The sequence below is a fragment of the Hypomesus nipponensis genome, chromosome 3 (genome assembly GCF_054491055.1).
Source record: "Hypomesus nipponensis isolate SF chromosome 3, ASM5449105v1, whole genome shotgun sequence".
Taxonomy (NCBI): domain Eukaryota; kingdom Metazoa; phylum Chordata; class Actinopteri; order Osmeriformes; family Osmeridae; genus Hypomesus; species Hypomesus nipponensis.
In genome coordinates this window covers 18,038,957-18,109,786 of record NC_140363.1, presented here as the reverse complement: position 1 = coordinate 18,109,786, position 70,830 = coordinate 18,038,957, and the positions used below count along the sequence as shown (strand labels likewise).

The 70,830-nt window shown below is 48.5% G+C and overlaps 3 protein-coding genes across 3 annotated transcripts; 2 read left to right on the top strand and 1 right to left on the bottom strand.

Annotated features, from left to right (window-relative positions):
- Positions 1-14,917: 14,917 nt before the first annotated feature.
- On the top strand, positions 14,918-30,696 carry slc35f4 (solute carrier family 35 member F4). Its single transcript, XM_084683367.1, has 7 exons — positions 14,918-15,149; positions 26,533-26,833; positions 27,521-27,740; positions 27,870-27,995; positions 28,308-28,500; positions 28,678-28,767; positions 30,197-30,696. Exons 1-7 carry the CDS (start codon positions 14,918-14,920, stop codon positions 30,433-30,435), a joined length of 1,401 nt encoding a protein of 466 aa, XP_084539493.1. The 3' UTR covers positions 30,436-30,696.
- Positions 30,697-37,831: 7,135 nt separating this feature from the next.
- ap5m1 (adaptor related protein complex 5 subunit mu 1) lies at positions 37,832-41,114 on the bottom strand. Its single transcript, XM_084683305.1, has 8 exons — positions 40,937-41,114; positions 40,076-40,736; positions 39,734-39,961; positions 39,351-39,490; positions 38,799-38,884; positions 38,603-38,715; positions 38,390-38,486; positions 37,832-38,169 (listed from the first exon to the last, which is right to left on the bottom strand). The coding sequence occupies exons 1-8, from the start codon at positions 41,002-41,004 to the stop codon at positions 38,087-38,089; spliced, it is 1,476 nt and encodes a 491-aa protein (XP_084539431.1). The 5' UTR covers positions 41,005-41,114; the 3' UTR covers positions 37,832-38,086.
- A 99-nt stretch (positions 41,115-41,213) lies between these two features.
- exoc5 (exocyst complex component 5) lies at positions 41,214-50,835 on the top strand. The gene is made up of 18 exons (XM_084681439.1): positions 41,214-41,494; positions 41,971-42,065; positions 42,892-43,039; positions 43,504-43,698; positions 45,229-45,293; positions 45,510-45,538; positions 45,905-46,014; positions 46,318-46,362; positions 46,608-46,748; positions 46,842-46,924; positions 47,026-47,235; positions 47,852-47,999; positions 48,160-48,268; positions 48,420-48,540; positions 48,652-48,738; positions 48,833-48,941; positions 49,123-49,338; positions 49,569-50,835. Exons 1-18 carry the CDS (start codon positions 41,468-41,470, stop codon positions 49,755-49,757), a joined length of 2,127 nt encoding a protein of 708 aa, XP_084537565.1. The 5' UTR covers positions 41,214-41,467; the 3' UTR covers positions 49,758-50,835.
- Positions 50,836-70,830: the final 19,995 nt, after the last annotated feature.

Sequence of the window (70,830 nt, the reverse complement as noted above, 5' to 3'; positions counted from 1 at the left end):
TCTACAACAGATCTAAAGGTTGGCGCGATGCGTCTTAAGACGTTCTCAAGTATGATTTTAGCAATTTTTTCAGAGAGCCAATAGCGACTTCTGGTCAGGTTTTTTGTTGTTGTTGCCAACACCGGACTTCCTTTCGGGGCTGGTCTTGTAACTGGTCTGCTACCTTTTATCAAAGATTGTAGAAGTACAAGAGCGAAACTCTGATGCCAATGGAAGTTATTTTCCTGTATTTACAGTTAAGCTGTGCCAGAAAGATTGTTACCATGGAGACCTTTAGTTGAGATGGGCACCGATCAGGTTTGTCACACAGCATGTGCGTGTGTTTTTGTAACTTGAGCTAGTTTGAAGATGTTTTAGATGTGCAGTTGTAGATTTTAGATACTGTAATTAGAAAGAGTGTACTGCCAACAGTATCAAGAAATGCTACAATGAACACTGGATTCATTGTATATTCTCATCTAAAAGTCAACTAAACTGGAATAAGTCTTGTTTTTTCACAGTTGACTGAAATCTGTAAAATCACCAGACAACAGCTAAGTAGTGCTAACTGCCACAATGAAGTAGAAACATCTGATCTTACTGTAGCCTACCTGTTTGATCCTGTATCTCAAGGAAAACACTTATCTAAGGACTCATTCATCATTGTGACATATTTTGGTACAGGACCATTGCCACCACTATTCTGCTGCGGTCGTACCTCCAGGGACAAGCAAACGTCTCTCCGTCACAGCTGGCTGTGAGGGAACACAACCTCACTGCACCAGACCCAGATAGAGAGATCAATCACAGAGGATGAATGGGTGATGCATGAGAAACTGTGACAGTGTGGTCATAACATGCTGACCCACACATGTGGGATGGGATTACATAGACAACGAAGCAGACCTTTAGAATTCACCACCAGGAGGACCAGCTAAGGGGTGTTGTGTTAATGTGCCAGGGGGCTGGGGGGCCGGGAACCCACACCTGTCTCCTTTGATGGTACATTAACAGAAGCACTCGTGTCTATTCCTTCCATTGCTGCTCGCTCTGGTGTGTGTGTGTGTGTCCTGTACGTGTGTGTGTGTGTGTGTCCTGTATGTTAATGTGTGTGTGTGTGTGTGTGTGTGTGAAATAGGGCTGTGTTCCCACGGTATGGCACAGGCACCGGTTGGTCTCTGTCGTGACTGCGTCCACTTCTGCTACAGAGATAACCCAATGGCTGCTAGACGGCCATGGCTTGGTGGCTTGGTGGGGAAGAGGGGGAGGGGGAGGGGGGGGGGTCATTGTCCCAGTAGACGCGCTGTCCTACGACTCCCATCTACAGCCATCTAATAGATAAGCATGACAAACAGGTTCTGGCAAGTGCAACTGCTCGCAGATTGGTGAGTCCCCATGTTCAGGGGGTCCCTCCCCCCCCCCCCCCCCACCTCTTGTCTCCCGGGTCCCCCTGGGATGGCCTTATCTCAGTGGAAGAAGGCACAGGAGGAAATGCCTTCTTAACTGGGGGAGTCTGCACACTGCTGTTTGTGTGGTGCTCTCCCTCTGTCTATACTGACTTAGTAGTACGGAGGGGGATGATATCTCGTAACCATTAGGCTTGGTGCCCAATGGCACTGAATGTTGTGTTACTGGATCAGCATAGTAAACTGTGCTTGTTTCAGAAGGAAGATAAGGGATCAGATAGCAGGGCCACAGGCAAGACTGTGGGAAGGGGAGAGGAGGGGGGGAGGGGGGGAGAGGAGGGGGAGAGGGGGGGAGAGGGAGGGGGAGAGGAGGGGGAGAGGGAGGGGGAGGGGAGGGGGAGAGGAGGGGGGAGAGGGGGGAGAGGAGGGGGAGAAGGACCCGCGAACATGGCAGAAACAGGATCCTGCTAAGCACGCGATCATGGGAAATACACGCACACATCAGCAGACCTTTTTTACTGGAGGCAGGAAGTGCACATCTGCAGATGTATTACAGCTGGGACGCATCAGAAAGTGTAGCATGGGAAGTTACATCAAATATACTGTCCAGCCTGGCTGCTCTCCACGAGGCTGCTGCAGATACACTCCTCATGGCCTCCTTTCATGCAGTGACTACTAAAGTGAGGATTGGGATGATCAGAAATACAACCGTGAAATAAATAAAAGGCTAGCGCCGTGATGCAATTTAGCAGTTCTGGAAAAGAGAAGAGTAAATGTTTAAATTGATGCAGTTGGCATCCGTCTGTCTTTAGTGGAGATTAGATGAAAGAGGGAGCAGAGGAAAGGAAGCGAGCATCGTCCACTGTAATTGCTCCGATTCAGAGAGATACTAACTGGCATACTACACTCATTGTTCAGTCCAGGGCAGATGGTATCGAAAATGATACATGCTGGCCAAGAGACCGTCTCTTGAGGATTAGGAACTAACGTAGAAAAAGAGAGCAAGGACATTCCCAGGGTCTGGCTCAGGGAAGACAAGATGATGTTATGCAATTTTGGCGTTTAGTTTTTTTCTCTGGAAGTAAATATTCTGTGTGTCCATCTGTAAAAACGATTAGAGGTTATTTCCTTATATCATTCTTGTACTGTAGCAATTACAGGTAACTTAGTTGATATCAATTTACAGTTAGCCAGGACAGCTGGGCAGAGCCAATGCTTACTAACACAAAGACATGAATACAACAGAGAAAAAACAAGCACCTGCTTTCATGTCTGCAGATCTGGAGTCTAAGATCCTTATCGGTGCTAAAGCATGCACCCGAACGTGTGTCTAGGAACAGGTTTGGGTCGTCTAAACTTGATGTAAAATGTTGAGTGCAAGTATAAGTTTGACTTTTTGCCCAGGGAGGGAGAGGAGACTCTTCCCTGGCCGGCGGGCGGAGAGCATGGCTGATGTGTGTGTGCCGGTGAGACTGAGAGACATCTGGAGAGAAGAGGCTTACTGGGTCAGTGACAGCCAGAGACCCTGAACACTCTCCTCCGTTCAGACGAGAGACGGTGTTCAGAAAGAGGTTGTGCTGAAAGACAAGTTTTGCCCCGGCACCAAAGTCGCCATGATGACAGACGGTCACAGAGAGTGCCTCGAAATAGATTGTCAAGTGCTTGTCGTTTAAGAGAAGTCTATGTAAGACCCAAAAAGGCAACTTCAAGGGACGCGACGAAGGACATAAACGAAAGTTAAAAAAAATAAGTCTATCATTTTGTGATTCTCAACAAAAGTATTTGGAACAGAAATCATCCGTGCCGCGTTAATCCTACATTCCAACCTAAAAAATATTTTTTTGTTCATCTTTCATAAAATATTATGTTTACTTTGATAACCAGCGGCAGAGAAAGCAAGTTAACCTGTCGTTAGTAACGCCATCACGAGAATGAATAGAGTACAAAGGGAGTAAAACACAAACTTAAAACAAGTTTCCTACTGCTGAAGCCAGCTGAGCTCTCCAGTAGAAGCCGTCTTCACAGAACCACAGGAAAGCACTTTGTCTCTGAACCCTTACTGTATGCGTTTTTTTTTTTTTTTTTTTACAACATAGTAACAGGCTGTAAAGATTCTGCTCAGCAGGTTGTCCTGTCAGAAGGAGTGGATGGAAAAACAGGCTTTCGCAGCAGTAACGACATTGCCAAATGATTTCTAGACATTTGAATAGCCAGATGTGGTCATAATATACATATAATCCAACTATGAATTTATGTAATACTGATCTGATAAGCACATCAGGGACCATTATAACTCATTATTAATAATATACCTTCAAATTACCCAATTTTCCTGTGGGGTCATTCTAGTCCTCCGTGTATTTCTCTATACAACATGTCATAACTGATTTTGATCACTTTGAACAACCCCTGAAAGAGCCGTGTTGTGAACTTATCTTCATGATGGAAAAGGTTGGCGAGGCCTCGGACTCGACACACACAGCTTATGAGCAGACCTGGCCAGAGGTTTGTATTCACAAAGAGACTCCCAAACTAATTTCCCAGAAATCAGTTAGGGAATTTTATAATACTTCAGTTCCCAGATATGTCTCCCATGGTTTGTTAATAAATAATAAATTAAATTTGTCCTTCGTGAGGTGCCAGAACTGATAACGTCTGGCAAGTGAACATCAGTCCGGGCTGAGAGTAACACTGAATGAATAGAGTTTGTCCCTCTATGCTTGCTGTCCACACACATCGAGGCTTGCAAGAGGATTCCCTCAAACATTTATCTCTTAGTTTGTTTACATTATTAGGTAAGCGTCCTGCAAGGGGGGAAATGATTAGGATAGTGGTAGATGCCTGTTTGGTGGAGGATAAGTCTCATTAAGGCAAGTTTATATCAGTCAGGATGCTCACATTTAAACCATGAGTTGTCTTTGGCGGACAGATTCATGTGGTTCTGCTAGTGAGGGGGGGGGGTGTATATGTACCGTCCTCAATACAGGAAGTCTGAATAACTCCACAGCAGGACAAGACCAATACAGACATCATGGAGGAGATGGGGATGGAGGAAGGGAAAACAAAAGCAGCGCATCCAAGCGTAGCGTTTGTATGCATGCTAGGGTTAGCCCAGGCACACTTGAAAGTCACACAAATATCACACTTAAGCAGCTGCTGAAGCACGTCTATGATACAAGTTTGTTCACGATAGTCTGTCCTCAACTCTTTAAGGACGAGACTGGAAGGAGGGAGTATTTTCCCAACTTTAAAACCTCATGTTTTATGACCCCTCGGGGGCTCAGGCTGATGCGTAAAGCAGCGTTCCAGGTGGAGGGAGACGAGAAACTTTAAACTAGAGTAACCTCAGGGAGTTCTGGCTGGAGAGCCGAACCACACACAGCAGACCCTGACGTCACTCACATCTCACCAGACACCTGTTGTGTCAACAGGAACAGGAAGTGACTACGCAGAGGGTGCAGTGTAGACAGTCCCTCTCCCATCTGGACTCCCTTCCTTTCACTTGCTCCTGGGGTTGTGTTAGCCGTCTTGGCGTTGGAACATTTCAGCTGGGTTGTGAATGAATGAACACATAGACAACTGCAACACTAGCTTGTAACCATGCTTGATGCGTGAAATGTGACCATCTCCAAGTCTCATACGCTGTTGTTGGCAGTTTGACAATGTGATGTGCGGTTCTAGAAGCAATTTGGCTACTTTCACATTTATCCTCTTTGTCTCCGGTTGTTGGAGGAACTGAACTTCAAAGTTGGGATTGCAGGGCAATAATTCTTACACGTCGACACAAGTGGAGTAGTGTAAACACTGAACACAGGCCAGATGAAAATGGGAAAGGGCCTTTTTCTCTTCTGGATACCATGGTAACCCTGAGGAAACAAAGACAAATCTTTGTTCTTCAACAACAGACACTGTCTGGTTAGACGAGGTGGCTGCGCTCGGCCCCTTGATTGGAGTGGCTCACTCTGAAAACACTGGCTCGGGGGCTTGGGTAGAGAGAGAGAGAGGTCTGAGTGGTCTGTGTAGTGAAAAACCTCAGATGAAATACTGAGAACATACTGAGGGCTCGGCACTAACCTCGAGTCTGACATTCACGCCGGTCTTTTGTCAAATCTGTCAGTTGGGATTTGGGTCTTGAAGCAACAACTGACAGTCATAACACACAGCTGACCGCCTCCACTGTTATCTAGCTAGAGAAGTGGGAGATTAACATATTTACATGTGACGTTGTAGGAAGTTATTGCTGGCTTCCATCCACCAGCAAACAAGAGAAATCTGTGCTCTGACGCAATCACACGTGCACAATGGCGCCCCCTTGTGAGCATTGTGTATTACCTGTAAATACATTTAGGAGGCTTTATTTACTTAATTTGCTGCCTAATTTGGTGGATAAATAATACAAACTATGGAATAACACAAACAATAACAACCAAATCTCAATGCTGATCAGGCTCTTCCCTGAACAAATATGGAGCTAATAAATTAGAATAATACTTGTTTACGTCACATGGTTTTGGACAGAAAATCGGGCTTGTTTAAACCCTAACATCCTGAGTGAAGATTCTGGAAAGGCCAGATTGAATTGTTCTTGAAATACAATCTAATTATTTTCCAAAGACAGTGGAAAAAAAACACCACCCAAAAGAAACAAGTGATTAAACATTAAGATAAATCTTTTAATAATCTAATTTCCCTTCAGTCTAAACTTGTAATACTGTGTATGGTGCAAACCATCAGACATACACAGACAGACATTTTGGTTGAAATACATCTTGACATGAACATCCATCTCTCTCCCCTTCTCCCCCATCTCTCTCCCCCTCTACCCCCCCATCTCTCTCCTCTTCTCCCCCATCTCTCTCCCCCTATCTGTCTCTCCCCCTTTCTTCCCATCTCTCTCCTCCTCTCCCCCCATCTCTCCCCATCTCCCCCCATCTCTCTCCTCTTCTCCCCCATCTCCCCCCATCTCTCTCCCATCTCTCGCCCCCATCTCTCTCCCCCTCTCGCCCCCATCTCTCTCCCCCTCTCGCCCCCATCTCTCGCCCCCTCTCGCCCCCATCTCTCTCCCCCTCTCGCCCCCATCTCTCGCCCCCATCTCTCTCCCCCTCTCGCCCCCATCTCTCGCCCCCATCTCTCTCCCCCTCTCGCCCCCATCTCTCGCCCCCATCTCTCTCCCCCTCTCGCCCCCATCTCTCTCCCCCTCTCGCCCCCATCTCTCTCCCCTCTCGCCCCCATCTCTCTCCCCCTCTCGCCCCCATCTCTCTCCCCCTCTCGCCCCCATCTCTCTCCCCCTCTCGCCCCCATCTCTCTCCCCCCATCTCTCTCCCCCTCTCGCCCCCATCTCTCTCCCCCATCTCTCTCCCCCATCTCTCTCCCCCTCTCGCCCCCATCTCTCTCCCCATCTCTCGCCCCCATCTCTCTCCCCCTCTCGCCCCCATCTCTCAGGGAGTTGAGCCCAAGGAGTACCAAGTTATTTAGTCAGTTAACCAACTTCTTTTGTTCTGCTGTTGTTGTTGTGAAGTAGTTGTGTTTTCTAGTGATACAATTTGCCTACTACACAGACAAAACTGAAGAGATGTTAGATTTTCTCTAATTGGTGTCCTGCTATGTAATCGGCTCACCACTGGGTGGCAGTCTTGACACAGCAGTAAAACGCTGTCTGCCTCAAGACATTCATGCCACTGCAGTCAAACTACAGCTCATCCTCCTGACAAAACTGTCCTCACACAATACATAACATCCCTACCTTCTGGAAATTCTCCTCACCTCGTGAACTGATTAACTGTATACTGCGGGAGCGCTTAGTGTTTAGCGCAACTGACTGCAAATCAAAAGGTCTCATTCAAATTCCCCCTGTGCTGTAAATCACTATGGATAGAAGCAGCACATGATCCTATGTGTTGAGCAGTTAGTTATACACAAAACAGCCACACTGGAGATGTTCACTAACATGTTCAGACCCAGAGAAGATAAATGAAAAGCTCATTGATGAAACAATCTGCTTGTCAATGGGTCAGCTGCTGCTGTTGGTCTCAGTGGAAATGAAGAGAGGCATTTCCTGCCCCAGGATCTCACTGGGAGACGCATCTATCAGGAAGAATCGACTCCCTCTTCAGTGTGAGGGTGGAAGAGACCCCCACCCTGGTGCCTTGAAGATGGCTCTGAACAAATCTGTTTAATTAGGCACTCAGTCTCAGGAGGACAAGGGGATGTAAAAGGCATTTGTTAAGTCTTGTGGTAAACACAAATCGATGTGTCAGACAGCACGACTTGCATGCAGAAGTGGAAAGCGAGGGTGGAGCTGGATTGGGAGAAGCATGGTGGTTGCTGGGCAGGTCTGGGGTCTGATAGGAAATGTGCAACGATCTGGGAAAAGATGAGCTCAGCCAGTTAAAATCCTCATTATTACACTGTGGAACTATCTATGTGTCAGGGGCACTGTTGGATAACGTTACTTTTTAAAGTAACTAATTACAGTTACTAGTTACATTCCTTGTAAAGTAACTAGTTACGTTACTTAGTTACTTGCTGTAGAGAGTAAGGCGTTAAGTTACTTTTGCGTTACATTAAGAAAAGTATTTTATTTCTAAGACAATTCACCTTGGTCACTCTTATGCCCAGAAGGCATATATAATGGTTGACCTCAGCAATAGCACATATTGTACTGAATATTCAGTGTCACTCGTATATAACATGATCAATCCTCATTATCCAGCAAGACGGATCAAGGTAATAATCCACTATAATGAAAAGCAATATTTGCATGAGGTTCTTCAATCAAGAAACTCTTTAATCAATAAATAATGTTGTAAAATGTCAGGCAGAGGTATATTAGTTAGCTAGCTCTACAAGGGCTAGGTTTGAATCTAGGAGCAAAACAAAGCTAAGCTAATAGCTCGGTATATGGTAGCAAAATGGACGCCGGGTAAATTGGGCTGTGAATAAGAGTAGAGGTGGAGTCATTAAAGCAACTCAGTTTTCAATTCAATTACAGAGGAAGTGGGTCGTACAGCTCATGATGACCTTTTCACCAGGCAGCCACACTGCCTGAGAGACACGTGTTCAGTTGACTCCCTTTGACCAGTGTGACTCATTACAGTCAAGGCCCAAACTATCCCTAAATCTCACTAATTTTCACTTTGAGTTACTTTTTTCACTTTTTGATTGAACGAAAATGAGTCCGATCCAGTGTTAAGTTGCCGAGAGGGTCAGCCAAAAAGTCGTTATTTAATGACTTGGTTGTTAACTCTTGAATATCCTTCAAGTTCAATAAAGGTAATTAAATTTAAAGTATTTCAATGTATTGAAAGAAAGGTCATAGTAGGGAGTTGAGAGAGAGAGACTCATTAACGGTCTTGATCTGTGTGGTTCAAGGTTCAGCTGAGTAACAGACGTGGCTGCGCCCCTGTCGGAGGGACACTCAGGGAGTGTACTGGATCAAACCCACCTCCGACCTCCAAAGCGCGACCAAGTACAGCAAGAAAAGCTAACGATTCACTGGCACATAAAAATAAAAAAAAATCCAACCTTTCAATACCTTTTTTTTTTTTTACTCACATCTTTTTCATTTTCCTTTTAAACTTCCTGGAAATATCCTAATGCCAGCTGACTTCCAGAAGATAGCTGATTGCCCAATTTCTACAATCATGCATGATAAGGTTCAACACCAATCCAGATTAATCTGAAAAACAGAAATGAATGAAGAGAAAATTTGTAGAATCCATGTACTACGTATCACACTGTGTCCGAACTCAACATGAATAATTGTCTGCATAATACTGAAATGAATCAACGAAAACTTGCTGAGCCATTATTCCTTTCTGAGGTCATTTCACAGTTCTGCCAAGCCTTGCCCACGTGCTGTCAATATTCCATCAAATGTAATATACCATCACCTTCTCCCCTCCTCCAACCTCCAGATTCCCCCCCCCCTCCTCCTCAAGCTTCTCCCCTCCTCCAGCTTCTCCCCCTCTTACCGCCTCCTCTCCTCCTCCCCTCCTCCAGCTCCCCCCCCTTTCTCCTTCTCCCCTCTTCCAGCTTTCCCCCCTCTTACCCCCTCCTCTCCTCCTCCCCTCCTACAGCCCCCTCTCCCCTTTCTCCTTCTCTCCTCCTCCAGGCTTTTCTCCCTGCAGGATCCATCCATCATGGTGATGGCAGAGAGGGGGGGGGGCAGGAGCATGCAGAGAGCACTAACTCCTTTACCTTTATAGAGTCCATAAATCTCCAGCCAGAGACACCATGATTCTCCAGGAGGGATCTAGTTAAAGTGTCCACTGCCCAGAGAGGAATCGCCTTTTAAACGTCCAGTCTGCCTGGTTCTCAGCCGAGTCACAACAACCAGTCAGGCCCTGGACCACAGGCCTCCACAAAGGGTTCGTAATGGGTAGAAATGCAGGTTATTGTTAATGCACATTTCTCAGGCTGATAAATAAGTGTTGTAACATGCTGTATGTGAATCACGCAAGACGTTATTGAACTTTGCACGTAACTCTACTTCAGACTAAGACTTACTGCAAATCTGAAAATCTCAGAAGAGGCAGATGATCTCTCAGGTGGTAAACCTTTGAACAGATTTCCAGGTGGGACAGAATATAGTCTCTTGGAGAAGAGAGTTTAGAGTTGGGCTTTTCCCCCAACACCACTAAAACAGGCAGCCTTGGCTACCCCATCGTTTTATAGCCAGTTAATGGACAACCTGTTTGATTTCCTAAAATAACTGTCTATGTAGCAGCTTTATTGCCAGCCACGGAAATGGACCCATAATCGGCCCTGTGAGTCTCTTACAAAGGACAAAAACTCTGAATTGTAAAACATGCTCTATAAAGGATTAACTAAAGTAACTATAAAAACAAACTATAAAGTACCTACAATGGTGGAGCATCGGTCCAATCCTAGACACTTAATATCTGTATTTGTGCAAGATCAAGCACTTAACTGGAGACCCTTACATACTGCAGATTGTGTTTTGCGATAATAACTACACTACCAATTTGCCGTTTTCAAAAAGTGGGTGCAACATATCCGACATGTATAATGAAACGTACCCCCCTTACTTGAACTGTATGCGCCTTGGGGCTTCTACCCCCCCGGGTCCTTGTTGTGGCTGCAGTGGATTGAGAGAGGACAGCATCAACATTAAAACCTCCAGTCCATGTCCTTGCAGCACGTAGCCCAACATGAACGATGTCTGAGAGCATACTCTAACACGTGTATGGTAACCACAGAGGTGCTTGGCATGTTAGAATAACTTTAACATTGTACATTGTCTATTTATAACCAGCCAGACCCAGTCACTGTATATTTTATTCATAATAAAACTAGCGCATGCAGCACCGGGTGGGCGCTTGCTCACTAGCCGATGGTCTTCTCTGGAGGCAAGTAACCTTTGAAGCTCAACAGAGAGAAGACAAATGTCATGGTTCAACTGGTCCACAGCAAGATCATTTTACATAAGAAGGGGGCTATATATTTGTGTTTGTACACCGGAACAACAAAGAAAGGGCACGCGTCTTTTCAAAAGGCCATTTTGATATTTCATCTGCCAGGAGGGTTACATCGCTCAATAGAGAAGGGCCTCTATCTGGGACAATAGCATACACAGATAATGATTTGGACTCTTTTTATTCTGACTTTCATATCGCTGCCTTGTGTCTTTGCCAGATCAGTGTTGTAGTGTCTCTAGACTCTACAACACAAGAGACTCTACAGTACTGATGAGCTATAGCATGTGTGCTATAGACATGTCTATAGCATGTGTGCTATAGACATGTATATAGTCTGTGTGCTATAGACATGTATATAGTCTGTGTGCTATAGACATGTATATAGTCTGTGTGCTATAGACATGTATATAGTCTGTGTGCTATAGACATGTATATAGTCTGTGTGCTATAGACATGTATATAGTCTGTGTGCTATAGACATGTATATAGTCTGTGTGCTATAGACATGTATATAGTCTGTGTGCTATAGACATGTATATAGTCTGTGTGCTATAGACATGTATATAGTCTGTGTGCTATAGACATGTATATAGTCTGTGTGCTATAGACATGTATATAGTCTGTGTGCTATAGACATGTATATAGTCTGTGTGCTATAGACATGTATATAGTCTGTGTGCTATAGACATGTATATAGTTTGTGTGCTATAGACATGTATATAGTCTGTGTGCTATAGACATGTATATAGTCTGTGTGCTATAGACATGTATATAGTCTGTGTGCTATAGACATGTATATAGTCTGTGTGCTGGCCTGTTGGCTATGCTGTCTGCATTGTCTACAGTTCACAGGGCCTGGGCTCTCATTGGAAATGTGCACGTTCTGAATGAACCAGCATGGATCGATAATAATTAAACAAAGAAAGAAAGAGTGCTTGTAGAGTTCATAACTTTGATCAGGTGACACATTCATTATGGCATCCTATCATTCTTTCACTATAAACATCTGTCCTACTGTTCGCTTAATCCTGCCTCTACTTCTCATCCCCACAGCCTCTAATTAAAGCTATAGATCCCCACAGTATACTGATCAAAGACATTAAATATTTACCAGTCTTTCAAGCCTGACCTTAGCGAGCCAGCACAGTACACAGCCAAAGCTTGCCTTTCTGTATCCTATTCACAAAACCTCTTCCAAACAACCCCCTCTCCCCTCCATCGCATCAGCAAGTTATCTTTAGTCCGCATTGAATATTTATACACAGAGACTGGAAGCTCCGTCACCGATCTCAAAGGTGACTCCCCGAGGCTCTGAAGGTGGACAGGGATTGGTTCAGGGTGAAGACACATGGGACGTGGATCTCCGCTAGGTGTCCTTTTAGGTAAAAGGACATTGTTTCATAGTAGCCCCGACTGCAAACACCTCTCTGTCCGACCGTCTGTCACTCTCTCTCTCTCCGTCTGTCCCTCTCTCTCTCTCTCTTTACTTCTCTCTCTCTTTACTTCTCTCTCTCTCTCTCTGTCTCTCTCTCTCTCTCTCTGAGAAAGACACAGGCGTGAGCACTGAGCTGATGTGGTCTTTGAAATATTTGATTCGTCAGCACTTCTGATCCATCCTTGCTGACCACTCAATCTAAAAATAGACGCTCTCCAGCACTATAATTTGTCTAATTAAAGAATACTCCAGCATGTTACTATGAATAAGCATCAATGAGAAACTATACGGCCAATGATTCTCTTTGGATGCCAACCTATTTGAGCAACGCAATATTGGCTGGCTGAGCATGCAAATGACTTGAATTGATCTTGGAACTAAACAGCGTTTCCTTCACAGTTTAACTGCCTGTGTTGTAAAGAGGCTGAAGGAGAGAAGGAGACATGCCAATTAAGACCCCACTTCACACGGCTTTGTCCCCATGAGAAACACATCATTACCTGCAGTTATCAACCCCAGGACAAAAGGAGCCAAAGGCATGGGTTTCTAAGCACAGTGTAGAAGTATCACTGAGAAAGATGACATCCTTCTTCTTTGTAGTCTTAATCTTTTCTTTAATGATCAGCAATCTCCTTTAGTGGAATTCTCTACTTTGGAGGAAACATATTCGGCTGGAGTTTTATGGTTCCACTGATACGCAAGAGGAAAGTGGGGACAATTAAAATGAAAAAAATCCATCTTGAAAAACAGGCCAAGCGCTCCGAAAGTGAAAGGGCATATAAAGTACTGAAGACAAAACAAATTACACAGATTCAGAGAAACTGAGAATACCAAATGCATACTCCTAGCTGTGAACCCAGTCATTCTACGGTGTCCATTAACAAATGAATGTATATCAATCTGTCAAGCTGGTCCTCGTAGGCCCTAAAGGTTAATTAACTTTACCTCTACAGAAAAACACATTGAATGTCCAAAAACGTAGAGTAAGCGAGTAACTTTCTTGGAAGAAAAGTTGTAAGACTTTGGTGTCCAAGAGCTACTCACAAGTACTTCTGAAAGCAAAGGCTTAACTGTTGCTGTGGCCATACATTGGTTCCATTGGGAGGAGGGCTGAAGATAACTGCCTCTATGAACAAGGGACAGAAACTAAAGAACGTTAGGTGGAGATTGAGTTTGTGAGTGGGCACAAGGAACCACACACTTGGCTTCGGAGAACATCACAAAGCTCTGCACGGTGTTACAACAGTGTGCCGGCAAGGGTGTTCGTTCTCCATACCCTGGGAATCGATTTCACACCGAGTGCTGAGGACTCTGTGTGAAAAAGGACAATGGCGTATCGCAGAGACACTAACTGAGATAGGGTGGTTTATGTTATTGGATTTTGGAGGCAGTAGTCAGCACTTGTTGGGCAGCATTTACAAAGCGGGGGATCCTGTAAAAGAAAGCCCTGGAAACTGGCTTCTCCTCAGCCAGGAGAGGGAAAGAGATTGTCATGGGGTTTATGTCTGATTTAAAGTTGTCTCCGTGATTGGTTGTAGACAAACAAAAATAACTTTGTATGGTTACATGCATGGCATAAGGTGTTATATCACCTCATACGTCATCAACTTGCTTATTCTCTCTTACTTACCAACAATTGAGACACAGGTGAGCATTGTATTTTACACTGCTGTCAAAAGGCTGTAAAGCAACGTGAGAACAGACCTGTTGTGCTAACTCTCTCTCCGAGGCTTATTAATATTTCATTGAAAACAATAAATAGAAACCAAACCCTGTCTATTTCAGAACTGAAGAGCAGGATATGGAAACCACAGAGCCAAGAGGCAGCATGGTTGTGTCGCGTAATGCGCGCACGTGCCCCAGTTTTCAGTTCTCATGTTTTTCCCGCCCTTGGTGTTCTCCGTGTTTCTGTGTGATTACCTTTACCTGTGTCTTAAGTGTCTGTGTGAGGGTTTTCAGTTTGGTCGTTTGTTCTAGTTGGTTTACCTGTGTCTAGTTCGATCTGGTTCCTTCCCTGGTCGGTCAGATCCTTGTGTCGTTCAACATGTCCCTCTATTTGGAAGAATAAATACTTTTAGTTTCTTTTGTGATCCAGATTATTTTGGTTTTGTATTAGCTGGTAAATCGCGTTTTAAAGTCGGTCTCGAGTTCGAAGCCCCGTGTAGGTAAAGCTCTGATGAGCAGCGCGTGTCACTTGCGTTTCTGCGTTAGGGTCTGCCCTTCTGTACTCACTGTGACATGACTGGCTTCCAAAAATATTGTCTCATGAGGGGTGAGATTTCGTTTATCCCTTCTATAAACATATGATACCATTTGTGTTAATCAACTATTCATGTGAACTATGAATATCAGCCATGTGAACTATGAATATCAGCCTACAAGTAGCCTACAAAAACTGATGTCAACAATATTAGGCCTACTACACTGTTGTGACAAGAAGTCTATTCACCGGTGTTCTCGATGCCACAGTAATGACACGCCCCCTTGTGTGCACTGCCTGACATGAACGTCGGTTTCAACAGCCTGCCATAGCGGAGCACCGACTGATGGAATGTGAACGTGCTTCTCTAGATGATAATTGATGCCATCCTTTGCACGGTGACTGCAGCACATCCGAAACTGCAGCACACCCCGGCTTTTGTCCGTTTGCCCTTACAATGATCACTACCGAAAGTGCAGAGAGTGGCGGAGACCAGATTAGCTTTCAGCTGGAACCGCTGAAGACAACGCACCTGCCTGGGAAAGCGACGACCAGTGACAGTCAATCTCTCTACGCGGACAGCACGTCTACCGCCAAAGTGACGGCTAACGGGGTGCATGATATTGAAGACAGGATTCTTAGGATCACAGGCTACTACGGCTATTATCCAGGATACTCAAGTCATAAAAGTAAGTAGGCTATCCATAAAGCGCGTTAAAACCAAGTAGCCTAAAGCGGGAAATGTAACTCCTTCAAACCAGGTGTAGCCTAAATCTGAATCATGAATTGGTGTGTTGTGGCTTTGGTTGCATGAAAGAGAAAAAAAGTCTAAAATCAAGTCCCTATGAACAAAAGGATAAAAGAAACAAGAAAGTCTAGTCGCTGCAGTCACATCATACATTTTGCTTTCACCCAATGTAATTATCTGCAAATTGTTCTGGCTCTTTATAGGCTCAGGGAATATCCGACTGACAACTGTACAATTATGCATAATGACAGAGGTGGGTATTGACACTCAAGATATGTTATCTGAGAGAGGGGTGTGGGCCAACAGACACATTGAGTGATACCCTTTGTCATGGTAATTATATATTGGTAAAGTGAAATTATACTGCTTTCTTTGTCCAATATGAAGAAGTGAATTGGGCATATTGACACTCATTCCATCTCCATTGGGCCTACAATGAAGCTTACTACAAGGATGTCGGTGATAATACATGTACGCCCATTTATGCAAATTCAGTAATGGTTTTATTTTTGAAGTTGCCTACTTTTTTTTTAAAGATAAAAAGTTGAGTTCAGACTAAAGTTGAGTTCAGACTGGTTGAGTTCAGACTGGTTGAGTTCAGACTGGTTGAGTTCAGACTGGTTGAGCTCTCTCTAGCAGTGAAGTGAGAAACATACCTCTGAGCTAAAGCAGAGCTGGTTCACCACCTTCCCAGAAGCCTCCTCATCACACACTTGCAGAGTGTAACAACACTAAACACACACATCTCTCTGCCCACCTCCAGCTCCTCGCCTGGGACCCTGAGCGAGACAGTGATGCAAATGAGAAACCCCTGGGCTGATTCCTCTGAGCCCCACAATCACTACTGCGGGCCTACTCTACAGTAGTGACTACAGCCTGTTTGCCTCGATTCACATTTGAATTGCGATTCAGTCTGCCAGCGATTCCAGATCGATTCACAAATGTATGTGAATCGATTTTATTTTTAAATCTCGGAAAAATCGTTAATTGATTTTTGATCGAATCGAGACCCCAAGAATCAAAACAAATCATGAGGTACCAAAAGATTCACACCCCTAGTAAGCATGTAGGCAGGGAAGCACCAGCCACGACTGTTTAGTAAGTCAGATTACTTTTTTTGTTTACTTAGTTTGTTCCCATTATTTGATCCCATTTTTAGTTTTGCTAACTCTTGAGTCTCCAATTGTAAATTTGAAATGTCCACGAAAGTTGATGCTAATCATTTGGTTAGAAAAAGCCTATGAGCGGGGTGAGAAAAGGAGTAACACATTAATAGATAAGTAGTTTGATCCTGCCAAGCCTATGGGGTTATGATATATTTAGCAATTTCTTGTTGGCATTTTGCTATTGTTGCCATGTAGCTACCATCTGTCTTGCATAACTAGATGCCTGGAGGAGAACCCTGAACTATATTTTGTGATGAGTTATTGGCATAGATGCACATGCCCTGACTTCCGAGGCAGTGAACGAGTTTATACACATAAAGAAAGATGCAGACTTTTGTTTATCAACACCTATGTTCTCTTCAGAACCAAACAAATCAAGAACTTCCTTTGGACATGAATGAGTTAAACGACTCAGACAATTAAAGTCATCACAGACACAGACTCAGAGAATAGACAATAACTTGATGTTGATTTACAGATGGTTGGGCAGGTAGCCTCCTATGAAAAGGAAAATAGCCTACATGTCCATTCACAAGTCACCAACTCTACTGCAATACGGTAAGCAATACGCTTTTAAAGCATGTGGACAGTATTTTGAGTCGGCTGTGATGAATCATAAAGAGTCTAGTTAAGTAACCCTACATAGCAAATAAACGTAACAAAACCTTTTCCCCTAAAAGTTCTCTCAGAGACATGCATTGTCAGCACTCTCTGCCTCTCTTAACCTTTACCTCTCAGGCTGCTATTTATAACTACCGTCATACTCTTAACGGGATTCAACTTCTTGTGAACCGCCGCTGAAGGAGGGTTAGCGCTCAGTCCTCGGCGCTGTGAAGGGAATGGGTCTGAACGCCCACATAGTTCAACTTATTTTTTCCCGAGGTTTGTTAGGCTACAGTGTTTTCACCAGTTTTGCAACTTGGCGAACTTTACATGCTATTGTTTACCTCACCACTGATAACGGATGACAGATACACTGGTCGACAAGGTTAGTCAGATGATTAGAACATGCAATGGTGTGGTAGTTAGTTTGAATCTCGCTTAACCTCAGATCCCAACTCGGTTTTTGATTCGGTGTACCGTGGTTGTGAAGAAGTGCAGTTTGCCCTGCACGCGGTCTTCTACTGCCCTCATGTGGTCACAAACTCTATTTTAAAAGCAGAGACCCCAAGCCCACTTAACCTACAGCAATGACTGTGTGTGTTAATCAAGATGGAGAGCTCCTTGAGCAACACTAGCTCTGTCATTACCTCTCGAGAAAGACATTTACACAGTATGCTTCGCAGGCTACCAAAAATATCCTCAGTTTGCAAGTCGGAAGAAGAGAAATCCCTGAGGTTGTACTGCAAACCGTATTGATGTTTTCTCGTATTTGCTGTTATGCATCACGACAGAAGGCCTTGCAGGGTGGACACAGTTTTGTGTGCTTGTTTTGCAATGTATTTTTATTTTCTTCTAGAGACCCTTTGCAAGACAGGGCCTTTGTTTCAGGATCAATAACAGGACTGGAGCCTGTAGACAAATCAAACTCACCTTGTTTACCTCACAGGCTCCTCTCACAGGGTTGTGAACATGCTTCCACTGGTCTGTCCCCCCATTCTGCCCACTAGATGTCCTCGTCACCTAATTAGATGAAAAGAAGCATCTTGCTTGTATCTGAATTAAATCCACTATTTTACCACTCATCATATTAAGTATGTCTGGGTGTTTGTGCAACAGTTTCTAAATCATCTCTCCATCTCCATCCATCTCTCTATCCATCTCTCTATCCATCTCTCTCTCAGTCTCTCTCTCAGTCTCTCTCTCCCTCTCCTGCTGGTCCTCTTTCAAAAGATGTTCTGATTAGCAAACAGAGATGCATAAACACAAAGGCGTGCGTGAGGCGTGCCTTGCAGAGGAACATGGTCTGATCTGAATGACAAAGGGCCTGAATGAGGAGACTGCGTCAGTAGGAGCTGTGTGTTCTGGACAACCAGCGTTGCCATGGTGGAGTGTGGGGGTCGCTTGTGTTCTGTTCGTCCCAAGACACAACAACAGAGAGAGACAGAGGCCAGAGGAGATGCTGGTACAAGAGATGCTGGTACAAGAGATGCTGGTACAAGAGATGCTGGTACAAGAGATTCTGGATTGGGGTGAAGCCATGTAGTGGTGCATGAGGGATGTGTCTGTTTGACCTCATAGGTTACGCCAGATGCACCTCACAACAACTGGTGAAGTTTTGCAAAGAAAGCTAACAACATGTACTGATGAATGCATATGAATTAGTCCGATTATTATGGTGGTTTTATTATGGCATAGTTACTGAAACAGTAACACTACTCAAACAGTGTATGAAATCAGACATCGAACCTAGTTTCCCTTGGTCTCGGAGCTCAAGGATAATGTATTTAATATATATATACTTTAATGTTTATCGGCTATGACGACAACATTGTCGTCGTTCCTCATGGGAAAAATCCTTTGTCATAGTGGATGAACAGTACAGGGGCTCTGACAGTGTCTGTGGTGAATTTGAGCCACGATCTCTCCATCCATACAGACCCCAGCTGTGGTCCTCCAGTCTGAGCTCTGAGTGCAAACTGATTAACATCCGTGGTCCTGATCTGCTGACTGGTTGTCTTTTCCCTGCCCCTGCGTCGAGCTGCTGGCTCCACCAATCAGCAGGGCTATTTTTAAGTTGAGCCCCTGGCCTCTGAGGAGAGAGTCCCACAGCCCTCGTCTCTGACACACCTGACCCTACATCAGGCTTTATCACTGACCAGGAGTAAGTGCATTTGCTACGTTTCTTTAAGTTCTTTGGTGATATACGACTGTGTGGGTCCCAGGAGGAACACATAGCGCTGCACCCGGCTGGCCTGTCATTGATTTCCCTGGCAGGAGAGTGAGCAGGAGACTGGGGGGTAGGGACTGGAGGCTGTTATATGAAGATTATATTACAGAGAGCAGAACCTCTGTGTGTCTGACCGCACCAGTGCTAACATGCCATCAGTGGAAAGGCTAACGGGTGGACGAGGCCTATTAAAAAACCACAGACAGAGGCAGGGTGACACAGAGGGGTTTCTCCTAACAGTAGTCCCAGGGGGCAGGTCCCCCTGTCTGGGCTGGGACAGACCTGGGTCCTGGGAGAAGGTGCCTTCCTTCCTCTGGAAGAAGGGCGAGTCACTCAGTCAAACAATAACAAAAACATTGACATTTAGAAAATACTTTGGGGTGGGCCCTTGGTATCTAAGAGGAGAAACCTGACCGGAGGTGATTGTGAGCACTGACACCCTGAGGCGAACTCTGACAGAGAGAGAATTGGTAAAGAGCCTCTCATCGCTATGTCTCTCCTCTATCTACGCAGTTTGGCTTTCTCCTCATGGACTATACCTCGTCTGATGTTACACATTTTTGCTCACATAACTTATTGAGGGCTTTCCAGGCTCCTCTCTGCTGACAACACTGTGGGCGCAGAACCCACAAAGTGGAGTGGGGTGGGGCAGAAACGTCTCGATCCTCACCTCCAGTCTCCCTTCCATCCAAATGGTGATGGGGAGAGACGCAAGGCTTCAGTTGGTCCATTTCTCCCCCTCAATTCATTAGTGTCGCAGTGGTGCAGACAATAGAACAGGACCTCCATAAATAATCTAAGACTGAAGGGTTAGTGAAGTAGGGGAGAAGTGCCAGGAAAGCAGAAAGAGAGAGAGAGAGAGAGTTGAAGGGAGAGAGAGAGTTGAAGGGAGAGAGAGAGATTTGGAGAGGAGGAAAAAGAGAGAGATTTGGAGAGGAGAAAGAGAGAGATTTGGAGAGTAGGAGAAAGAGAGAGATTAGGAGAGGAGGAAGAGAGAGAGAGAGAGATTTTGAGAGTAGGAGAGAGTTGGAGGGAGAGAGAAAAGAAAGAGAGAGCTGGAGTGAGAGAGAGGGAGAGAGATTTTGAGAAGAGAGAAATAGAGAGAGTTGGAGGGAGAGAGAGAAAAAGAGAGAGTTGGAAGAAGGGAGAGAGACAGAGTTGGAGAGGAGGAGAGAAAAAGAGAGAGAGCTAACACAGCATAATTAGCCCTGGCTGCTGCTTGGTTACCTTCCAAACAAAGCAGCTGATTTGCCGAGCAAAACGAAGAGGAGGGGAAAAGTGAGGGAGGAGGAGGAGGAGGGAAAAGGAGATGAAGGGAGTGATTGTGCCGTGCCATACACACTTGAAGCTCAGTCTCCCTTGGAGACAGTGGCAGCGTCGGATCACAGCATGACGGAGCAACACTAGAGTCGCGAACACACGGAGTTCTGTCACCAGCCAGAGGGCCAGGAGAAGAGAGCTGGACAGCCCCGGTCAGACACACAGGGAGACAGAGCGCAAGAGGGAGGAGGAAGGACCGGAGAGTAAGGGAGAAAGAAGAGCTGTGGTGCAGGAGGAGAGGAGGAGGAACGCAGGAGGAGACCAACAAGGAGTCAGAGGATGACGAGGAACTGCAGGAGGTGCTGCTGAGAGATCAGCTGCCAACGCACACGCACACACACACACTCCCACACACACACACTCCCACACACACACACGCTCCCACACACGCTCACAGACCCCCCCCCCCCCAAACACACACACATCCCAGACTCTGTCCCTAGTGGAGGATGAAGAAGCACTCAGCCAGAGTAGCTCCGCTCAGCTCCTACAGCACCCAGGTCCTCACCTGCCCCATCTCCGAAGGTAAAGACACCCAGCTGGGCACCGGCACCAGGGGGGAGGGATAGAAGTAGGAGGGATGGAGGATGGAGGGATGGATGGTTAGATGGAGGGATGAGGGATGGATGGATGGGGGATGGATGGAGGTATGGGGTATGGGTAATGGCCATGTCTGGGACATCTACCATGTGAGTGACTGAGGAAGCTTAAAAAACAAACATTTGTGCTTTACAGACAGTTGTGCTTTGAGGACATGAAAGGGGTTTCCCCCGATGACAGAGGTGCGCATGTGTAACGCAACACAAGAGAGAGAGAGGCGTGTAATGCAGCTGGCTAGTAGTCCTCCCGTCTCTGTGTTAAGGCTTTGCATGGCTGTCCTTAAATGGATCAGTTCAAATGTATCATGACCCTGTTCTAGGAGCTGGGAGATGAAGCGTGAACACAAGGAGGAGGGGCCATGACAGTGGGCTTGGGTTGTGTCTGTGTTCTTGGCATGTTCTGTGTGTGGAGATGTACAGATGTACAGGCTAATGAGGATTGACTCTTCACAGAGTTGTGCTAACATGGGTCATCCTTATAAGGCCTGAAGGACACTTCAGGCTAGTGAATGCTCCTACAGTGATAGAGTTGTTGATTTTGATTTAATGCAGTTACTTACTCAAGTCAGTTTGTTGTTTCACAAGCTTTAAGGATTTGAGAGTTTGTCAGGATTTTGCCCTACAAAAATGCGTCCTTAACTTCGCCCTCACCAGCAGCCCCATCATGCGATAATGATGTTGTGTTTCACGAGACCTCAAATGTAGCCTGAGATTCAGCATTAATGAGCTGGGGAAATTCCAGTTTTGTGTTTAACATCTACATCCTGGCTTCAGATCCTTCTCAGGCTCTCTAGCATCAGGATCAAATATGCTAACTACAGCTACCCTGGGCGACTAACTTCCTGCAGTGAGATTATTTTTGTCTGCTCAGCCAATAGAACGAGGCCTGGTGAGTGTGTGGATGATCATACTGTAGCGCAGGAGGTTCTCTATAACGACAGGATATGATGCTTTTCCGAAGCCGGATGTTATCGCTTTCATCTTCCTTTTTATGTTATACTACTGTGGTCACATTCTGCACCAACATCACCAAAGCAAATTCTTATGACGTGCTTGGCAGTAAACTTGTTTCTGATTCTGATCATCACGTTCCTGGATGGTCTTTACCATATGTGAGCATGACGCTGTTCTCTGTCTGTCTCAGGCAGATCTCCTCACCACTGTCTACTGAACACTGAACACTGTACACTGTACACTGTACACTGAACACTGTCTACTGAACACTGTACACTGTACACTGTACACTGAACACTGTCTACTGAACACTGTACACTGTACACTGAACACTGTACACTGTACACTGAACACTGTACACTGTACACTGAACACTGTCTACTGTACACTGTACACAGTCTACTGAACACTGTACACAGTCTACTGAACACTGTACACTGTACACTGAACACTGTCTACTGTACACTGTACACTGTACACTGTACACTGAACACTGTCTACTGAACACTGTACACTGTACACTGAACACTGTACACTGTACACTGTCTACTGTACACTGTACACTGAACACTGTACACTGTCTACTGTACACTGTACACTGAACACTGAACACTGTACACTGAACACTGTCTACTGTACACTGTACACTGTCTACTGTACACTGTACACTGTACACTGAACACTGAACACAGTCTACTGAACACTGTACACAGTCTACTGTACACTGTACACTGTCTACTGAACACAGTACACAGTCTACTGAACACTGAACACTGTACACTGTACACTGTCTACTGAACACTGTACACTGTCCACTGTACACAGTCTACTGAACACTGTACACTGAACACTGTACACTGTACACTGTACACTGTACACAGTCTACTGAACACTGTACACTGAACACTGTCTACTGAACACTGTACACTGTACACTGTACACTGAACACAGTCTACTGAACACTGAACACTGTACACTGTCTACTGAACACTGTACACTGTCCACAGTGTACTGAACACTGAACACTGTACACTGTCTACTGAACACTGAACACTGTACACTGTACACTGTACACTGTCTACTGAACACTGTACACTGTACACTGTACACTGAACACTGTACACAGTCTACTGAACACTGTACACTGTACACTGTACACTGTACACTGTACACTGAACACTGTACACAGTCTACTGAACACTGTACACAGTCTACTGTACACTGTACACTGTCTACTGAACACAGTACACAGTCTACTGAACACTGAACACAGTACACAGTCTACTGAACACTGTACACAGTCTACTGTACACAGTCTACTGAACACTGTCTACTGAACACTGTCTACTGAACACTGTACACGGTCTACTGTACACAGTCTACTGTACATGGTCTACTGAACTACCCTGGCTGGGATAGGATCAGAGCAATCCTGTTTTAAGCATCACCATTAGGATCTCGTTCTATGGTATTATCCCCAGATCCCCCAGGATCCCCCAGGATCTGCCTAGGTGTAGTGGAGAATAACATCTGCTCCTCCCTTAAGCCGTGTGCTGCGTTCCAAGTTCATCGTCGGTCAAGGTTTAATTGTGGCTAGAAGTTCTGTAATGGTCACAGTATTAGACAGCGCTCAGGCAGGGTGAGACGAGGCAGGCTTCTGAAGGATTCCTTTGAAGTAGCACTACTAGACGGTACTAGAACAGAACTGACTCTCAAACGGATTGTCCTCATAATTTCTTGATGTGTGGTAGAACTGTGTCTTTGTGCCCCACAAAAGGCAGGAGTATTTTGTATAGAGCAGTGACTTTTTTAGTTGTTGCAATTCAACAGTGAGAAGGTTAGAAGTATAAAGAAAAGTGAAATGTTGGTCTGCTGTGTTTGTTACGTATGACGTATCCATCATAAGTGTTAGCTACAAATGAACCAAGGACGTTTTGAAGCTCCTATCACCTGTGTCTTTTCAAAAGTCGTGATGACTGATGCTAGCCACTGGAGTTTTTGCTCTTATCTTGGCTTTTGTTGGAGGAGAGCTTGATGGATAATTTCAAGGACAATCAGTCAGGCAGTCAGCTGAAGTCTATTTTACGATCTATTCAAATCATAGTTTGCTGTTTTCATATTGGAGACTGTCAATTCTCAAAAGTGTGTGTAATTGTTTCAATTGAATGTGTTAGACACCCATCGCACTCATATCATAAATATATATATCATAAAGACATGCATCGTATGAATGTGAATGAATGTTGGTCATGAATGTTGGTGGTGGTTGGAGGGACCGTAGGCGCTGATTGGCAGCCACACTTCCGTGCCACCACCGGTTTGACTGTGTCTGAATGATGGCTTGACTCTGTAAAGCGACTTTGAGTACCTAGAAAAGTGCTATATAAATAAAATGTAAAATGTATTATATCTCTTTGAGCCCTGGTTAAGTCCTTTCTTAGGTGCTGAATAGACCTTAGTAACCCAGGAGGAGTCCACTAGCACTGGTGCTTGACTGTGAAGTCTCCAGCCATGGTAGAAATGACTGAGCCCAGAGCGCTGAGTTAGCAAGCTGAGCGCTGCGATCATCCAGCACATGTCATCTTGTATTCCTGCCCTGGTGTAAATTGATCGCACTGTGGAGAGCTATATAATGGATCTTGGCTCCGGAAACACCCTCGCATTATCTTAGTCACATAGACACACACACATACAGACACACACACATATACACATGCACACACACACTCCTCAATACACATTAATAGCAAGTAATGTTATTGATAGCCCAGAAGGCCATTCCATTCCACAATTCATTAAGGCAATGCACTATTCAACATTCTGCTTTGAAGGCTAAAGGACGTCTGCAAAGAATGTTGTTCTATTAATCCTAACAGTTCTATTTCCCAGACCTGGGCTGCCAGGGTGTGATCCACAGGCAATGTCCCCCAAACAGGATGCTGTACCCTCCAATTATTTTAGCTATAAGAGTCTCCCGAGGAAGCTATAATCAAAATGCCCCCTTACATTTACATTTAGTCATTCAGCAGACACTCTTATCCAGAGCGACTTACAGTAGGTACAGGGATATTCCCCTGAGGCAAGTAGGGTGAAGTACCTTGCCCCAGGACACAACGTCATTTGGCACGGCCGGGAATCGAACCAACAACCTTCTGATTTATAGCCCAACTCCCTAACCGCTCAGCCATCTGAACCCCTTATCCTATTCATTCTAGAGCAGAGCCTGTGGGTTGCCTGTTGTGTGTTGTGTGTGTGTGTGTATGCCTGTGTGTGTGTGTGCTCAAACACAGTTAGCTACTGTACTGTAGCTCCTGGGGTGTCTGTTCCCCCTGGCTCCCCGAACACACACCGCACCAGTCCAGAACTGAAAGCAAGGAGGAACGCTCCAGTCATCTGTTCTCCTCCTGACAGGCAAAACCCACACCACGTCTGGTCAACCTCCCCTGCAGCAGAGACACCAGCGTACAACACACACACACACACACACACACACACTGACTGTGTGGGTCTGCAGGAAGCAGAGAGAGTGTATACTGTATGTCCGAGATTCACCCTGAGGATCTCAACAAATCCGATCAAATCCTTTTTTTTTTTTTTTTTTACCATATGTTTAGCTATAATTCTTCTATAATTCCCTCAGATCTTATTATCCTAGCTGTGGGTGTTTATCTGCAACCCGTAACCGTGTTATAACGACAAGGTTGTCACGTCTTTGTCATGTGATCTGAGCTGACACACACAATTAAGACGACATCATCTTCAGGGTGTCGGGTGTCTGTGCATGCCTGACTATATGTGCCCCCGAACGCCGTGCCGCATCATGACCCTATGATGCTATTTACGACATGGACAGGCTCCATGCTAAGCCGACACATTTCCAACAGAAGCTCACTGGAGTGCCTCCACAGCAAGTAATTCAAACTGGAGGACTGCTCACTAAGGACAGGTGATCGATACCTGCTCTCATCCTGATCCTCAGTATTAGGATAGCGTTATAGCCTTAGCTCCAGGGATGTAGGTGCAATTGCAGGGTTAGACTGGGGTTAGGGTAACCCTAACCCTGAATTTCTTAACCCTTGTGTTAGCTTTGGGTCATTCTGACCCATCAGTCATTGTGACCCAACGTCATATTGCGATACCTTTATCGCATTCAAAAACAAAGTGAAGCATTTTCTTCTGCCTTCGGGTCGTCATGTGACCCAAAGGCAGCACAAGGGTTAAACTCACTCAGTATAAACGCCGCCCACCCAAGCCATCCAAAAAGCTAGTTTTCTGGTGACATAGCTGGTTAAAGCGGCGTTTATAAAGGTGGTGGTCGTGTTGCAAGTCCGAGGACCCGAGTTTGAACCCCAAGACCAGGAGGAAGAGACACTGACGAGCGACGCAACCACCCCTTTCACACGGAGGTCAAAGGTCACCCGAACAGACATCTGTCCCACCTTGTCTCCCTCCCAGGAGAGGAGGGTTCAGAGTCCCAAGCAGAGACGCCGGGCAGCGAGGCGAGCGGAGAGGGGACGTCCTACCAGACGTGCACCAACGCGCTCCTCAAGGTGCTGGGGGGCCTCCTGCTGGTGTTGGGCGTGTCCTCGTCCTGGGTGGGCACCACGCAGGTGGTCAAGCTCACCTTCCAGTCCTTCTCCTGCCCCTTCTTCATCTCCTGGTTCAGCAGCAACTGGAACATCCTCTTCTTCCCGCTCTACTACTCCGGCCACGTGGCCACCACCAGGGACAAGCAGACGCCCATCCAGAAGTTCAGGTGAGTTCACAGATAAAACATAAACAGACGTGATAAACATGATAAACAGACATCATCACACAGCAGTCCAGCGCAACGCCAGGAGTTTGTTTGTTGTACTCGTCGAGTGTTTGCACAGGTCCACTCATGATCTATGCAGACTTGTTGAAATAGGTCTCTGAAATTTTCTGTGTGCAAATTAGCAAAAAACGTGTGGCCGTTGCCTTGACTCCCAAACACTATCTTCCTTGAGTAAATCCCTCAGTCGAATGACGTCCAATAAAATTCTCCATGAATTCTACGTTCTAATTAGCTTCTGAGAAAATGAGAGTCTTCATTAATAAGGGCCTAGGAGAGCTCTTGGAGTGGCGGTCTAATCTGGGTTTAGGAATTCGTTTTTTTATTTATTTGCCCGGGAGTGTTAATGAGTGTTCTGGCAGACAGCAGGTTTGTTCCAAGCTGTTTGTTTGTTGTTGGAAAGGTTTGATCTGTTCCAGGAACTCAAGTGGATCTTCCCCCGTTTAATTTCCATCTCCATTCAGGCATGTGAATGAGGATATTGACCGCAATGAGCAGATATGCTCAGGGTAGTAATATACATGTCATTTTGTTAGAGGACAGTATTTACCACCTCCTGGAACGAAACAGTGCTTTGGGCTGTGGACCGTAGTGAGACCGTTCCCTCCCCGCCCCTTCTGCTCCACTCAGGGAGTGCAGTCGGTTATTCGGAGAGGATGGGATGACCATGAAGCTGTTTGTCAAGAGGACCGCCCCGTTTTCCATCCTGTGGACGCTGACTAACTACCTGTACCTGATGGCTCTGAGGAAGCTGACAGCCACAGACGTGTCCACGCTGTACTGCTGCCACAAGGCCTTTGTCTTCCTGCTGTCCTGGATCGTGCTGAAGGACCGCTTCATGGGCGTACGGGTGAGTCCCAGCTGTCCGTCCCATAACACTCGCGTCCGTAAAGGCCTTTTCTTCGTAGGTTCACGTTATCGTGATGGGTGTTTTGTCTCGGTGATGGTGGAGATGATGAGGACGTTGTCCTCCCTGTAGATCGTGGCAGCGATCATGGCCATCACAGGCATCGTGATGATGGCCTACGCCGACGGTTTCCATGGCGATTCCATTGTGGGCGTGGCCTTGGCTGTGGGCTCTGCCTCCACATCGGCTCTCTACAAGGCAAGTTAACAAAACAATTATAATCATAATATAAATATCATCTGGAGTCAGATGGATGACCGTTGAGGGAGTTGGGCTCGTAATCAGAAGGTTACCGGATCGATTCCCCGCCGTGCCAAATGGCGTTGTGTCCTTGGGCAAGGCACTTCACCCTACTTTCCTCGGCGAGAATGTCCCTGTACTTACTGTAAGTCGCTCTGGATAAGAGCGTCTGCTGAATGTAAATGTAACTCGTCTTCTCACTCTTTTTTCAGTACTTTTTTTCATGGCGTTTCATGGCAGTTTAACACGTTTGTGGTTGTTGCTCTCCAGGTGCTGTTTAAGATGTTCCTGGGCAGTGCCAACCTGGGGGAGGTGGCCCACTTCCTGTCCACCATGGGGGTCTTCAACCTCATCTTCATCTCCTGCGTTCCTCTCATCCTCTACTTCACCAGGGTGGAGAACTGGGGCTCTCTCTCCTCCCTGCCCTGGGGGTACCTGTGTGGGCTGGCCGGCCTGTGGTTGGGTGGGTGGATACTGACACACACACACGCACACACACACACACACGCACGCACACACACACACACACACGCACGCACACACACACACACACGCACGCACACACACACACACACACACGCACACACACACACAAGCACACACACACACACTGATGTGTCAACCCTTCTGTCTCTTTCAGTGTTTAACATCCTGGTGAACGTGGGTGTGGTACTCACCTATCCCATCCTCATCTCCATAGGAACGCTGCTCAGCGTCCCTGGCAACGCAGGTAAGCCACAGGAAAACGCAAACAGCAACATTCCAGAGTTCCAAGGCGTTCAATCAAGGGACGTTATTTTGTTGTGCGCCGAACAATTAAAATATAATACAAATTACTACCGAAATCAAAAAGACAAATACTGTTTTGATAATTTTTTATAACAAGAAATGTAATGTTTTTGCGACTAACCTGCAGCCCACATGAGTACGTTTTTGGTGGTACTTGGGTGATTTGGTCGGATCAGAGGGAGTACTCACTCTGAACAGTCTAAGGACCCCTGGTTTAACAAAATGAAACAAAATCGCTTGAATTTCCAAGATGAGAGTAAATATCCGTTGGGTGTGGGTAGCGCTGGGTGGTGTTGCATCCAGAGGTCAGCACTTATAAAGGCTCTCGCAGCAAACAGATTACACAGCAAGTTCCTCTCTATCCTCACCTCAGAAACCCAATCATCAGTATGCCTCCACAGACTCTGCAACTATCTCTCACCGAGGGAGGATCAGGTTGCTAAGGCGACACTAAACGCCTGCAGACGAGTTGTTTTCCTTAACCACAGTAGCCTGTATGAAGGTCAGTGGGTTACTCCAAGCTGGCGCAGTGCTCTAGACCATAGAGACAGAAAGGGAGGGGAGAGAGAGAGAGAGAGATGGTGGGTGGGTGGGTGGGAGAGGACATCGCCACTTGTGCTGATTGTAAGCCGCAGTGTTAAGCTAAGATGACCCCACCACAGTCTGGGTGTCCTGTGGTTGGTTTACTTTATGTAATTAATCAGAACACGTTTTTTCCCCCCCTCTCTCAATCTCGTCTATCCTCTCCTCCACTCTCCTCTCTACTCCTCTCCTCCACTCTCCTCACCTCTCCTCTCTACTCCTCTCTACTCCTCTCCTCCACTTTCCTCTCCTCCACTCTCCTCCCTTCCACTCTCCTCCACTTTCCTCCACTCTCCTCCACTTTCCTCCACTCTCCTCCACTTTCCTCCACTCTCCTCTCTACTCCTCTCCTCCACTCTCCTCACCTCTCCTCTCTACTCCTCTCTACTCCTCTCCTCCACTTTCCTCTCCTCCACTCTCCTCACCTCTCCTCTCCTCCACTCTCCTCCACTCTCCTCTCCTCCACTCTCCTCACCTCTCCTCTCCTCCACTATCCTCACCTCACCTCTCCTCCCTTCCACTCTCCTCCACTTTCCTCCACTCTCCTCCACTTTCCTCCACTCTCCTCTCTACTCCTCTCCTCCACTCTCCTCACCTCTCCTCTCTACTCCTCTCTACTCCTCTCCTCCACTCTCCTCTCCTCCACTCTCCTCTCCTCCACTCTCCTCACCTCTCCTCTCTACTCCTCTCTACTCCTCTCCTCCACTCTCCTCTCCTCCACTGTCCTTCCCTCCACTCTCCTCCACTCTCCTCCACCCTCCTCCACCCTCCTCCACCCTCCTCCCCAGCCATCGACGTGCTGAAACAGGAGGTGTTCAGCGTGGTGCGTCTGGCCGCCACCTGCATCATCTGCCTGGGATTCCTCCTCCTGCTACTGCCTGAGGAATGGGATTCGGTCACGCTGCGTTTCCTCGCCGCCGTCGCCGACAAGAAGTCTGAGGACAACGGCGAGGAGCTCACAGAATCCAGCGTCCACACGCGCAGCCGAAGCCGCGCCAACGGCGCCGTCTCCATCCCTCTGGCATGACCCCCCCCTCCCCCGCCTGCCCGTACCTCCATCCTGCACGTTTCTCCAGCACCCACCTGGCAGGCGTGGCCAAAACCTCTGGAGCGGGGAGACTTTTCTTGGGGTCGCGTCTCCAGCCCCGCTTCCCTGGCCAGGGAGGGAAGAGAGGACTTTTACAGATTCTGCCGACGAGGAAGTTGAAACCTCCCTTGATGTGTTTCCCTCGCCCTCTCCCCAGCACGTCCCCAGTCCACGCAGGCTCATCTCGCCTCCTCCTCCATGGGCTGTATTCTGTGAATATTAATATTGACAGGGCCAGTTTGGCTCAATCTTATCTGTATTTATTACATTTATTCAGAGGTATATCAATAAGATGAGTATTTACATTTTACTTCTTAAACAGTATTATATACAAGAATGGGAAATATACTATGCTTAATGTACAGTACAGGCTTTTTTTTTCTTTTCTAATAAAAGGAAACTAAAGACCCAAAGTTGTACTGGAGCTGCATTATTATTACTACAGGAAGAAGTTCTTAATATAATGTTATTGGACTGGTTTGGTGCTGCCCACATGGTTTACATATCTATCGTTTGTATGCGTTGGGGTATACATACCATGGTGTTTGACATTGTGGTAGAACCCTGGACAAGTCTTTCCCCATACAGCCGGTGTTCAGTGTTCAGTTCCTCTTTCAGTACCTCTGCATGGGCCCTGGGAACACACAGATACATTCAACATGCCGTTTGGGAATCCTGCTCATCAACTGGAGACTGTTTCACCAGAGAGCAGTGTATGTGCATTCTTAAGATGCAGGTAGATCCTTCCTCTAAGATGTTCTCTGGGTCCTCTACCTTCCAGACATCTCTGGGAAGCTTTAAGAGTGAATCATCCTGTCTTACTAATACAGTACAATGAGTGGATTTAATTAATACAGGAGGGATGACAGCCATTGCTGTGCTGTGTCACTCATTTAGCCTCTCTTCCTTCCTCAAACACACGTCTGTCTGTGGGTGTATGGCAGCCCTGCCTGCCCCAGTTTGGCCTCAGGTGAAGGTAGCGGCATGGCTGTCAGACGAGCAGTCATCAGCCCTGAGGGAACCACAGCTACAAGCTGGCAGTGGGACACAATGTGAACAAATTCAAGGGGTGGGTTCTCCATCAGAATAGTCTTGTTGGGACGTTGGGAGTTTTATGTTGGAAGAGATGCGAGCTTCTCCCTCACAACCCCTTCTAATTCTTTCCTCTTACTCAATCCCTTTCTCTCTCTATCACTCTCTCCCTTTCTCTCTCTATCACTCTCTCCCTTTCTCTATCACTCTCCCCCTTTCTCTCTCTATCACTCTTTCTCTATCACTCTCCCTTCTCCATCACTCTCTCACCCTTTCTTTCTCCCTCCCTCTCAATATATCTCTCTTATCCTTTCCCCCCTCTATATCTCTCATCTCTCCCCCTCTTTCTCCTTCTCTTTCTCTCCCCCCTCCCTCTCTCCCTCCCTCCCCCTCTCTCTTTCCTCTCTCATGCAGAGCTCAGTCCTCTGAGATTCAGAAGCCTGTTCCATGAGAAGCACTGGGGTGTCACTGAGACAGGGCTCCTAATGAAGCATTTGCTGAAGTGACAGATTCAGATAGACACATTGTTGTGGCTGGCCTATTAAACCAAATGAGCGAGAAAAGATGGGAGGATGGGGGGGGGGGGTGTTGACAGGGGGTTCTGTTATGCCACATGCTTGGGTACTTCATGGTTCAAACAGCAGTAGTAGATTCACACGGTGAGAGAGAAAATCTCTCCTCCTTAAATGAGCACAGTCCTGGTCTGCCCTGTCTGGAGATCTGTCACGTATTCCACACGCTAAAAAGGCCCTCAAAACGTCACCGCCATCGTTCCCCCCCCCCCCCCCCATGCCTGGGCAGTCACAGAGGGAAAGAGGACAGGGTCTTTCAAGCATTAACTTTACAGAGTTACAAAGTAACCTGTGGGGAGAGTTACCATAGAAACCAGTCTCATTATAATGAGGAAGTGAAGTCTGTTGACAGGGACGGAATGCACGCCTCCTGTTTCAACCACGAGCCAAACTGTTTCCCGCGTTAGTGCGGATGCATCAGGCAGATCCTGGACAGAGATACCAGGACCTCGCTGAGTGGGATTGGAAGTGGACTGGGACATGATTGACACGTGAAGGAGCAAACGGGCAGAGCGTGGCGGGACGAGGAGCGGGTGGTTACTCCGTAACTCTTGATGTCACTCACAACAGGCCAAGGGACAGGAAGTTTCACCTTCGAGGAAAGACTCTCAAACAGCTGGAACACGGGGCGCCGGAACTGCGACTGAGAAAACAGAAGAAAGGTGATAAAAAGCTCAGTCGACTCTTGATCACAAGATTTCACATCCGGATAGAAAACATTTTAAAATCTTTGAAACGAGAGAAGGCCGGCCCTTCCCCTGCAGCCTCGTCCTCAGGGCTCAGCTGTGGCAGCATGGGCTCCGCAAGATCCAGACCCAGGCTGTGTCAGGTAGCCCCCTGCAGGAGCCTGGGTCTGCAGGAGCAGCAGGCCAGCCACCCTGCCCTGCCCCCCTCCCCGGAGCAGCAGCAAGGAGCTCTGGGATTCAGGACGCCCCACCTGCCTCCTCTCAGACCGGACGACAACAAACGTCTCCTGTCGCTCCCTACAGGTCAGAACACGTCTAAAGCTATCGCACGAACCACCTCGTACTGTTTCGTTGATCCACAAGCCGATCTGAATCCTGATGTGTCTTTTGGTCATCATGGCAGCTTTATGATTTGTTTCATCCACCTCACGCTACCCCGGAGGTAGAGCTTTAGATTTTTCAAATCAGTTAAATGTCTTGTGTGTGTTAAATGTGTGTGTTAAATGTGTGTGTTAAATGTGTGTGTATGCCAGAGTCATCATTTGCAAGCAACCTCCCTCAGAGTCAAAACGACCTTTCAAGCATCATTCATTCTCATCCTCCGCGAAGACAGCAGGTCAGCACGGCAAAATGATCTTAGCTGTCTCATTATCTGTGTCTGCAATTCACCCACACCCATCCAATCATCATCTCCCCTCAGGCTTTGCAACCAATGGCCCCTCACATTGGGCTCGCGGCTGCTGCCAATCAGAAGGCCTGGGTAACAAAACACACGTCACTGAGTCTCTGTCACCTGTCTGTTTGTGTGACGTGAGGGTACAATGAGAGGACATGTTTCCTGTCTCAGGACAGGGACCTCGCAGGTGGGGGTGTCCTCCCCTGTTCCACCCCCAGTCTGGAGGGACACGGTGGCCTCAGCAAGGGGACGCAGGTAGGGACACAGCAGATGAACGTCCTGGTACGGTACTCTGTCATCCTCAGAACCCCAACCCCAGTTTTGACCAGGTGGACCTGCGTTCAGGGCGGAAAAGCTTTGATCATTCAGGCCGTGCCGAACATCCATAATCGAATGAGGGTTTCCGTTTCATTACACACATCTGTGAAGGAGAAGAACAGGGAGACTGAGAAAGAGACAGACAAGATGGAAAGAGAGAGGCAGTCAGAGAAGAGGGAAAGAGAGAGAGAGACAGGGACAGACAGAGAGAAATGAGGGAGAAAAAGAAAAAAGACAATGGCAAGAGACAGAGAAAAGGAAGAGAGAGAATAGGGAGCGAGAAGAGGAAGAGAGAGACAGACAGCTGGTGAGCTGTGATGCAGGGCTTCTCTCAGTGGACCTGATTAAAACGCTGATGGAGTAGAAAGGGGGGTGGGCTACTGCCATGACTCTCCCTCTGCTCGGGGTAGGAGACACAGCAAATACCTGCAGCTGGAAATCCTGTCACACCATCACCTACACACCTGACACACGTCATGTTTCAAAGTATTAAACATCATGTGCTGAAAATGCTTATAATGTATGACACAATGAGTTTGGAGATTTTTGAAACGGTGTTGGAGCTGATGGGTGTCTGTGTGTAGGGAGATTTCCTGGAAGCCCAGACAGCTCTCACTCGGCAGACGCAGCTGCGACGACGAGCCCACCAGAGGCGCGCCCGCGAGCGGAGGGTCGTCAGGGGCAGGGTCGTCTACACAGATAACGGTGAGACACACAAACCACCTCCTTTACATCCAGTCAGCCCGAACAGGTTTCCCCTAATCCATACTCTGTAATGACTGGAACGCCGGTGTGTCTTGCGGTTGTCGTGGCAGATGACGGGGAGGGGATGCAGAGGCTGCGTGTCGTGAGCAGACCCACAGAGAGGGACATCTTCTGGGACGAGGCCAGGGGAGAGAGCATCGACCCCAGGGAACTCCAACTGACACCCCCTCCCCTGGAGCAGGACAGGCAGCACTGCCAGCCCGGCCCTCCACACTGCCAGCCTGGCCCTCAATACCCACAGCCAGGCCCTCAATACCCACAGCCAGGCCCTCAATACCCACAGCCAGGCCCTCAATACCCACAGCCAGGCCCTCAATACCCACAGCCAGGCCCTCAATACCCACAGCCAGGCCCTCAATACCCACAGCCAGGCCCTCAATACCCACAGCCAGGCCCTCAATACCCACAGCCAGGCCCTCAATACCCACAGCCAGGCCCTCAATACCCACAGCCAGGCCCTCAATACCCAGCCAGGCCCTCAATACCCACAGCCAGGCCCTCAATACCCACAGCCAGGCCCTCAATACCCACAGCCAGGCCCTCAATACCCACAGCCAGGCCCTCAATACCCACAGCCAGGCCCTCAATACCCACAGCCAGGCCCTCAATACCCACAGCCAGGCCCTCAATACCCACAGCCAGGCCCTCAATACCCACAGCCAGGCCCTCAATACCCACAGCCAGGCCCTCAATACCCACAGCCAGGCCCTCAATACCCACAGCCAGGCCCTCAATACCCAGCCAGGGACAAGGATCTGATCTGTGGACGTCTGGCTGGCGGCAGGCTGCACTCGACCGAGGACTGGACAGCAAAGACAGGGAGGCAGACTGGGCACACGAGGCCCACGAGGGAGCACTTCCCCTGGATGCTGGACTGGAACAAGGAGGGTGGTGCCAGCCACTCTGGTTCATTAGCGAAGACTGAGGGGTCTGGCTGGAACGTGTGGCGTGAGGGCCTGGGGGGCAGGCAGGGGGGCAGAGGGGGGGCAGAGGGGGGGTGAGAGGCATCAGTCAGGGGAAGAGGGGGATTTGGGACGCTGAGTTAGAATAGGAGTTTAATCTAGATAAATCTGAATCATTTAGTGTTAAAACCTCAGTACAGTCTAGTTAGCGCAGAAGGTGGCTGTCATGGAGCACGGGGAGCAGAAGTGGTCGTGGCGTTTTGCTGTATCACACTCTGAAAACACACTACTTGATGATGCTACGGCGCTAAGCTATTTAGATAAAATATTCCTGAAACAGTCGATGGCGCCCTCAAGGGGTTCCAATGCGACACTGAATGAGGACTGTAACGTATTTGTGCCAACGTTTAGTGAGAGAGTACACTCTGTATTTGACGATGATGTGTCTGTCATGGGTTTATCTATTCTAGAGAGGAGAGTAATGTCCAAAACAACCTTATATAAACGTGTATAATGCAAGTGTCCACATATCTTCAACTATTCTTCTAATTATCCGCAAAGAGAATGCATCACAAAATCGGTCCGAAAATACTTTGATCAATTATTCATGAACGAGAAGAAGGAACTGAAGAGTCCTTCAGAAACGTAAAGGTCCGCCAATTCCCTGCAGAAATAGAAAGATCTGTGGCTCCTCAAGTGTCTCTGAAACAGGAAATTGCTCATCGCCCTGCTGCTCTCCTCCTCTGAGGAGGCCCTGATGTGAGCTCTCAACAGGCTGGAGAGGAGGAGAGGAGGAGAGGGCAGCTCCTGACCACCTGAGGCCTCTGGCAGTGAGGACAAACCAGGCCTCAGCCCTAATGGGGCCCATGCAGCACAATACATCTAAAGAAAATACCAGTGTGACCCCAAAATAGTTTTTTTTTTTTTTTTCATGTGGATTTCTTGTCATGGTATTAAAATATGTGAGCACATTTTTATCACAAAAACTGTTATATTATATTCCACCACATGGTGTCATTATTGGATAGTTTCACAAGAAACCATATTTAATCACGTCTTCCCAGTAACATTAAGGTCTAAAGGTCATCAGTGAATGTTAATAATTTTGGAAGTCTAAGTAATTGCCGACTCTTGTCTTATCTTTCTGAAGGAAAATTAATATGCATCACATTCATTACATCCCTAAGTCCAACAAATGCTATAAGCTATCGTTTTCAGATGAGGTGCTTTGTGCCCAATGATGTGGATGCAAAGCAGTGGAGCAGAGAGGCTCATTAAAACGGGCCCATCTATTGAGCAAGACGTGTTCAACAAAGCAAAGTCTGCCGTAAAGAGAACTGGACAGACTTCAGGAGCCGGGCTGAGTGACCACTGACTGATGGGCCCCTTAAAAAAAAAAAAACTCCTTTTCCAGTTCAGTGCCTCTACACACTCAGTCTTAAAGCCAAATGTGCGGGGCGGGCGGGGCGGGAGCTCTGAGGTCCGGGTGCCTGCCACACCACACGGCCACAGAATAAGAAGGTGAAGGATGCCATGTGAGCAATTGGTTCCAACTGACAGGGGATTGGTCACGGTCAGTCTTGTGGGTGGAAATCCACGTGAGAACGTGGCGTTTGCACCAGCGAGGGGGCAGGAAAGGCCTGGGAAGCACAAAGGGGAACTGGGAGGAGGCTGGCTGCTGTGGAGAACACAGGGGAACGTAATCTCCAGCTGATTTAACCCTACAGCTGCTAGCTGTTCACATGGCTGTCTGTGGATGTTACTGATATGGCACCAATCCCACTGTTTGTTTGTTTGTTTTTAACACTGAAGACAAGGTTTTGGTAACATAGGCATCTGCTAAATGAATAAATGTAACTAGAGGATACTTTGGAAAGTTTTTTTTTTTTTTTTTGATTTTAATCACAACGGTCTGCCGTCCTATTTCAAGAGGGCCCCATCACCTACCCGTCTGAACAACTGCTCCTCCAATTAGCCTCTGATCTGCCCAGCTGACTGGGGAGGAGCGTCCTGGAGGGAGGGTCGTTCCTCCGCGTCGGCCTGGAGAGGCTGTCTGAAGAGGCCGCTGGCTGACAGGCAAGACGGTTCAAAAGGGGGACCGAGGAGCCCTGCCAGTTCTCCAGAGGAGCCCATTGTGGCCCAGACGCAGCCCAGACCAGCCTTCCCTTTCACAGGCCAGGCCCTTTGGCCCTTTGGCCCTTTGGCCCCCGACACACAGACTGGGACATGGCCCCAGCTGCTAATTATCCATCTGATGGAGAGGCAGTGAAGTGGGACTGTTATGGCGGGGGTGGCCCCTCGGTCTAAAGGGCTGTGGGCTACGGACGAGGCTTGAGAAAGAGAAAGGGGTGCAGGGAGGGGAAGGACTTCACGACCAGGGGCAGGTCACTGGAGCAGCAATAAGAAACTTTATTTTATACAAAGATATGGACCGAATGAAGTGGTGTTTACTACAAATAGGGGCATGTTTATGCTTACCTGACGATCAAATCCCCTAAATGTTTTCTCCTCCTAATTGTTCTCTGACATGTAGTTTAACATGATCTCTTTTTAAAAAGCACATTTTCGCACGTGATTTCATAGTCTGTGTTTTTGTCCCAGTAGGGACACCATAATGTCCACTAAGTTCTCTGTTCCGTCCTATAGCATCATGTGACCCGAGGACACCGGGGCAGAACCAGTCGAGTTCCAGATGTAGTACTCTGAAGACAACAGCTCGCGAGCTGCAGAGAGGAGAGAGGGGCGTCAGAGTGCAGGAGAGGACTCAAACACAAGGAGAGGCAAGGAGGGTTCCAGAAACCAAAACGTGAATTCACAAAAACAAAAACTTAAGCTGGGGCTGTGACAAAAGGAACAGTCCAACAGTCCTTTTGATGTGTATGTATCTGTGCAATTATTATCACCAGGAATCCCACACTCACACCTCCAACAGTGAACACTCACACGTTATGATCCTGGGTTTGACTGACGAGTAGACTTGGACAGAGTTCTGATCCACACAGCATCCAGACAGGGTCAGGTCTGGAACCCGGAAATACAGCTACAAAGCATGGAAGACTGCAAATAAGCACTCCCAGTTGGAATGGGGTTGAAAAACAGCCTTAAAAAGCCGTTTGTAATTGAGATTATGAGGGTATGCCTGATAGATTGTCGTACTTTTATGTATGCAGTGAGTCCTGTGCACAGCGGGTCAGCTGGTCCTGGTGGCTGACCTGTAAAAGTCACCCTTCCTTCTAGAGTCACCTCACGGGACTTTGGGAACTTCTGTCCTGAAGAGAGGAGAGTGAAAACAGCCAGTGAGGCTCCTCAGAAGGACTGGTAGTCCAGATGCAGCTGTCAAAGGGGAACTTACCGATGACCCAGACCAGCAGGCTCTTCTCTTTGGAGACCTCCAGCAGACCAGAGCTCACCTTCACATCTACACTGCCCATCTGATCCCTGCACAGAGTAAACACAACCATTACCAGCTAAGTTACTTATCTCTAAGTCCATCTAATGGCAATTACCGTATGCATAAGCCACCTTCTCAGTATCCAATTGCACTATGTTGAACACTCACGCTGCTCATTGTTATTCTTATGTTTATATATATTTTATTTTATATTTAAATTGTTGTATTCTTAGATTGTTTCGAAGTGCTTAGAAGTAGTTAAACTTTTGTACTTTCACTTAATTTAAGATTCGTATATGTTTAGTGTTTTGCACCTCCCTGCCACAGTAAATTCCATGTTTGTATAACATCCATTTTTCACGCTTTATTTGACAGTTTTAAGTGAAGTGTGACAGGCAAGGCATGGAGACATGCAGCAAAAGATCCAGGCTGCTGCAATGAGGCCTCAGCCTACACTGTACTATGCACACCAATCCTGAGAGCTACCAGGGCGCCCCAGATGTTCTGTGTCACCTGTTGAAGAAGGGAAGGTGTGCCTCACAGTACTCAAAGCTGTTCCTCACGCTCTCATGCAGCTTCAGGCTCACAGCCAGTCGCAGCTGGTTCTCCTTCTCCTTCAGCTGGTAGGAGCCAAGGATAGGCGGAACGGGGACCTGGGAGAACACCATATCCTGTCAGCCCGAGGAGTCTCACGTCCCTCACAAACCCCTTGGCATCGCGAGGGAGGGAAATAGAACCCCAAACGTTGGCCACCGCCCCCTCACCTGCCCCACTGCCCCCTCACCCGCCCCCTCACCTGCCCCACTGCCCCCTCACCTGCCCCACTGCCCCCTCACCTGCCCCACTGCCCCCTCACCTGCCCCACTGCCCCCTCACCTGCCCCACTGCCCCCTCACCTGCGACGTGTAGCTGCAGAGCCTGAAGGGCTCTATGGGAGGGGAGAAGGGGAACTTGTAGGGTCCGGAGAAAGCGGAGCTGTCGGAGTCGTCCACACTACTCGCCGTCAGGATGCTGGCGTCCAGTGAGGTCACACAGGGGTGAACCAGGATATCCTGCAGAGGGGAGCCGTTGGGAGGCAGGGTGAGAGTGACCGTCACGTTGGGAAGAACACCCTCCACTTCACACTGAGGGGGACAAAGGGCAGAGAAGAGGTGATCACAACCAGCAATATCTTAAAAAAAATATACAGAAGTAGAGACTGGGAGAGTTCCAGAGCTCTGACACAACCCTCTGCTCACCTTAGTAGTGACTGTGCCATAGACATCCCAGAGGTCCTGCCTGCTTTGGTTTCCATATTGCATGGAACGCACCACCTCTTTCAGGTCTACGTTGACCACGGCCTTGCCGCGGTGAAGTCCCGTCTTCCAGGCGGGCTGCTTCTGGGCCCCTGCAGGAGTGGGAACAGCTGTGGTGGGCGGGCCCCCCGTCTGAGGGGCCCCCAGCGGAGTCCCCAGGGGGCATACCTGCAGCAGGACGGAGGGCATGGAGGCCAGGCGAGACGCCAGCCCTTCACTGTCTGCTTTACCCCCAGACCCGCAGAGGAAGTTCTGTAAGCCTGTTAACAGTGCGAGGGCCTGGGAGACTGAGAACAGGCTGGACAGGGGGGGCCGGGGCTCTGGAGGGGCATCCACCAGGGGCAGGCAGGCCAGGATCAGAGGCCCCTGTGGGATAGCCAGCACCGGCCAGAGGACCCCTCCTCCAGGGCCCTCGACGTGCAGCTCCAGGGCTGGTTGGCGCTGGCGATAGAGACAGTCATCCCGCGCTGCCACAAAAGGCTTGTCGAGATCAGCGAGCCCCAGCTCCGTGAGCAGGAGCTGGAGCAAAGTAGCGTCCTCGGGGACAGACACGTGCCGGGAGCCGGCCAGACATTTAGCACGCTGTTCTACAGTTGGATACCGCCTGTTTGAAAGGACAGAATGATCAAATGTTTACGACAGACATGCCATGGTAAAACTATGGGTGTAGGAATTATGCTTTCCCGTAATATACTAAGTCTAAGTTACAAGCAGGTTAAACGTTTTTGCTTATAAACGGACAATTATATTTTGGCTCAACCCGCAAACTACCAATTGCTACCATTTCAAAATACTATCACAAACCTTGAAAAACGCACTGTGACAGATTCTCCTTTCTCGTGAGATATAATCCATAATGCTCGCACGCTCATTTGGCTAGAAAAAAAAGAACTGTCATCAGAAGAAATTGTCTGTGATAAATATTAGATTACTATGAGTTGAACATGAAATTAGCTCGAGTTTCAAAGTACTTCCTTCTTTAGTGGTCATGTGACAAGCACCACACATCAGAAGACTGGTGAGCATGCGTACAAGAACAGTGAGGCTGTTCGTTTTGTACTACAAATTCGTACACGTCCAGTCGTCCGCTGGGAAATCTTTCGGTGGCAACACGGTGCACCGTGGGACTGGCCGGGTATACTGAGGCCATACGACCGCAAGCAAGTATCCCCACCCTTTTCTCTAAACAGGAAGCTTGAAACAGTTAGCTAGCAAGCTAGCTGTCAACAACAAAGGACAGTATTGCCCAAATTCATCTGATCTGGCTGTTGGCTGTTTTGCCTTCTCACTTTCGACTAAACTGCAATATTTTATATTGAGAGTTGAAGATCCAAAATGGCAACAACTGCTCAACTGTTTGAGGTAAGTAGATGTGTGACTTTGTGTTTTCTCTGACCTGTGGGTGTAGCTACCTAGCTAGCAAGAAGGCTAACTGGCTAACTGGTGCTAGTAGTGGCAGTAAATCTAAGCTGGGGTTGGGTCATTTAGCTAGTTAGCTATCCACCTCTATCATATGCTGTAGTCAGGATAGAACAGGTACGATTAAAAGCTAATTAGCATGCTATAATGATCAATGGCTTCTTACATCTGAGAACAGTCCGTGCCATAGCTGGATATCACTTGCAACAACAAACAACAAATACCATCTTCATACAATACCACCGTTTTTTACTAGGAGTACGGTTACATTAAGACTCTATCTAGCCAGCTATTGAGTCCAGCGTAATACTGTCAGCTAGTTAGTTTAGTTGCAACGATAAGGTTAGATACACAATTTGTCCATGCCTTTGTATGCTGTGGCAACAGGAACGTTACTCGGCACTGTGTTTGACCCCTAGGAGCCCTTTGATGCAGATGAATACATAGAGAGGTTAGCCTGGAGGACTCCAGGAGGAGGCTCCAAAGGTGGCGCCGAGGCTTTCGATCCCAAGAGGTAAAGGGAGACGTGTATTTATTGTCAATTAAGAGTACTTTTGTGTTGTGCATTCCACCCCGACTTTTAAATTAAATTAGCTCTTTCTAAAGCTCTAAGCTTGAGCCAAACCTCATCTTTCAATGCCTTCTTCATATATCGGGGCTTATCATGGACATTTCAGTTTGACCTTTTTTTTTCTAAACTTAAACCAGTCCTCAAATTCAACCCTTAAAAAAAAAAAAAAAAATGTAACTGCCATATCAAAAGAAATGCAATACAGCTAGCTACGTCCAGCCTTATCTTTGCCGTTCTCAAAGCGCTTTCCCCAGCTGTGTTGCAAGCTCCATCTAAAGCCTGTGGAGGCAGAGTAAGAGGTGCACAGCATCTCCAGAGCCCACCAGGCTGTGAGTCACATAGTTACTGACAGAAGGAAGGAGAGACGAGAGCCTCTGGAGTTTGGAAGGGATGGACGGTAGCCTTAAGCTGTACCCAGCGCCGGGGGAATTAGTCGAGAGATTATACACTCATCAGTTTGGGATGTTTCATATTACAGTGAAATGTGGTGCTGACTTAGAACGTTTACTCTGCCGTCCTGATGGCACTTAAATACAGCTGACGAAGCTTCCAGTTTGAGAGCTTCTTTTAAATCTGGGGACCCACAAAATTAAACACCCAACAGTACTATTTATATCCATTAACTGTCAGTGTATGGGGTTAGTGGGACAGATTTAACCCTGCATTACCCAGTCCTTCAAACTGTAAGCCTTCATTTACTGTTGATCAACAAGAACGCCGATCACGAAATCTAGTCGGTGAACGTGTTTGCTTTCTCCCCTATGTGTAGGCTGCTGGAGGAGTTTGAGAACCACATTGAGGAGCTGAAGCATCTGGATGAGAAGATCCAGCGGAGGGTGGAGAAACTGGAGCAGCAGTGCCACCGGGAAGCCAAGGAGTTTGCCCACAAAGTGCAGGACTTGCAGAGAAGCAACCAGGTGATCTGCAAGGCCTGATACACCCACGCCTCCTGCAGGCTACGATGGGACGCATTTCGTAACACGGGGCAGTGACTCTATCATACCAATCAATCAGAATAACGCAGAAAATTGAGAAATTGTCTCAATTTTGGAGGGGTCTAGAAGTGGAGTGGTCTAGAAGTAATCTAGTATAAAGTGTAGTAAATAGTCCCCCTTTGTGGATCGGATGGCTGAGTGGTAAAGTAGGTAAAAAGGGAAGCAGGTTATTAATCAGAAGGTTGCAGGTTCGATTCCCGGCGGTGCAGAAAATGACATTGTGTCATTGGGCAAGGCACTTCACCCTTCTTTCCTTGGGGGAAATGTCTGTGTACTTCCTGTAAATCGCTCTGGGTAAAAGCGTCTGCTAAATGACTAAATGTAAACAGAGGGAACTAGTAGTCTGATATACTAAATTAGACTGTCCTTTTTCTGTCTCCTTGCAGGTTGCCTTTCAACACTTCCAGGAGCTGGACGAGCACATCAGCTATGTGGCCACCAAGGTATGTCACCTGGGCGACCAGCTGGAGGGGGTGAACACACCCAGACAGAGGGCTGTGGAGGCCCAGCGCCTCATGACCTACTTTAACGAGTTCCTGGACGGGGAGCTACGCAGCGATGTCTTCAACAACCCAGAGAAGGTCAGCACATTTCAGCCACCCACAATGTATTGAAAGGTGAAAAAAAGATAAGATAATTTATTTTTATTTTTTATTACCCCCCCATAAGTGGTTGCTTTTTAATAGCAGCATAAACATCCACAGATTAATAAAATTAAAACAACCTTGAATCCTAAAGCGCTGACTGTACCTACATGATTAGCGACTACGACAACAACACGAAAGTACAATTCGTTATTTTGCTGCTCAACAACCATAAAGGAGATTGCTAAAGTAGTAAAATATCGCAAAATGTGTCGGTAGTTGCTAGATACAACTTTTTTGACACTAGGTAAGGTGCAAAGTTTCTAAATCTAGCAACATTGTCGCTAAATTGGCAACACTGTAACCGATAGCATTAACCGGTAAAAGTGTTTATTGTCGGTTAAATTGCGCGGCTAATTATGCGCATCCCTAGTTTCAGATAAACATCCATTTGGGATTACCAGTAGACCAGGCCTCGTCAATAAACGTTATCAACCAGACAACCCTATCATTGATGCTACAAAGTTTGATAGTCGAGTATTTTAGCTGGTTTAGGAACATCTGGGATTTTCTCAATTAACTGTGGCTACGAGGAACGTCATTACCGGGGCAAGGAGTCCGCAGGTCAATCTCAGAGACGGGAGCCGGAGATGGGAAGCTCAGCTTCCGGAGTAGCGGGCGGGAATATCGGACAGATTCTTCTTTTTCTTCCTGAGCGTACCTCCAGACGAGGGTATGGGGAGAGAGGGGGAGGCTGCGCGTGAATAGCTGAAGGGGAAAGGCTCCGTTAATCCTTCTGAAAGGGAGGGCTGGGCCGCCAGTGTGGAGACAAGTGCTGCTAAACCCTGACTGCAGGGAGACGGCTACATTACTTACATGGGATTTAGCTAATCTTAGCTGGGGGACAGATACTTAGAAAACCTTCGCCGAGCAGAAAGGCAGGATCCTCCTCACGGGAGCGGAGTAATGATGTTAGCTGAGGCAGGCAGCGGCGGGAACAGAAGAGTTGCGGACGGCGGGCCTTTCTCGGGTCTGGGAGGTGTCTGCCGCCGTGTGTGTCGGGGGGAGGGGGAAGTGTGTGAGGGGGGCGGGAGGTGCCCTCCATAGCACCCCCCTTCCCCCCCCCCCCCCCACCCCCCAGGAAAAATATCTCCAGCCGGACAGATTATTGAAGGCGATTTAGGCTCCGGTGGGATTACAGGCCATTGAGAGGAGGCATCTCAGTGCAGAGTGATGCGATGCTAAATCAGTGCTGCTGGATGCCCAGGTGAGCGGCGCCCGCTCCTTATCAGCGCCGTGGAGAACACGGACAGGTGGAGGAGAGCTTCTTTAAGATGTTCATCCCCACGGTGGAGCTGATGATGCTGCAGGCGGCCGTCCCGCTTTGGCTGTCCTAACTCTCTCTCTTTCTCGCATCCTCTCTTTCTCGCATCCTCTCTCTCTCTCTCGTTCTCTGTCTCGTTCTCTCTCTCGTTTTCTCTCTCTCTCGTTCTCTCTCTCGTTCGCTCTCTCTCTCGTTCTCTCCAGATTAAGGAGGCAGCTGATATCATTCAGAAGCTGCATCTCATTGCCCAGGAGCTGCCGTTCGACAGGTGAGATGGCCCTGAAGGCATTCAGGAGACAGGTGCTGCTCGTGGTCTCTGGACATGCTGGGTGACCCCCAATCAAAAACCTAGCACAGTGATCTTCAGCTAGATCATTTAAGTGATTAAAAACATTGTACTTCACTAAACTCACCAGCAGGCAGAACGTAGGAAAGTTGATCTCCAGATTCTCTCTGATGAGCGCTCGTGTTTTTGTTCTTGCAGGTTTGCAGACGTCAAAGCCAAGATAGCAAGTGAGTGACTGCATTCATATCAAGTCAAACGTTATTTAGTGCATTTCATACCAAGAGGCAACATAATGTGCTTCACAGAGGGGAACAAAGGAGGGGAGCTATCTTTGACAGAAAGCGAAAAAACAGTTCACCCATTTGGGCCAATATAGGAGAACTGTAAAATGAACATTCCTCTCTGAAATGATACGATCGAGCACTCCTGGAGAATGTCCAATCCTAACGGCATTCAGTCTGGGTCTTGTGATGCCAGCCAGTCAAAGTTACAAGGGCACAACTGTCTAGTGGAAGACATGCCAATCTGCCTGACCCAGACAGCCCTTGACCCTGCATGTGTGTGTGTGACCCTGTGTGTGTGTGTGTGTCCAGGTAAGTACCATGACCTTGAGCGTCAGCTGATCCAGGACTTCACGGCGGCCCAGCGTCGGGGTGAGATTGGGCGCATGAGGGAGGTGGCTGCCGTCCTCCTCCACTTCAAGGTGACCCACAGCTACCCCTTTACCCACCCACACATCAACACATGACCCCACTACCCACCCACACATCAACACATGACCCCACTACCCACCCACACATCAACACATGACCCCACTACCCACCCACACATCAACACATGACCCCACTACCCACCCACACATCAACACATATATCTTTTTTTTGCATAACGTCCTATTCCTGATGCCATTGAAATTTGAGCTTATAAACTTGTATTTATCAGATGAGTATATGAAGTTCAGCAGTGTAACAGGTGTGCTATTCTCTTGTGTGATTCTCTGTTACAGGGCTACGCTCACTGTGTGGATGTCTACATCAAGCAATGTCAGGAGGTGAGGAAGTGGGACCCAGAGAAGACTCGTTCATCATAATAATAATGATAATATGTAAATATGTTACTTTAGAATGGTAATACAGTACAGTAAATGTAACACATCAAGCAGTCAAACAGAGAAAATGAATCCTGACATAGACGCCTTACTGTAGTGCCTGCTGTGTTACAACACGACTGTACTGAGGGCTCTGTAGCCTTCCGCAGACCCAGGGGTAACCTGTGTGTGTGTGTGTGTGTGTGCAGGGGGCGTACGTGAGGGGGGATGTGTTCGAGGACACGGCCCAGCTGTGTCAGCAGGTCAACAAGCAGGTGGGGGAGGTGTTCTCCAGCCCTGAGACAGTCATGGCCAAACTCATCCAGAACATATTTGAGAACAAACTGCAGGTTTGTCATTTATATATAATAGTTTGTATTATTATTATTATTTTTTAAACATTCATTTGACAGTTGATACAGTGAGAATCTGTGTGTTTTCAGACCCATGTGAGGACCAAACTGGATGAGACTCGTCACTCTGACGTAGAACAATACCTCAAGAACCTCTACGACCTCTACACCAGGTGAGACGGACGCTCTGCCCTTTATGCCTCACTGTCGACTTCACCTGGTACAAACCCTCTTCCCAAGCATCAGGACACTCACAAACCCTGTTTGTCTTCAGAACCACGGCCTTGGCTGCCAAGCTGACGGAGTTCAACCTGGGCTCAGACAAGCACACGTTTCTGTCCAAGCTGATCAAGAGCATCTTCTCCTCCTACCTGGAGAGCTACATTGACATGGAGAGGGAGAACCTGCGTAGCCGCAGTTCCTTGATCCTGCAGCGCTACTACGACTCCAAGAACCACCAGAAACGCCCCCTGGGCACTGGCAGGTGAGCTGAGGCCCCACCTATAGCTAGCCCCTCCTCTAACCCTAACCCCTCCACTACTCCCACTCCACTCTTCCACTCCCCCATGACTCCCCCCCCCATGACTCCTCCCACCCTCCACTCACCCCCCCACCCTCCACTCACCCCCCCCATGACTCCTCCCCCCCATGACTCCTCCCCCCACCCTCCACTCACCCCCCCCCCATGACTCCTCCCCCCATGACTCCTCCCCACACCCTCCACTCACCCCCCCCATGACTCCTCCCCCCCATGACTCCTCCCCCCACCCTCCACTCACCCCCCCATGACTCCTCCCCCCCATGACTCCTCCCCCCACCCTCCACTCACCCCCCCCCCATGACTCCCCCCCCCATGACTCCTCCCCCCATGACTCCTCCCCCCACCCTCCACTCACCCCCCCCCATGACTCCTCCCCCCCATGACTCCTCCCCCCACCCTCCACTCACCCCCCCCCATGACTCCTCCCCCCATGACTCCTCCCCACACCCTCCACTCCCCCCCCCATGACTGCTCCCCCCATCCTTCACTCCTCCCTGCCCCCCCTGTCGCTGGACCCCCTGCTGTGAGAGGTGACACCCAGCCCTGTCTGCAACCCCAGTATCCAGGAGCTGAAGGAGAGGATTAGGCAGCGCACCAACCTTCCGCTGGGCCCCAGCATCGACACCCACGGAGAGACCTTCCTGTCCCAGGAGGTGGTGGTCAGCCTGCTTCAAGAGACGCGCCACGCCTTCGAGAGGTGCAACAGGGTGAGTCTGCGCTCCGCCGCCCCCTACAGGACACACTGGATATGTGCCGAATCTCTGTGTTGAGTCACGATGGCACAGGATCCACTGGTCGACGGTTGTGCTGGAAAAGCCCTCAAGTTTCCTCGTACCTGATTAGGGTGTGTGTTTGTTGTGGCCCCAGCTGTCCGACCCCTCAGACCTACCTAAGAATGCCTTCTCCATCTTCCTGCTGCTGGTGGAGCACCTGTGTGTGGACCACATCGACTACGCCCTGGAGATCGGCCTCTCGGGCAAGTCTCGGTGCCAGCAGAGCGAGGACAAGTCTGCGGCGAGGCGTCGGAACAGCTGGATTCAACCAGCTGGTTTTCAGGCTTCGGGTGTTCCGCGGGTTTGTTGGTTTAGCTGTTTAGTTTATTCCCCTTCTCCTTGTTTCTTCTACAGCCATCCCTTCATCAGATGCCAAGAACGCCAACCTATACTTCCTGGATGTGGTTCAGCAAGCCAACACCATCTTCCATCTGTTTGACAAGCAGTTCAACGACCAGCTCATGCCCCTGACCAGGTGAGCGTGACCCCTCCACTCCCAGCTGGCCTCTGCTACAGCGATGCTCGCAGCCCCGATACTGGGGGAGAACAGCTTGTTAACCTTGTTCTGGAATTGTCTACACACCAGCTCTTCCCCCAAACTGACTGAGTGCCTGCAGAAGAAGAAGGAAGTGATTGAGCAGATGGAAGTGAAGCTGGACACGGGAATAGACAGGTCAGTGCTGCGGTATTGCACGAGTATTGCTGACTCGTGTTGACTCGTGATGTCCAGTGGTTTACCTGCGTGGGCGTGTCCTGTCGGTCTCCAGGACGCTGAACTGCATGGTGGGCCAGATGAAGCACATCCTGTCGACAGACCAGAAGAAGACAGACTTCAGACCGGAGGACGAGAACAACGTCATGATCCAGTACACCACGGTGAGAGATGCCACATCCAGCCCACATCCATGCCACCGTTAGCCCTCTTCCTGCTCACTTCGGCCAACCTCCAGAACCATGCACAGACAGATACACACCCACGACCCTCCTCAAATGCTTCTTAACACACACAAACAAATCCACCGTGACCCGCCCCCCCCCCCCCCCCCCTGCTCTCCAGGCGTGCTCCAAGGTGGGTGCCTACGTGAGCCGGCAGGTGGAGCGCATCAGGAAGTCGATGGACGGGAAGAACGTGGACACTGTGCTGACGGAGCTGGGCATCCGCTTCCACCGCCTGGTCCACGAGCACCTGCAGCAGTACAGCTACAGCTCCATGGGGGGCATGTTGGCCATCTGCGACGTGGCAGAGTACCGCCGCTGTGCCAAGGACTTCCGGGTGAGGAGGAGGAGTCACATGACCCAGGGTCTCAAAGCCACACTGTAGAGATGTCAGGCCTGGTCGGGGTGCATGTCGCTGGTTTTGTTTTTCTGGTCCGTTAGAATCTCACCACCAGTTGAAGACCATTCCCAAGTTGTTCATCTGAGGTCGCGGTGCTGTTTGACCCCGCGTCTGGTTCACCTGTCTGACATCTAAACGTTTCTCTTCGTGTCCCTCTTGTCCTCCAGGTTCCCCTGGTCCTGCAGCTTTTCGACACCCTCCATGCGCTCTGCAACCTCCTGGTGGTCGCCCCTGACAACCTCAAACAGGTGTGCTCCGGGGAGCAGCTGACCAGCCTGGACAGGAACCTGCTGCACGCCTTCGTCCAGCTCAGAGTGGACTACCGCTCATCCCGGCTGGCACGCCACTTTAGCTAGCGACCCCGGAGGACTCCCCAACCCTGATGATCCCCCTCCGTCCGTCCAATCACGCCACCTCCCTGGCTTTTTAGAAGGCTCGGCCCAGGGAGATCCTTGCTCTGGAAGACGCACCTTCCAGACAGTGCACAGGATGGTCTCTTCTGGGTCACACCTGCCCCGGCTCAAGCAGATGCACGTACCCGCCTAGCTTTGCCCACCTTTTGAGGCTGTGATCAGTCCATCTGCGTCGGAGATACTTGCGTTTTTACTTTAGATTTTTTCGCCGCGATGTCCAAAACGTGTATGGGACTTATCCCTCTTGTTTTCTAAACATTAATACCCCAATCCACTGTAGAGGTTTGGCATAGGCCTATTACAGATCAACAGACTTTGATTGAGGTTTCGACAGTTTCGACAGTCACTTAAAGGGACATTTTTTGTTTTGAATGTGCCAAATATATATGTAAATATATCTAGTGGCTGCACTTGTGCACAGGGCCGAACTGTGACGCTGTTAAGTTGTGGTTCAGCTCCTAAATCTCAGGCCTGGTTAGAGGAGAGCAGAGTACTGGGAACCAAACACACCCTGAATGAGGATCTCCCACCCTGACCCAGCCTGAGCCGTGTCTCTCCGGCTGAGAAAGACACATGACCGCTTCCCTGACCTCTAACCTCTGGCTTGTGACTTCACAAGCAGGGGTCAGGGGTCAGGTCCGCGGGCGGCGACCCAGACTGGGGTCAGGTGTGGGAACCTGTCAGGGGTTAGGGTGGTCTGCAGCTAGCTGAAGAGACTGGGGGGGGGGGCACAGGTCTGTGAGAACTTGTCACTGTAATTGCACAGATCAACACCCTACTCATCCGGCAAGGCTGACGTTCTGTGATCGTCGTTGTGGACTGGATCAGTGTTTCTGGGTCAGGGCTCAGACAGACGCTGGGCCTCACAGGGCTGATGGAGTGGTTAAGACCACCGTGTTTCCTTGGTGACAGTGTACTGATGTCGCTAGACCTTACCTGAAGCTCTCTGTTCTACTAAACTGTTCCCAGTCCACCACTCTCTAGCTTAATCATCTATTCAATAAAAGAATATGTTGTTTTATCATTGTCCTGAATTATATTCCTTTTTAATATTATAATCTCTAAAACCTCCATGTCGGCTGATTTTTATTATTTTTTTATTATTAAAAGTTACAGCGATGGGTCGACTTACGTTTTAGTTCTTATATAGAGAAGTTAATTTCCAGTGAGAATGTGTATCGGTTTAGGGATGAATTAGGATGGGTTGTCTCAAGCAGAGTAAAGTTACTCTTCAGACTTGTGGATGAGAATAGACAAGAAGGATTGGATGTTTACTGGTTCATGAAACGCGTGCGGTTGTCATGGGCGAGAGAGACGGTGCGATAGAGACAGCTCAGCTTGGCTCCGGCTGGCTAGCGTTGTGGAGAAGGTACACAGGGCGACGAGCAAAGTCAAACAACGTAATTAATTAGGCTAATATTAATATTATCAATGCCACGAAAATTCAATTCTCCAGGCCCTAATCACAACCGGATAGCTTGTAAAAATTATTTTGTTAGGCCCTGGTGCAAACATGGGGGCTTTTCCAAACATTTGAAAACTATTTATTTTTGTGGCGATTAATGCTCCCCACTAGGAAGGAGAGGTGGGGGGGGGGGGGGTCCCAACCAGGGGTGATAACTGGAGAGGAGGCAGAGGCTGCACCTGCCCCCAGGGAAGCCTGGCCCAGGCAGAGGGGATGGGGAGGGGGAGATGGGGTGTTTGAGCAGGTGGATGGGATTAGTAACTCTGTCAATACTGAAGAGCTGGATAAGACTGGCCTCACACTCGTCATCCGGCACAGTTTGAGCAGCTCCTGCATGGACACACACACACACACACACTCACACACACACACACACTGACTAAGGTGGTTCACACTCAGACTCTGAAAGACACCCCGAGCATGTGGAACATTTCTACAACAAACTTGTCTTGCTTGAAATGAAACGCTGTCAAAGCGCATCAGCAGTCAAATAAGGTTGTTGAAACTACTCTAATAAGCACCTGTTTGACAGAGGTGGTGATTCCCTCAAACGCAGTATTCAGCATGGATCATAGATTCTGTGCTTAGGTCTAGAAGTCAGGTTCTAGACCGTGTCTGACCACCAGTCTCCGTCCATGTCGGTCTGGATCATGTCATTCATCCTCCTCATCCTTCCCTTTGGCTCCTCCTCCTTCCACAAAACGACTCCTGCCACCATCTGTTTGTCCACGCACTCTACAAGCCCTGCTAGTCCTCCTGCATCCCACAAATCCTTGCTTTCGGCACATCCCTGCCGACAACACCGGCCCAGCCTCTTTCTCCTGGAGCACTGACAATAAAGCATTACAGCAGTCAATCCATGTCAACAACAGCTTTGCTTAATTCCTGCTAAACACGTTTAAGCTAAATCTTCACCTAATGATGCATAATGATTAGCACTTGCTCTTTAGTCTGCCGGCAGCTTGTATAAATTCCGCCATTGTATTTCCCTGCTGTCGCAGCGATGACTCAGGTGTAGTAGCTACATGCCTGGCAGGCTGGGAGGGTATTAAGGATCCCCCCTCTTCAAATTAGTCACCAAGTAATTAGAGCTCACATTACAGAGGGCTTTGTATTCCTAGGACACACCTCAACAACCACTTCTGCATCGGAATCAGATTAGCCACGCCTGAGCCAAGCACAGGTACGACAGTTTGTGGTCAACGCCGGTACACACGACACACAACGGTTGAGTGGTTCAACAGGAGGTCATGGGTTCAAAGCGCCGTAGTCACGCACACAACGCAGGGTAGAAGTATTCACTTGCAGACAGGAGGGATACCGAGTTCCACCCACGTTGGACACAAGGGTGTTTATTGAAACTGAGAATGGCTCCTCCATATGTTCCCCTAAGAGGCACCTAGAGGGCTGTTATCAGGGTGTGTCCCCGTCAGGGTCTCTGAACAGGAGTCCAGGGGCAGGAATGCAGCCAGGCTCTCTGATGTGATGCAGATGTTGCCCGTTCTTGACCCTTCTGCCTGGGCCAAAACGGCACAGGTGCCATGCCACCTTCAGTCTTGGGCAGCCTGGATGAGCGCTGAGCAGGAAGCGGGCGGTGCCAACCCTCTCCTCCTCTCGCTTTCGTCACAACGAAGGCTAGTTAGGCCGTGTGTGTCCAAATACAGCTTGCCCTCGAACGGCGTAATCATATGAACAACCGTTCGATGCTGCTAAAGGAACGTAGTGGCTTTTGTCGTTCCCCTCCCCTGCTCTGCCGTTTAAAAAAAAGAAAAAAACAACAACGCGCTTTATTAATACTCTTGTCATTGTTCAACGTTTTCCGGAGCGTTTTCCTGGCTCCGTGCCTGTGCCATGCTCGCTCTTGGCTGGGCTTGTATGTTTGACTGCTCTACGGGAACAGACTGGCACTCTTACTGAGGGCTCCGGGGCCTGAACACACGAGCCACTAAACACAGCCATGTGTAGATTAAGAGGCGCTCTCTCGCTCAAGAGATGCTGCTTTCTGTTGTCTTACTGTAATCTTTCCCCGAAAAAGCGTTTCAATAAAACCTTGTTTTTTTAACTTGTCATTCTAGTCAACTGCGAACAAACAGATGTAAAAAAAAAAAAAAAAAAAAAAGATAATAAGATACGCCTGAAAATTGTATAGGTAGTCGTCTACACTCAAATCCAGTGTGTCGATAAAATCAACATACCTACCGATTTTAGTATGATTATTAGTGAAGGGTTTCAACAACACTTCCAAAGCACTCTAGAGAAAGCCTTGGGATTCATGTTTGCAAACACAAACAGCTGTTACATCAGTCTGGCTGTGCCCTGTCTAAGCCTCAGATGTTGAACCAAGCCTGCACAACTGCCAGCCAGCAACAAATGAGGTCTCTCCCTTCCTCGACTGAAGATTAGACACTACATCATCACAGCACATGCTTTTTGTCTCATCAAGTATTTGCCTCAGGGTAGATCAAACGGAAATGAATTGGTTTGTGAATGCCAGCCACCGTATCCTGCTCCGTGGAGCAGAGTGGCTGAGCGTGTAGAGATGGTGCAGTAAGTGCATCTGGCCATCGGGGGGCAGTAGTGCTCCAGTGATGCTGTTTCTCCCCCGTCGAGCTCTCTTCCTCAGACCTTCTCACAATGGGGATCTGCCAGAGGGGGGAAATGTTGCTTTTTTAGGTCTGTAAGCCCATATCCCTTAATCCCCAGCCATGATTGACAATCATGATTTAGGGTATATGGTGTCCCATTCTAATCCACGAGCAATGATTTCATTTGCATACCTTCCTTGCATGGCCTCATTTTGGAAGAAGAAAACGTCGCCTTTGTAAGTGATACAGAAAGAGAGAGAGACAGAGAGAAAGAAAGAAAGAAAGAGAGAGAGAGAGAGAGAGAGAGAGAGAGAAGGCTGGAGAGTAAGAGAAATGGAGAAGAAGAAGAAAAAGGGAGAAAGGAGGAGAAAATATCTGTGTTTTTTTGCCAGAAGCAAGATGATAGCAGTCTCCATGCCCAGCCAACCCTTCCTTATGGCTGCCTCCTCTCCAACTACACTCCCCTCTGACACAGAAATACAAACAAGAAAATAGGAACACACACACACACACACACACACAACAAACAGAAACACACCCTTAAAGAGATCTGTACACACACACGCAGAAACTAACACTCACAACTTTACAAACTAGGTGGACTACATAGTGACAATGGTAGAGAGTCCGTTGAAAGCCGCGTCCTGCAGTTACCTACACTGAAGACGCGAACACAGAAGTATTATCAGACTCCAGGGGACTCAGAATCACAAACAGACATGCTCCCTCACACGATGCAAAACGAAATTAGTATTTGCTCATTTTATATCCAAGTCAGGCTTAATTATAATCATGGGAGTTTGGGAGTTACCGTATAATCTGTGTAAGGTATTAAGAATTACACAGAACACGCCACAGCAAAATAGAAACAAACACAAATGCTTACAATTATTTCCCGGTCATAATACCCATGGGACTCAAACCAAATAATAGATACTGTTTGGCAAACCTTCAAAGAGCAGTCACCCAAACTATGCTGAATCAATGTGTTATTATTTGATCATTTCATATTTTATCATTTTGGCGAGAAATGTGTGATCAAAAGGCCCTCAGGTCATTGTCAGGGTTTGTTAGTCACCGAGATTGTATTCTTTTCCATAACTATTATATATATATATAACTATCTCACAATTTAATACACATTTTGAAATAACTAACAGCAAACTGAGTGACCTTTTTGAATTGTATAGTTTTATTTAATTTTGTGTATAAGACCGTTTATGTTATAAATATATTAAAGTGACCTTCTGATAGATATACAGTCATTAAAAATATTGTAAATACTTATTTATTTGAAACTTTACTACCGCATGAACATAATGTTAAATCTAACAATAAAAAAAAACCATTATTTTCCTTGATGCATTCATTCTCACATTTCTTATTTGAAAATGAATGATCACAAATAGTTAATCTATTTAGCATATATCATACATATGACCAAATCACTCACACAACCTCAAGCCTTACATTTTCACTCTCCTTATTCATCCTTCCTGAATCCTTCAATCCAGGTTATCAACATAACATCAAGTCAATTCAACAGAATAAATAAATCAAGGTGTCCTCCACTCTCTGAATATCTGACGATTTCAGACGCCTCCATCCTGCAATCAACTCCCCTGCCCTCTTGACTGCCTAAGCCCGGCCAAGCCTTTGTGACAGATGACCACTTCCCTTGAAAACGCTAACAGTTTGATAATCTCCTCTTATCTACTGTATGTCTAGTGTCTGCTTAACAGGCAGTCTACAGGGACGGCTGTTCAGGCAGCCAATGAACTGATAGTGTGGAATGGGCGAGAGGCAGCGTTTAGCGTGAAGTCTACCTGAGGCAGGAGGAGGCAGCGTGAGGAGAACCTGTAGTAATGGTGAGTGTTCTGCGGTGGTTTCCAATGGGAAATAAACAGCGGCGCTGGTGGTGATGCCACACTTTACCTACTTCACATTATTCAAACTTGAATTTTATAATAACTACAACATATAGTGAAATAAACTGATCTGGAGTCACTTATGTTCCTTGATAATTAAATCAAGTGATCAGGAGCAACAATGGATAGATGTTATGTGTTTACGATGATGTCGGCTACCCTTCTTGTTTACTGCTCAGACCCCATTTGCCCTGTGGCTCATTAACGTTCCACCCAACCAGCCCGCCAACCAGCGAGATAGCCAAACCAGCAAACCAGCTAGCCAACGAGAGATATAGCAAACCAGCCCGCCAAACAGTGTGAGAGCCAACCAGCAAACCAGCCCACCAACCAGCAAACCAGCTAGCCGACCAACAAACCAGCCCACCAACCAGCAAACCAGCTAGCCAACCTGCAAACCAGCCACTTTAACCAGCCACACAGCCAGCAAGCCAGCCAGCAAAGTTAACCATTCATCAGTCAGCCAGCCCTGACCTGGCGTGTCAGTGTGGGCTGTGGGATTAGGCAGCCTTAGGCTGTGTTTACTTTAGCACAGTGCCCCCCAGCCTCCCTCCATGTGCCATCACACCCTCTCTGCAATCAGCACTGTTTACTGGCCTAATTGATTCCCTCTCTTTATCTCTCTACCTCCCTAATTTTGTTATTAAGTATGAGGGAAAGATGAAAAAAAGCTCTTCTTTTTCCCCATTTTGAGAAATTATACTCTTGTACTTGATCCAGCTAACAGGATTTTCTTAAATTACTTCATAAAAGACCATCTTTTAACTTTCCTCTTTCTCTCTCGATCCATTCATTAGCTGGTCTGCCTCAAGGCCTGCTCACATCAATTGCTTGGGTTAAAGTTACAAAGTTAGGCAGCTCAGCACTGCGCTCACGGTGGTTTGTGGACGAGAGGGGGCGGTTGGGGTGGGGGGGGCTTGAATGATTAATTTCTGAAGTATTAGAAAAATAAAGAGATTGAATTAAGAGTATTGCCCCTCTGTTATCCAGCATGGGTAGCCTCAGGGACTATGGTAGAGGACATTATGCAAATGCTCTATCTCTCTCTTTCTCTTCCTGCCTCCTGCTATCTCTGTCTCTTCCCTACACTCTCTCCTCTCTCCCACCCTCACTCTCTCCTCTCTCCCACCCTCACTCTCTCCTCTCTCCCACCCTCACTCTCTCCTCTCTCCCACCCTCACTCTCTCCTCTCTCTATAATCTTTTCCTATGCTCCCCCACTCCATTTCACATCTCTCTGTCTGTTTCTCTCTGTTCTCCTTCCTCTCTCTCCCTCCTCTCTCTCTCTCCCTCTCTTTATAATCTTTTCCTCTTTCTCGTCTCTCCCATCTCTCTCTCCCTCCTCCCTCACCCTCATTTCTCTGTCTCCCTCTTTAATCTTCATCAGTCGGCTGAAGCAGAGACAGACAGGAGGAAATAGAGAGTGAGGGAGAGAGAGAGGAGGGAGAGAGAGAGAGGGGGAAAGGAGGGAGAGAGAGGGGGAGAGAGAGAGGGAGAGGGGGAGAAAGAGAGAGAGAGAGAGATAGAAAGACAGAGGGAGAGAGAGAGGAGGGAGAGAGAGAGATGGGAGGGTTGAGAAAGAGGAAAATATTATAGAGAGATGGAGAGAGAGAGAGAGAGAGAGAGGGGGAGAGAGAGAGACGAGATAGAAAGACAGAGGGAGAGAGAGAGGAGGGAGAGAGAGAGACATGGGAGGGTTGAGAAAGAGGAAAATATTATAGAGAGAGGGAGAGAGAGAGATGGGAGGGTTGAGAAAGAGGAAAATATTATAGAGAGAGGGAGAGAGAGAGAGAGAGAGAGAGAGAGAGAGAGAGATAGAAAGACAGAGGGAGAGAGAGAGGAGGGAGAGAGAGATGGGAGGGTTGAGAAAGAGGAAAATATTATAGAGAGAGGGAGAGAGAGGGAAAGAGAGAGAGGGAGAAAGAGAGAGATAGAGAGAGAGAGAGAGAGAGAGAGAGAGAGAGAGAGAGAGAGAGGGGGAAAGAGAGAGAGAGAGAGAGAGGGAAAGAGAGAGAGAGAGAGATAGAAAGACAGAGGGAGAGAGAGAGAGAACAGCCTGGGAAACAGACAGCTGTCAGAGCCGCTCCTCAACACAGTTCTAGCTCTCTTTCTTTCTCTCTTTTTCTTTCTTTCCCTCTTTCGTACTTTCTTTCTTTCCCTCTTTCTCTGTCTTTCACTCTTTGTCATACCCTGTCTCTATTTATCCTTTGTCAGAAAAGAGTATGTATACTTTTCCCTTCTTGACTGCCTTTCACAGGATACAGGGTAATAAAAGATCAAATTTAATTATGCCTAATCACCAGTAATTGCTACCATAACAAACAATCTTTTTAATCATAAAGTCAAATGTATGATTGCTAATTGGTGAGTAATACAATTACAAGTATCAATGTTTTTAAGATTTGTGGAATTATCTAAGAACATTTATGAAAACTAAATTCTGCCCTTCTAACATTCTTGTTTCTACTTCCTGGTTGCATCAACCTGCAGAAATAACTCACACATTCTGGCACCCCCCATGTTCATTCTCGGGGTTAAAAAACGGTGGTAAATATTGACGCTAATTTCTACAGGCAAGCGTACCGTCGTAAATAGCAGACTGATGAGACCGTGGTCCAGTTAATTAAGCCTCCATTAAAAGATGATGGACCGGAGTGGGTGATAAGGGAAGGGTAAAAGAGAGGAGGAGGGTGGCGTGGGGGGCGAGGAGGAGAGGCGGCGAGGCAGCGAGGCGGCGAGGCAGCGAGGCGGCGAGGCAGCTAGGCGGCGAGGAGAGGCGTCAGTAACAGGGCCAGCAAGATTCGTCCGCAACCTGTTCCAGACACGTGGCACAAGAGGAAGAACAGACAGGTTTGATGTTCGCAAATATTAGCTTTTTTGTGCAGGACGTGTGTGTTTTCTTTGACAGGCTCATTGCATATTCAGGGGCAGATGTTTCCGTGGCAGTAGCGAGGAAGAGGAGGAGGAGGAGGGAGGGAGGGAGGGCGGACGAATGAAAGGCCAGGACGGGAGAGTTGCTCTCGGAGGAGCAAGTAATTGGCCCCTCGACGACGGCGGTGGCGAGGAGAAACGCTCTCAGCCCCCTCTCCCTTCACTCTCTCATCTTATCTCCCTCGCTCCCCCTCTCCCCAGATCTGATAAAGGTAAACGTGTAGCAAATTTGTCATTTGATGAGGGAGGATTTCCACAAACAGAGCCGACATGATGAGCCTGTGATCTGCCTGTATGAGTGTCAGCAGGGGCCCAGGCAGACAGAGATCTCAATCCTCCCTCTACCACTTCCCCCTCTCTCTCTCTCTCTCTCTCTCTCTCTCTCTCTCTCTCTCTCTCTCTCTCTCTCTCTGTCTCTCTCTATCTCTCTCTCTCTCTCTCTCTCTCTCTCTCTCTCTCACACACACTCAGGCACACACAGTCAGTCACACACACACCCTCACTCGCAGACACACACACACTTGGCTGTGTGCACACAGAGCCTCAGTAATTGCTGCCTGCCATCCATATCTCTTCTCTCGCTCCCTCTCTGAGTCCCTCGCTCCGGTGCTGTCTATCTCTTCTCCTCAGAGACAGCCTCTCCTTCTCCATCCTTCTTCTCTCCATCAAATAAAAGGTCTTGGCCCTGAACTCTGAATCAGAGTCAATTTCCCCCTCTCTCACTTATCTCTGGGCTCCATGTCTTGAACGCAGTACACTGTGTTTAATCCTTATTCATCCTGTGCACATTCGAGTGTCAATTTTTTAAATAAGGTTTAGATCAAGAGTTTTTGTTATTTATTTTTGAAGTATGGGCCACCCACACAGAGGACAACACCAGAAGAAGTCACAACATTTTCAATCAAATAGAAAAGACTATCTGAGAATGGAGTTGATGGAGGACTGGTTCCATGATGGTTCACACCATGAGCCTTGCTCAATGGCCCACTGAAGAATCTCTTTACCATCCTTAATCATCAATTCATCTCAGCGCCCAGTCTTAGTACCTCTGAAGCGATCATCAATGGGCCTTCTCAAACCATGTCATGACCCTCCCTCTCCCTCTCCCTCTCCCTCTCCCTCTCCCTCTCCCTCCCTCCCTCCCTCCCTCCCTCCCTCCCTCCCTCCCTCCCTCCCTCCCTCCCTCCCTCCCTCCCTCCCTCCCTCCCTCCCTCCCTCCCTCCCTCCTCTCCCTCTCTCCCTCTCTCCCTCTCTCTCTCTCTCTCTCTCTCTCTCTCTCTCTCTCTCTCTCTCTCTCTCTCTCTCTCTCTCTCTCTCTCTCTCCCCCCCTCACCCCCCCCCCCTCTGAGTCATCCTCCCCATAACTGCTCCACCCTCAGTTTCTGAGCTCGACCTGGCTTCTCCCTCTCTCCTCCATCAGACAGCTCAGACATCCTGCTCCTGTCCACCTGAGAGGGAGTCACCAGGTTTGAGTTCCCGTCCTCTGGAGTTATGGTCCCGCCTGGTCTCATGACTCTCTAATCCTGGGTCACTGCCGCTCCCGGCTGCCCAGTGCTCCTTTGGGAGCCCCACCACAGTTAACCCTGTCAGCAAGCGCTTCTGTTCCAGAGCCAAACACTGAGCGCGTTCTCGTTCAAGCGACGAGACACCTTCTGCAGAGCGCAGAGGCGGTCTGATTGGGGGAGCGGGCTGGTGGGCACAGACTGATCTCAGCTACTCCAGTGTCCTGGAGTATCACTGGAGAGAGCCAGTGCCTTACTGCCACATGGAGTGGTGGTGGGAGAGGACTGGAGAGAGAGGGAGAGGGGGGCGAGTGAGGAGAACTGAACCTTGTTAATGGAGTGTTTCTGTGTGTGAGTCGCCCAGCTTTGAAGGCCAAGCCCCCATGGGTGAGGGCTCTGAAGCGCTCCAATCAGACATGCACAATCGGTTCCACTCCTTAAATCTCCTTTAGAAGCATATCTATTTGAACAGCCTCTCCTTAATTTGTTTCTCTATCAGTTAGTGGGTTGTGATCTGGCGAAGTGCTTGGGCAATGTGAGACACGGCTGAACAGAAAAATGCACGTGGTTCTCTCTCTGGTCCCCCTCTCTCTCTCTCTCTCACACACACACACACACACACTCACTCACAGACCTAGACACATACACACGCACATTCGCTCTGCACATCTTTCCCCCTCTGCCCTCACTATCCATTTAAGTGGCACTCCTGACTAATTTTCCCATCACATCACGCTTGGTGTTGGCTCATTTAAGGTTGGAGATGTGTTGACGATGAGCCTCTCTCAGCCGCAGTTGTCCCCTCAGTGATTTGAAATATTTTGATAATAAGCAAATGCCAAGAGTCACCAAGAGGCTGTATGATGAAAAAGAGAGACAGTGTGTGTGTGTGTGTGTGTGTGTGTGTCTGTATGTGCGTACATGTAAGCATGTGTGTGTAAGCGTGTATGTGTGAACTAGACTGGACTATAATACACAGAGAAAGCCAATGCTGGACTTCAAGTTAACCCCATCCAGCTTACCATAAAGTGGTTTATGACATACTTTCCAATGAATAGCCACCACCAGTTTTGAATATCCACCACCAGTATCATCTGATTCGATTCACTAGCTGGTAAGTTCCACCTGGGACACAGTGAACCCTCCAGGATGGACCAGGCCTCAGAGAGGAGAAAGCCCCAAAGCGGTGGAGTGTGCCTGGGGTTGTGGCGGGCAGTGGTGAGCCTGGGTGTGGGGACTGTGTGCATGTGGCTTCACAGGAGGCCAGCCTCGACTCTGGTCCACAGTCCAGGTCACCCGGCGGCCTGCTCCAGACCTCCACCTGCTTGACTCTTCCCACAATCCCCTTGGAACAAAGGCGTCATTGACAGCAAGAATGTGCCAGGCCACCACGTCAGCCCTCACAACCCCCCCACCCTCCATTTTCCCTCCACCCCCCCCCCCCCCCCTCAACCTCCACCCACTGGACTCACCAAGTGATTAGCTGGGGATTAAAATATTTGCTGTGCAAATATCTGCCTTGGCTGTCTGACCCAACCCCGCAGTTCAAAGACATGAGCTTAAGCAGGCCTCCTCCTAACTTCACATCCCTCCCAGACAACCCTGGACAGCTCCCTTCCCCTCTCATAAGACATCTGCCTCGTCAGAGGGCCACGTCCACTGCCTGGGATCAGAGCCGAGGCTGGGGAAGGTGTGGAGGGTGGTCTGCCTGGGATCAGAGCCGAGGCTGGGGAAGGTGTGGAGGGTGGTCTGCCTGGGATCAGAGCCGAGGCTGGGGAAGGTGTGGAGGGTGGTCTGCCTGGGATCAGAGCCGAGGCTGAAGGAAGGTGTGGAGGGTGGTCTGCCTGGGATCAGAGCCGAGGCTGGGGAAGGTGTGGAGGGGGGTCTGCCTGGGATCAGAGCCGAGGCTGGGGAAGGTGTGGAGGGTGGTCTGCCTGGGATCAGAGCCGAGGCTGGGGAAGGTGTGGAGGGTGGTCTGCCTGGGATCAGAGCCGAGGCTGGGGAAGGTGTGGAGGGTGGTCTGCCTTTGATCAGAGCCGAGGCTGAAGGAAGGTGTGGAGGGTGGTCTGCCTGGGATCAGAGCCGAGGCTGGGGAAGGTGTGGAGGGTGGTCTGCCTGGGATCAGAGCCGAGGCTGGGGAAGGTGTGGAGGATGGTCTGCCTGGGATCAGATCCGAGGCTGGGGAAGGTGTGGAGGGTGGTCGCAGGATGGAACGGCTGACAGCCCAGCCGCGCATCATGTGAGGTGGCGAAACATGCTGGGATGGTGTCGATGGTCATGTGGAGGAATGAACCTGGGGTCACAGTTAAGGTTCTGGGGGGCCCACAATGCATACACTACACACACTACAATACATACATACTACAAAACACACTACACAAACACACACACACTACACACACTACAATACATACATACTACAAAACACACTGCACACACACACACACTACACACACTACAATACACTGTATATTTATTTCATCACTTGTTGAGAAAGTCTTGCTTGAAGTTAGTTGCTTTTTTATAGTAATATCTAAACTTTTGTTGATTGAGCCACACAAAAAAACACTTTATTCCAACACGGCGAAGCTGCCACATTTCCGACAACCTAATTGTTAAAGGCAGAAGGCGTCGGAAAAAAAAAATGTTTACAATGTTCCAAAGGATATTAAGAGGGAAAGAAAAAAAAAAACACTGAAATGTATTTTCTTTTGTCTTTTTTTTCCACAAAAGCCTTAAAGTGCTGAGTCGAGGGGAGGCTCTAAGGTCCAAACAACAAGACCCCCTCGGTCATCGACCACTCAGCAAATTAAGAGCTGGGTTTGCAGTTGGGCCCCTCCACCTTCACTGCCTCCTCCTCTCCTCGGAACAATGCGAGCTACACTGCCACCAAGGAGCATTCACCCCAGCACACTGCCCACTCCTGTTGGCTCTTTATTAGGAACCTGAGTACTCAGGGGAGCTAATATTGTTTTGCTTGCGAGGGTCATTTGGCACAGAGTGTTCTAATTTCTGTCCTACCTTTCCTTTGTGGAAAGCAAGGGTGGGGGCAGACATGGCACGTTGCTGTAAAGTAAAGCTTTAATTACTTTTCTGTTGAATTAATTCAGAAGGGAAAATTTGGTGGTTGGGGGGGGGCGGGGAGCAGAAGCGGGTCTGGGGGCGGTGATTGGGGACGGGCGAGGGGCGAGGGGTGCAGGGAGAAAAACAGCCGTAACGACTCTCCAGACTGGGGAGATTTAATTTGGAGAGGCTCCCCTGGAGGGCCTGTCTCCCATAGTCCTGGGCCCCACACTGACCCGGCTGAGGGCCTTATTGGTACCAGGCTCCCAGCCATCCATCACTGTCAACACACCCTGGTACCCAGGGCACACTGGGGCAGGAGGCCTGTGGCTGCTCACCTGCACGCCAGCAGAAGCCCTGAGCCTGGGACATCACAACATTCTTTAGGAGCAGGGGTCCCTGTTGCTGCTGTTCCAGAGGTAACGTTGACACGAAATTTCAAGATCGTTTTGATAGACGGTTTAGTAACCGACCCCTCGCTTTTGATGCAAAAGGTTTTCAGGATATGATATAGGTGTCCGTATTTCATGCCTTCCACGTGAACCGAACTGTTTTGTGTGGAGTGGTTGAACAGGCTCGTGAAGCAACCTGAGGGAGAGCCGTGCGGTCTCCAGTATCTGTGCTTCGTGAGGGGACGAAGAGCGGAACAAGCTACCCAGCTGTGAGAAGAGAGAGGTTGGAGGAGGGGGAGAGGGGGGGGGGCTGTAGATGAGTCAGCGGCTGAAACAAGGCTGCTGTTTGATGCCAGGTTCTGGGCCCGGTCCAAACCTTTCAGGACTACTGTTCTGGGCTGTAATCTGGATCCATCTGTGTGCTGCTGCGCGGCTCCACTCTCTCTGCTACGCGGCTCCACTCTCTCTGCTACGCGGCTCCACTCTCTCTGCTACGCGGCTCCACTCTCTCTGCTACGCGGCTCCACTCTCTCCACTCAAAGCTTTTGTGGCTCTTTGTTGCTCTGGTTTAGCTCCGCTCAGCACCCCTCCAGGGTGGGTCCACAGGTCACTACGGTAACACCTGACCTGTAACCGCATCTTCCAAGCACTGCAATGTATGTTGATTGTAAGTATGAAGAACTGTGGTATGTATTGTATGAGTGTGTGTGTCCTTGTAGCTTTGGGGGATGGGAATAGTGTTTGAATATAACATCTAAAGGGTGTGTAACTGTGGTATCACCAAATGAGATGTTTCTAATCCCTCTGGAATATGAATTAGACTGCAATGAATCAGTCCTAAAATGAGTAGGTGTTTTGAGCAGAGAGAACCCTTGCATTCCAGTGAGATGTTGCCAGTAAAACACAATCCACAATGGGAAACACAAAAACACAGAAAGATAGTAACTGTGCCAACAGTACAAGCCGACATGATCTGAAACAGTATATTCAGCGAGATAAAGAACAGAATCAGAGAAGAATCAGAGAAGAAGAAGCGTGTGAATCGTATCGAAGAGAAATCAAGCAGATGTTGTATGTTTTTTTTTATTTCTGCTTACCTTTTAGCTTGGTGTGCAGGAAACTACGCACAGAATGGGAGTTTTGTTATATGCTGTATATATATGATTTTTTTGTAGTGCATTGATGGGGTGTGAAAACGTTTCCTATTCATGGACTGTGAGAGCTGATAAAAGTGTTCAGTCCCCATGTGAAAGACATAAACAACCTTGGATTGTGTTCGGGAGTACAGTAGATGTAGCTCATAGCTCTTGCCAGAAAGTGTATGCTTCCATTTCATCAATGCAAATGATTCTGTGCTTGGTGACTCCAGCAGCCTGTGGCTTTATCAGTGTGTGAGCAGATCCCAGGCTGCACTGATGACTACCTTTCACTGGGGTGTAAAGTAACAGCTACCGGGTGGGCACAGATCTCTCCCCCCCCCCCTCTCTCTCCCCCTCCCCCTCCCCCTCTCTCCCTCTCTCCCCCTCTCCCTCCCTCCCTCTCTCTCTCTCTCTCTCTCTCTCTCTGCCCACCCACAGTACGGAGGTGTTCGAATCAGCATCGAGAATAATCTGCATCTCTCTGGCCCTCGACACACACATTCACACACTCACTCACACACTCACTCCCTTTTTCTTTATCATGCACAAGCAAACACACTTATACACACTCAAAAGTGAGCAAAACAACAGGGGGAAGTATCAATTCTGAAAAGAGAAAGAACTCATTGCCAAGACCTTCCAGACACACTAATGGATTCCCAATTAAAAGCAGTGTAGCGTTGCCTGTAATCCATAAGTGTGCACTGATTTTGAGGCACCATCTTCCCCCCTTAATCACACTATCAAGTTGTGAGATCAATAAAGCTTAGTGCTTAATCTGTGTTTTATTTTCAGGGGGGGGAAATGGAGGCAGTGTACTTTGTAAATGTTCTTACTGGCACATGTGAATTTCTTTGCACTCAGATGAAGCAGGATTAAGGTTTGGGGCTGGGGGGGCTGGGGGCTGGGGGGGCTGGGGGCTGGGGGGGGGTCTGGCCTCTCGAGGCTCCAGCTCATGTGACAGGCTGAGTGGGGCTCAGGGCTCAGGGTGGCCAGCCAGACTGGGGGTCCAGATCCAGACAACGCCAGGCCAGGCCTGGGAGGATACATCACCCGCTGCCTGCCTGCCTGCCTGCCTGCCTGCCTGCCTGCCTGTCTGTCTGTCTGTCTGTCTGCCTGTCTGTCTGTCTGTCTGGGGGGCCAAGTCCAAGTGCTCACCAAGTCCTGGCCAGGCACATGGGCAGGAAAGTGATCTGGTTAATTGGCAGTAAACCCTTGTGAGCACAGAGAGAACATGATAACTCCACAGAAAGGGAGACAGTCCACCAGAGCACCAAACTGCCCCAGGTAGAATCGAACCCAGGGGCGACTTGTAGCCATACAGACTGAGTAGCTAGCTGAGGTCTTTGCATGAACAAAGGATTAAAAGCAGTCAACAAAAGGTTATTTCATACAGTAAAGCACTGTAACAGTATTCAACTAACAGTCTTGCTTTTTCCAACAATTCCTTATGATGTAACCAGAGGTTTGTGTTGTGGTTGTGTGAGGCAGCATGGTGTGAGGTTGTGATTGTGTGTGTGTGGAGGGTGTAGGAAACACTGTGGGTGGCTGCTGGGTCAGCCCGTCTAATCTGTTGTGCCTCACTTCACCCCAAACAAGGATTACGGTCTTCAACCATGCCTCATGATTAAACACACAACCACACACTAAAACACATACACAAATGTACATACCACACGCACACACACATGCAAACAAGCACGTCACATGAACAAAATATATTCGCTCGCACACACACACACACACACACACACTCTACCAGATCACATTAACCAAGGGCATATGAAAGCAAGGAGACCCAGAGAATGGATGGGGCCGGGGCAGAGAGCGGGGAAGGGCCTCTGCAAGCTGAAACAGCTTAGGCTGCAACAGAAATGAGATCCAGGCACTTATTTGTCAGGGTGTCTGTTGCTCCTTCCCCCGTCTCAGCGCTGTGTGAATATGCATGAGGATTTGAGAGGTATAAATAGCGGAGGTGTCCATATTGCCAGTGCGTTTTCCATCAGCACAGAAAAAGGCTTTAATGGGCTTATTATGAAGCGCATTACATCACCAACGGCCAATTACAAATTCCTTAAGGGGAGAGGGAGAAGGGGGAAAGAGTAGGCTTCGAGAGGTGGAGGGGGTGAGGAAAGTTTATGCAGCTAACAAACAGCTTGCACCTTCAGCATGACACGAAGGCACTGGCCCTGTGAGGCGATACGAGACGAGCAGTTCCAGCAGGTAGCCAAGTGAGCTCCATCACTTATCGTCCAATCAGATCAGTGAGCTGACGGGTGAACAGGATACTTCTGTTCCGGGCAGAGAGCCGTCATGGCGTACAGTGTTTGTATTTGGGGCCCAGCGGGATGCTTTCGCCCTCAGCACCCCGTGAGATCTCTCCCAGCAGGGGCTTTGCTCCAGTTTCCCCCCGCACAGCCCCGGCTCTGACCCACTTGGGCTCTCCCATCACCGGCCCCCTCGGCTCAAACGGAACAAGAATCATCCTTTAAAACACACCTAGCTACGTACCACCTCGACTGGGACAATTACAGTTTTTTTTTCCCCACCCAAATGATCCATCCTGGCACCTGTGTTTTTAGTCTATGGAGTCAAGTTACTCGAAGGGTGAGGGGGTGTGGTTAGGGGGCACACTGGTAGGGGGGAGGGGTGTGGCATGGATGTGCCCCCCCCCCACTCCCACCCCCCCGCACGGCTAGAGAGAATGAAAGCTGATGTGGGAGATTAACATGATAGATACATGATAGAGAGAGAGAGAGAGAGAGAGAGAGAGAGAGAGAGAGAGAGAGAGAGAGAGAGAGAGAGAGAGAGAGAGAGAGAGAGAGAGAGAGAGAGAGAGAGAGAGAGAGAGAGAGAGAGAGAGAGAGAGAGAGAGAGAGAGAGAGAGAGAGAAAGGAGGGAGGGATGTAGTGAGATGAGATCTCCTGAGAGAGAGAGAGAAAGAGAGAGAGAGAGAGAGAGAGAGGGGGAGAAAGGGCTCAGGATCTTTCCTCCCAGAGAGCAGGCGGAGGGTAGCCGAGGCAGCAGGCTTCTCACCGGGCACCCCTGCCTCCAGAAGGACCCGGCCCCAGCAGAGCGCCGGCGGCAGGTGGGTGCCAGTGCAGATGCAGACGGGCGCAGGGAAGAAACAAATGGGCAGGGGGGCAGCAGGCGCGAGAGAGAGAGAGAGAGAGAGAGAGAGAGAGAGAGAGAGAGAGAGAGAGAGAACGAGGAAGTGAGTACCATCCCCGTCGCTCTTTATCACAGCCATTGATCGTGGCGTGTGTGCATTGATCCAAGTCGACCATCTGCTAGAGTTAGATAAGCGTGCGAGGGCCTGGGCATTGTGCTGTCACTCATGGAGTACGCACCGAGAGAGAGAGAGAGATGGAGGGAAAGCGAAAGCAAGATAGGGAGAAGGGGGAGTGGTGAGGAAGGAGGGGTGCTTTGGCTGCAGGGAATTATGGGGGCAGGATTAGCCTCTTCACTTGCAGGAAACAGAATTTTAAACGGCTGTCTCCTGGCTCTCACACACACACACACACACGTCTCCTCTCCCAACCCCCACCCGGACCTTCTTTCCCAGTACAGGCAACTTCATCACAGAGAGCATCATCAGAGAGCATGCCCCCAGAGGACAGAGAGGGGATAGCCCTCTGACTCTGGTCCTGAGGCTGCCCTGATAGCCAGCCAGCCAGCCTCCTCCTCTCTCCATCCACCCTCCCTCCCTCCCTCCATCCATCCTCTCCTCCTCTCTCCATACATCCATCCTCTCCTCCATTCATCCTCTGTCTGTACTCTGTGTCTCTGTCTGTCTGTCTGTGTGTCACAACACAATCTATTCTCAGAAGGCCATTGAGCATCATCATCATCATCACCCTCATCGTCCTCGTCATCAACATCAACAGTAGTCTTCTGTTCAGCCATTTCTTTTAATATATTTTTTACAGCGTCTGTCTGATATCCTCATAAGCTATTGAGTCCTCAAACAATGGACCTGCTGACTTTGTAAGCAACAGTAATGACTTGAAATTGAAGCTTGGGATTGGACTACGGGCTTTGATAGTCTTTCCTGGATCAAAAACAACCCGATGTATTCCAGCGGTGTGTTAACCGTGTGAGCCAAAGGGCTTATCGGGGTTGGTGGACAGGGGCAAGTCCACGAGCAGTGAGTGGAGGCACCTGTCTTCCTGTTCTGGGGTCTTTTAGGGGGAAGAAATTAAAGATACCGTGGATTCAGTGAATATTCCGGTTGCTAGGGAGACCCACAAAAGAGCAACAGCCGTAGCAGCAGGAGAAGGTCTTGACCTGAGGGGAGGTGGAGCGAGCGAGGGTGTTGCTGCTTCCCCAGAGCCTGCCTCCCCCCCGCCCTCGCCCCCAACCCTCACCCCAAAGCTCCCCCTAGCTGCTGTGCAACTGTCTTTATGTCCATTCTTTTCTGTTGTTGCAACTTTTTTCTTTTGCTCCATTTTATTTTTTTCTTGAATTTGCACATTGCGGTCCGACTGGCAGGCCTGCTGCATTGTGGGAGGGTGGGGGTGTTTTTGATGTGACGGCAAGGGGGTATGGAGGGATTAGCGAGGCCGGTTGGATCATCTTACAGCCGCCGACCCCCCCCAGACTTGCGGACAATGGGGATTAAACTTCTCTTATTCTTCCCCCCGAATCGTAAGGATGACAAAGACGATATTCCTCTGGGTCTTTTAACAGCGCGGCCTGCACAGCTGAAGCTGTGGACAGGGTGGGGGTGGAGGTGAGGGTGAGGGGTGGAGGTGGTGGGTGGAGAGCATGGGCAGTGGTCTCACACAAAAATAAATTAATCCTGTGGAATTTTCTCCTCGTTGCAAATGAAAATTTGTAGCTTTCGCCTTGGTATCACCCCCCCCTCCCCCCCCCCCCCCAGTCCCTCCATAACGCATCACTGTGGCTCAATACAGGCTAACCGTGTCCGAGGGAGTCTGTGTTTACATCTGAGGCCCCCAGGGAGAGCAGCCAGCTGATACCCATCTACTTCTGCACAGCGACGCCGCATCAAAGGGAAGGTGTCAATAGCTCATTTGGAATTGATGTGATAGATTCATTATATTTCATTTACGCCAGCCTCCCACTGGTCGGCCTCTTGGCCAATCACGAGGCCCAAGCCGGCCGTTGTCCTCTGTAGCACCGAGCCAGACGAGAAACATCCCTTCTACACAATTTCACCAGTTTGGAAGGTGCTGGACTGTAATTGTTTGTGCGGTAGTAGGACCCTTGGAGAGCAAAGGTGTTTTGTCGAGCAGAAATGAAGCATGTGAACGTTTAAACACAGCCTTGTGACAAACACGTTAACACACCTGATGTGTTCCTGCTAGCCTTGGCATGTGTCATAGCCCCTTGTAGGGTGTTCCACCTGGTTTGAACCGCACCGCAGTATGAGTGATTTGAGACGACAGCGGTTTGTTCTGGACTCATTTCTGTTGGCTTCCAGAATCAGACAGCCGTCCTTCCCACCGTCTTGATGTTGTTGTTGTAGTAGTCTGGGGTTTCATCCCACTAGAGGAAACTCACAATGTCATTTTGTTCTTTTTCACTGGTGAAAAAATGCAATGTTGTCTTTGGGGGTTGTCGCAGAGTAATTTCCGCCAACAAATGACAACCTTCCTCCTCCTTGTCCTTCTCCCATTCCACCAGTCCGAGGCTAAATTGTTTCTCTTAATAAAAATGCATCTTTTGATTGGAAGGGTGGGGATGTTAAAAATGTATGCATATTATCTTTCTTTCTCTCGCCCTCTCTCACCCCCTCCCCCTCTCTCCTATCTCTCCTCCCTCCCTCACTCTCTTGTTTCCCCTCTGCTCCCCCCCCCCCTCTCCTTCCCCAATCCCCCCCCTCCCACCCATCCCTCTCACTGTCTCTCACTCCCTCCTCCCTCTCTCTCTGTGCAGTAAATAAAAGATTAAATGTCTGTTCTAAAAACACAGACTGGTCACCAGAAGATAATTGTTTCAGCTTTGTTTACTGTTCGTGAGTGTTTTCCCTCTTTTTAGTTCCTTTTT

Coding starts and splice junctions, on each gene's coding strand:
- slc35f4 (XM_084683367.1), top strand. CDS start 14,918: ATGATCACTACCGAAAGTGCAGAGAGTGGCGGAGACCAGATTAGCTTT. Junction 15,150..26,532: donor AGGATACTCAAGTCATAAAA/GTAAGTAGGCTA, acceptor TCTCCCTCCCAG/GAGAGGAGGGTTCAGAGTCC. Junction 27,996..28,307: donor CCACATCGGCTCTCTACAAG/GCAAGTTAACAA, acceptor GTTGCTCTCCAG/GTGCTGTTTAAGATGTTCCT.
- ap5m1 (XM_084683305.1), bottom strand. CDS start 41,004: ATGAGCGTGCGAGCATTATGGATTATATCTCACGAGAAAGGAGAATCT. Junction 38,716..38,798: donor CCTGCTGGTCTGGGTCATCG/GTAAGTTCCCCT, acceptor TCCTCTCTTCAG/GACAGAAGTTCCCAAAGTCC. Junction 38,170..38,389: donor CAAACCCAGGATCATAACGT/GTGAGTGTTCAC, acceptor TCCTCTCTGCAG/CTCGCGAGCTGTTGTCTTCA.
- exoc5 (XM_084681439.1), top strand. CDS start 41,468: ATGGCAACAACTGCTCAACTGTTTGAG. Junction 41,495..41,970: donor CAACTGCTCAACTGTTTGAG/GTAAGTAGATGT, acceptor TTTGACCCCTAG/GAGCCCTTTGATGCAGATGA. Junction 46,363..46,607: donor ACATCAAGCAATGTCAGGAG/GTGAGGAAGTGG, acceptor GTGTGTGTGCAG/GGGGCGTACGTGAGGGGGGA.